At 49.0% G+C, this 71827-nt stretch overlaps 1 protein-coding gene across 1 annotated transcript; it reads right to left on the reverse strand.

Annotated features, from left to right (window-relative positions):
• Window positions 1-6672: 6672 nt before the first annotated feature.
• On the reverse strand, window positions 6673-44022 carry FAM174B (family with sequence similarity 174 member B). The gene is made up of 3 exons (XM_019460008.2): window positions 43515-44022; window positions 21654-21785; window positions 6673-10514 (listed from the first exon to the last, which is right to left on the reverse strand). Exons 1-3 carry the CDS (start codon window positions 43874-43876, stop codon window positions 10511-10513), a joined length of 498 nt encoding a protein of 165 aa, XP_019315553.2. The 5' UTR covers window positions 43877-44022; the 3' UTR covers window positions 6673-10510.
• Between the last annotated feature and the right edge of the window lie 27805 nt (window positions 44023-71827).

Here is a 71827-nt window from a genome sequence, read left to right on the forward strand (position 1 = left end):
TCACACTTGGGAGGGTGCTGGGACCCGGCTGGGACGCCAAGGTGAGATCTTCTCTGTGACAACCCAGCCTTCAGTGTCCAATGGGCTCTCAAGGGCTTAGACCTTCTCATTTCCAAATGGAAGCTTTTTTTTTTTTTCACTTGTAGGTTGCTGAGAAGGAAAGGAAACTGTAGTATAGTGGCTTTGTTTTGTTTCTTAAGTCTTTTCTGCTCACGAAAAAAAGCCACATGTTCATGTGCTTTGGCACCCAACCCTCCTACTGGGCTGCTTCTCAGACATCAGGGCCATCTTCCTGGCACCAGCCATCCAGGATGGTTTCCATCCTGGAAACCCCGTTCCTCCAAACAAGGTGGCCCTCGTGGGCATGGGAAGGAAGCCATCACCCCATTCAAGTCCCTGCTCCCGGCCCTCCTGCAGGGCACCGGGCCTCGGTATCAGGGATGGTCTGTGGAGTCGGCACATGGGACCATCTGGCTGGGACCTCCTTGAGATTCTAATACAGAGGGCATCATTGTCTCTGGGGACCATTGTGGAAGAGGGGGCAGGTCAGAGGTGACCTCAGAAAGCCGACGAGTGACAATGAAGCAGGGTACAGGAAAAAAGCAAGCTAAACCCTTGCTCTTCAGGATGTGGTTCCCTGGACCGGTATCTCTGGCCTCCCCGGGGTGCTTATTGGAAATGCAGAGTCAGGCCACAGGCCTGCGAGTTCTCACGCGTCTTCAAGGCTGTGTGGCCTTGGCCTTGGTGGACCTCACAGTGGTCCCCAAGTGGGCCTCCTGTGGGGCCCGCTGGCCTGGCTGTTGGCAGTCCAGGGCCCGGCTGCCATCTCCCCACTCTGGGGACTCTGGCACCCCCACACAGAGCACCCAGCTCCAGCACTGCCTCCTCCCAGGGCAGGCACTTTCCGGCACAGCCCCCAGACTGAGAGATCATACCGCCAAGCCCCAGCAGCCACAGCCATGGTTGGTCACAGCCAGTGAGGTGGGGCCACCGCTCTCCCCAGTCCTTCTCTGTCCCCCTGAGGACGAAGTTCAAGGCTTTCAGACTCCTGAGTCCCTTGGGTCACCGAGCTGCTTTCAGGAAGCACCTTATGGTGCTTCCCTTTGGTAGCCCCACATTGTGAATCTGAGGTTCTTTATAGATGGCCCATATCCACTCTCTGCCCCGAGTGCAGTGGCCACACCCTTCCCAGTCGGCACATGGGTCAGGTGTACTGTGACCGCCCCCCCCCCCCACACACACACCCCGGCACCCTCGCCTGGACAGGGTGGGAAAACAATGAGGCACAGGTGTAGAAGAAAGAACTGGAAGAAGAGGAGGGGCCTCCTGCTGAGTCTTGCTTAGGGCTCTGGGTGCAGGTAGCCAGGCCTCAGAGGGAGCTTGCCCTCCTGTGGAGGCAAGAGTTGGAATTCCCATAAACTCTAGGACCCCAAGTCTCCTCAAGTGTACGTAGCACGAGGACACTGGACTCCATGACCCCAAGTGACAAATCCCCCCATGTCCTCCTGTTCCGCAGTGCGGGACCCTCTGGCACAGACTTCAGGTGGGACCTAGGACCTAGTACCAGGACAATTACCAACACCATGGAGCTAAGCTAAGCAAAAGCTTTCAACAGAAAACTTTGACATAGAACTTAGTATATACTACCACAGAGGTGACTGTCTCAAGTCAGTGGCTGAGGGACAACTAGATGGAAAACCGGTAAGACGGAATCCAAACCTCACACAACGGCTGTTTTCAGGGCCAGGCACAGCCCAAGAAGACTGGTGGTTCTGAACCCAGCGTGCACATCAGAACCACCGGGGGCTCCTCGTGGGGCGATACCTATAGGGGGACAAGGCTGGCGGAGCTCTGAGGGGTTGGGGGGCTTCAGCTCACTTTGGCCACAGAGCCCTCCCTGGGCAGGCTCCACGTGGCCGGCAGCTGACCCTCCACGGGCTCCGGTCAGTGAGGCACAGATGGCCACTGAGTGGCCGTCCACCAGGGGAAGGACAGAAGAGGGTCAGGACCACACACAACCCAGTGGTGACTGTGGGCCTGGCAGCGAGCCGAAGCCCCCTGGTCACACAGAGGTAAGGACAGACAGCGGTGGGCCAAGTTTCGTGCTCACACAGGCTTCAGCCTCCTCTTGGCCAGGCTGAAATAGTTGGAAGGGGCATAAAGGGGAGGAAAGAGGAGGAGGAAAGGAAACTAGCCATTATCTGGGCTCCACTTGGGGGCCAGTGCAGACCCCAGAGGCCTCGCTCCCTGTACTTGGTGCTGGGGCCTCTCCCCTCCTCAGCCAATGGAGATTAGGGACAGGGTCACTCGGTGGCAATCCTACAAAATCCAATTCTAAGGTCCCATTTAAAGAATTGTCTTAACTATTTACAGACGCACCGGAAACACTCATCATATTGAGTCTAGGGGCGCCTGGGTGGCTCAGTCGGTTGAGCGTCCAACTTCAGCTCAGGTCACGATCTCACAGTCAAGTGAGTTCAAGCCCTGCATCGGGCTCTGTGCTGACAGCTCGGAGCCTGGAGCTGCTTCAGATTCTATGTCTCCCTCTCTCTCTCTGCCCCTCTCCCATTCTTGCGCACATGCTGTCTCTCTTTCTCAAAAATAAACATTAACATTTTTTAAATAAATAATTGTCTTAAATATTTACGGATGCCAGAAATGCTCATAATAGCAGCACCAAAAATGCTCATAATACTGAGTGCAAAAATCCAGTGCTATGCCACAATGTTGTAAAGAAGAATGTGAAGGTCACTCCCACACAAGTCCAGAGGTCACTCATCATCCAAGCAGAGCTGGTCCCTCCCTTGTCAGGGCTTCTGAGTCCCCACCCCAGCCCCCAGTGCCTGTCACAGCCCTTTCTTCTCCATCATCCCCGAAGTCCTACATCTGGTCTTTTTCTAGACTCAACTTCTTGAACCTCCCAACTAACACAGAGCCTGGCATAAGTGGGCATTCAATAAATGTTTGCAAATGATGAGTGGATAAATGATGGATGGAGGGAAGGAAGGAAGGAAGGAAGGGGGGGAAGGGAAGAGGGGAGTGAGGAGGGAGGGAGGGGAGAGGAGGAGCCGGAAAGGAATGAAGAGGAGGGTAGAGGAAGGGATGGAAGGGAGAAGGAGGGGAAGGGAAGGAAGGGAAGGGAAAGAGAGAAGGGAAGAAGTAGGGGAGGGCCGGAGACAGGGGTAAATTCAGAGGAAAACACGACCAAAATGTGGAGGGTTACTATTCTCTGGCTAACTTATTTTACCTCCTTTTCAATTACTTCCAAAATGTCACCAATTTTTTTTTTAAAAAATCACTTTTATAATAAATCCACTTTTTATCAAAATTCTATTTAAGTCGTTCTGAAACGTTTTCTCATAACATTCCAAGTCCTATTTTAGGTGAGTCGAGAAGACACTGGCACCAGGTGATGTCTATATGGTGGCCACGTGTTCCGGAGCCAATACTGGAACACACGATCCACAAGTTCCCAAATGCTCAGAAAAGATACGGAACGGAGTAGCTGGATTCTGGGCAAGACCCCCACATCTGAGGAACAGGCATGCCCCTCGAGAAAGAAAGTAGTACCCCTGGGGGCTGTGGGATCCCTTGGGACGATGGGCCAGTCTCGCCCTGAGGTCGGCTGCTCTGAAAGGCCCATGGCAAGGATGGAAAGAGGGAGACGTTAGGGAAGAAGACACCCTACCCGGGTCCGATCTTCCTTCCAACCTACTTTGCGTCCCCAAGGCTGAACTCATTCTGCTTTTAGGAAATCACTCTCATCCCAGAGGAGCAGCTGGATTTTCCAAGTAAAGACAGACCCTCCAGTCCCCACCCCACCCTCCCTTCTCCCCTCTGCCCAGGTGCTACACCTGTGGACCCCACTGTCCCAAGCACGAGCACCTGTGGCCACGAACGCCCTGCCCAGGGGGAAAGAAAGCGGCCTCAGGAGAGCCCTAGGGGCCCGCACCCTCTCTGGGCCTCTGGAACCGTGTGGCTGCGGCGGGACCTCCAGGCAGCGGGCACTGGTTGGAACGTGGCCTCCCGGGCTGGGACCGAGACCCAGCACCGGGTAGCGACGCAGCACTGTGCACAGCACTCGGGGCTTTGGACCTGGGCACGTCCACTACCATACTTCGGTTCCTAGCTTGTAGAGCAGAAAGGATACCAGAAGCTACTTGAGTGGTGCCGGACACACGAACACATTAGTGCTGATGACACGCCCACTTTGCAGCGCCCCGATGAGGCGGGTGCTACTGCGCCCCTTTTACAGATGAGCAGAGGGGCTCGTGGGGAGGTCAGAGCAGTGCCCCCGAGGTCCCGTGGCTGGTAAATATTAGAACCAGGACTCGAGTCTGGCTCCAGAGCCTGAGCTCGCAAGACGGCGTCTAGAAGCTGTTTAAAGCACGACCAATAGTAGCTGATGCTCTGGTGTTACAGATGTCTTAGTAAAGCAGAGGGTGACCAAGGCGGGGCTCTGTGTGCCAACCGCTTCCTTCTACTCTACCAGCCTTCCAAGACAGAAGCATGTCTGGACCATTCACCTCCGTGGCCCAGCAGACCCCCCATCGTGCCTCGTGGCTCCCTGAACACCTGTTGCACAGGTAATACAATGACACATTTATCGGGCACCCACCACGTGCACCTTATCTCATTCAAATCTCTCTCTCCCTCCCCCCCCCCCCCCCCCCCCCCCCCGCCCAACACACACGGTGTGGGCAGCTGAGAACTGCCTCAGCCAAAGGGTCCAAGCTAGGTGCTGGGCATCCCCAGGCTGGCCTGCCTGACCTTGCAGCCTCTCCACGAGCGAGGGGTGAACATGGAGGGATTCTCGAGGCAGAGCAATGTGCCCCTGGGGTAGCTTTCAAATGAAAATGAGATGATCCCATTTCTATAGCATACAATTCCGTTGTTCTTCACTTTCTATTCCAGAACGTGCCCAGCAATTATTTCCACGGATAGTGATTCCAAGTAAAATAAGGAGAGAAAAGTACACAGCTGCCCTCCAAGACCTCGAGGGACTTGGGAGGGAGAGTGAGGGCATCAGAAAACAAGGGCTGATGTCAAGGCCAGCTGAATCAATAATGGTCTCACATCTTATAGTGAGAGAGTCATTATAAAGAAAAACAACGCTATCTCAAAACAGTGGCAATGTCAAAGCACAACCCTACTACATCTTTGATTTCCAAAAAAAAAAGGAGACTGGGAAGATCCCTTGTGAACCCGACTCCAATCTAGCAAATGGTCCATCCTAACGGCACGGGCACCCAGAGCGGGCTCGTCATCACGTGTGGGCGTCCGCTGGTCTCCCCGCCATTGGTTCTCACGTTGCACAACAAGGCTCACAACAAGGATGGAGACCACACACACAGTTTTCCCCGATGCGCAGCCGGTGTCAGTCCCCCAGACTGGGCCCACCCGCTGCCGACGTCTGCTGCATCCAGGTCAGGATTTCAGCAGAGGGTCCCGGCCCGCAGCCTGTTCCCCTTCTCTTGCACCCCCGCCTGGTCCGCATCATGAGGGGCCCCGTGCACGCCTGTGGACACCGCAGCCTGCACACCCCCATCCCTAGCTGCTCAGCCAAGGTGTAGGCACACCAGGGGCCCAGGCAGGACGCCCGGAAGCCAGGGACATTCAGGCAGAGAATTCAACCGTGAGATCTGAAAAGGGAAGGTCATGGGCCTGTGAAGAGGCCACAGACAGAAGGGGGCCTTCCAGAGTGTGGGGTGCCTATTGGGACGTGTGCCTTTCAGTGTCCTTGACCCAGAGCTCAGACGTCTTAGGCCATCCCGCGAGTAAGCTGCAATGGCCTCTGAAGAGAAGCTCCCTGCCTCCTTCCCTCAGGGGAAAGTGCTAGAGAGCCCAGGAGACTCACAGCCCAAGATCTGTCCCCTTTAACCAGCAGACCCCGCAGTGACAAGACCTTCCTGATCCTGGTCCTCTAGAAGACCAAGACCATCCCCAGGCTCCCCACGTGGTTGGCCGCACTCCCAGGCTGTTAAGGCACTAGGCCAACAGGAGACTTGTTTTCCAACGGGGATCCCGGGAGGAGGAGGTGTGGCTCTCGATGGGAACAGCCCAAGGTCCATGGGAAGGACAGCGGAACCCCGAGTGAGTTCCAGGAAGGACACCTGCAGAAAGGACTCTCCAAAGAACTGAACAAGAGAGTGGATGCAAACGCACCTGGCCCACAGGAGGGACTTGAACGCCTCTGGTGACGTGGCTGGCAGCAGCGACATTGTCTTGAGTGACTCTGTGCCAGGCACCTGCAGCATGCGCTTTGCTAAATCATTCCTTTGATCACAACAATCAGAGAAGCCTTGCTCCAGAGGAGTGAGGCCAGGATCCCCCAGCTGGTCAGCAGCCAGGCCGGGAATCGCACGCGGGTCCGTCCATCTGCCTCCCAATCCTCCTTCCCAGTCCCCACCCCCTGCCACACCACACTCAACGCCTCAGCTCGTCTTCCTGCAGACTCTGAGGAGAACCCCCCACACGCCTACCTGCCCCCAGCTCCCAGGACAGGCTGGAGGTTAAACAACGAGGCCAAGACTCCAGGCCCCCTGCTTTGCCAACACCCTAGAGCTCTCTGTGTTCCTGTCCTGTGTGCAAAGCTCCTGGAAAACCCATCCCCAGGAGGACGAGCTTGCAGATAAGCCAACCAACCACACCCAGAAAAGTGTCTCACCTCAGCACATTTTTTTTAAGTTTATTTATTTTGAGAGATACGGAGACCGCGCTAGTGGGGGAGGGCAGAGAGAGAGGAGAGAGAGAGTCCCAAGCAGGCTCCACGCTGTCAGTACAGAGCCAGACGCGGGGCTCGAACCCATGAACCTGTGAGATCACGACCTGAGCCGAAACCAAGAGTCTGATGCTTAACCGACTGAGCCACCCAGGCGCCCTTCACCTCTGCACATTTTGAGTACACTTTACAAGGAGACCCACAGCCAGCTACTTGGTGGACCAAAGACTCGGGTAGCAATATAGGGTACGGCTCACAACCACCTGAGTCTGTCTGGTTCCCAAAAATCATGCAAAATAGACCCCGTTTTCACTACTGTGTGTGTGTGCCCTTGAGTCCACATCAAGTACTCTTGAATTCACTCATAAAATCACAAGAACGTTTCAAGATGCCAGCACTACCAGGCCCAAGGTCAGCCCCGGCCCCCACCTGTCTCAGCAGGAGCCATCTGGGGGGCTTCCTGGGGGAGACCCTTTGTCTGCACTGGGGGAGGGGGGGCTGCAGCAGACACCTCCCCAGGCCCCAGAGCTCGCTCACCCCTGGCCCTGGCGGTTTCAGAGGATGAAACCACCTAATTGCCTAAGACAAGACCTAACCCCAAGCCCTCAGAAGACCCAGGGAACTATTAGTGGGGAGAAATGTACGGAATACTGGGTCCTGCAAATTCATGGTTCCGGGGCCCTGGGAAGAGGTGTGCAGGGGGGAGGGGGCTGCAGGCGGCTCTGTCAGGGAGGACTGCCCGGTGCCGAGTCCCCTCCCCTGCCCTGCCCTCCCCTTTTCTCCAACTCCTTTCCCTCCCCTTCTCTCCCCCCCTCCCCTTCCCTCTTCAGGAAATGACACCACCAATGTCCACTCTGCTGACACAGTTGCCACAGTCTCACCGGCAAGTCTGGGGCATGGGCACACCCTATTCCCTCGGATCTTGCTCTTCTGGATCCTCTCCCCCTGATCGCACTTAAATGGTATCCAAACACAGGAATCCCACTGAACAGGGCAGGGAGGGGAGACAAGACTTTCAGGGACGATGTGCCAATTCCTTACAACACGTCATTTTGCAACAATGCCCCAAACTTTCCCGCATACCGCCCCCCCACCTGCCCCGGCCACAACGTGAGAACAGCCATATAATGACTACGTCCAGGACAGCACACACGGGCGGTAGAGGGAAGGGGTTGATAATTATGAGTCTCCTTTCCCTTCATGCTTTCTGTAGGTACCGACGGCACACCGGGAAGGGCGGGTTTTCTTTGTGTAGAAGGGGGCGCATTGCGGGGGTTGATCCCCAACTGAATCCCCCAAAATAGAAGGTTAGGTGAGGTATCGGCCAACCCTGGGGGCCTCCTGCCGACTCTGGAACATGCCTCCTCTCTGCACCCCCAGCCCGGCCCCTCCCTGGGTGCCCACAGGATCCTACCCCACAGGAGACCCTCCACCACGGCACCTTCCCTGCAGCCCTGCTGGGAGAAAGGACCGCCCCAGACGACTGCAGTGCAAGAGACGTGAAGAGCAGGGCAGACCGCCCCCCCTCCCCCAGCTTCTCCAGAACGTCTAAGGACACCACGTGAGGACAGAAGCAAATAGCCAGCTTTCCTTCCCGGCGCTCACTCGGGCCGGCGGACCCAGCCTGGACTTGGCCCGTTCCTGCCCCTCCAAGCCAGGTAGGTAGGAGGCAATAACAAGCCAGCACATTCTGACACTCTCTTCTCTGGAGACACCCCCAAGATTCTCCAAAATCCCCGCGGCAGCTCCCAGGAAATGACCAGATGTGCCTACACGTACGTGCACAAACACCGCACGCCCGCCTCTCCCCAGCACCATTCCCGTTCTCAGCTTTTCCCTAAACCACCAGGACCAGGTGCCTCCCCCTTAGCCCCCCGCCTCTGCCCTCCTCCAGGCCTTGTGCCCGCGCCCCTGATCACCAGAAGGCACCTCGCTGGCCTCCGGCTTAGAAAACATCCAAAGCGACGCACGCATGGGTCATGCCAAAAGGGTCGTTTTTTGGTTTGTTTTTTTTTTAATTTTTTTTTATTTAAGAGCCCGCAGTGCTGCAGCTCTGGAATTGGGAAGGTCTTTCCTGGCGGCCACACCTGCCAGGCCCGGCGGAAGGCACCTGGAAGGCGGCACCGGGGTTTCTGTGTAAGGCGGAAGAATCCGGCTTCCCCGCACAGGGTTCCAGTCCCAAGGTTCAGAGGGCACACAGCTGCTAGGCGCCGGTCCCACTGAGTCACCGCTCTGGCCCTCGAGTACCCTGTGGGGGGAGAGGTAAAGCAGGCCCGCCCCAGGGACAAACAGGGCGGAGAAGAGCAGGAGGAAAGTCAACAAAGGACGTGCGAAAGAGGGAACAGAGGCACAGCTGGTTGTACAGGCAGGCTCTGCACCACACCCTTGCCCCAGCAGTCTTCCCAGACACCCCCCTCTCTCCTGCAGAGGCCATCGCACCGTCCCGATAGCCAGGGACTGGGGAACCCATGGACCCCGCAGCACTGACGGCCCTTCTCCGGAAACTGAATAACCTGAGAACAGGCGAGTCAGAAACGGCTACGGAGTTTTCACCCACAGCGGTGGTACAGGCCATAAGCAGGCAAAGTGCACGAACCCTGCAGAATGCCAGAAGAGAGGGGATAAAAAACGCAAAACCCCTCTCCAGAGAGAACAGAATCCCAGAGCCCCAAAGGCACTGCTCAAGCAGCTAATCTCAACCTCGGGAAAAGAGCAAAACGGAAGGTCTCCATCCACCAGAGAGGTCAGCCCAAGGCCCTGTTTCCAGAAGCCAGCACATGTCTGGGCACACAGCTCTGAAACGAGCCAGCCCCCCCCCCCAAAACCCCTGATCCACACCTTCAGGAGGGGCCTTCCTGCTGTCACCTCCTGAGTCCCGGTGGGTGTCCGGTCCAGCCTGGCCTAGAACAACTTCAAACGTGGTCCCCGACACTGTGCCTTTTTCAGGCAACCAAATCCCCATCCCTCGGAATCACCACGGTGATTTTCTAAAATTACATTTCCAAGCCCCAACAGTGTAGAACAGGGCAGAGAAACACACGGAGGATGTTACTAACCAAAGGCTGCCTCGTGCTGTCTTTTCCTCCCAGAAAGGGAGAAGTTATTTCACATGTGCACACGCGTGTGCACACACATGTATGCATACACGCACATACATATAGGCTTTTCCCTGATACACAAAATTCTTTGTGAACTAGCTATGTCTAATTCTGCTGGACCCGTTTTTTGAAAAAGGAGAGAAAAGGAGCCACAAACACCAGTATATTTCTGCTAGGGCTGGCTGGCTCTAAACATTTCAACTTTGAACTTTCACATAGCTGTCACCAAAGGCCAGAACTTGGCCAAACCCAAAAGACCACTGAAGGGTCAGACGTCTAGAATGTTGTAGATCCAGGAGAGCAGAATATCAGAAATTAGAAGCTGAATATCCTCTAGGCTTTTTTTTTTTTTTTTTAGGTTCCTGTTAACTTCTGATCTCTTTACTTTTGTGAACAGTTGCCTTAAAGTTACTTTGTTTAAGTCAAAATGTTTCTATCCCTTGCCCCATAGCAAGACAAAAACCCTCTTGAGGAAGACAGGGTGACATTTTAAAGGGGCATCCAGAGGGTAGTAGAGGCGACTCTCCTGCAGTGATATTCTGAGCTGATGTGCGACACACACAACTGTGCCAGAGTTTCATAGTGTTTGTTTTGGTTTCAACATCTCAGACAAGACGGCTTCCAGATCCTTCACATCCCAGGCTGCAGCTGACCAACGTTCCACAGGATGCCAACATGCTGGATATAGATTTTACCTAAAAGAAAAAGAAGAACCAGTCAATGCCCTCGGCAGAACCCTGCATCCATTCTGACCCTCACAGTCTCTACCCTATAGGTCACACTCACCCAACCACAGGACCTTTGAACATGCTATCTGGAAGGTAACTCCTTCCGTTCCTTCAGCTCCTCGCTCAGGATCCTAGCTCCCCATGCAGACACCCTAGTACAGAGCTGCTTTTCTCCTTGTACTTCTCCTTCCTAGCAGTGCTACTGGTGTTTACCCCAGGGCTCCACAAAATTTTTCTGTCGAAGTCCAGACAGTAAACATTTTCGACTTTGTGGGCCCTACATTCTCTGTGGCAACTACTCAACTCCACCCCTGTGGAACAAAAGCCACTGTGGATAATAGGAACATGCTTGAGCATGGCTGTGTTCCAATAAAACTTTATTTGTGGACACTGAGATTTTATTTGCAAATTTTTACAGGTCATGAAACGGTAGGCTTCTTTTAATTCTTTTTCAATCATAAAAAATCATTCTTGGCTCACGAGCTGTACCAAAACCAGGCAGACAGCCATATTTAGCCCATGGGCCATAGTTTGCAAATCCCTGGTTTATGCAATTATCTGATTCATGTCTGGCTCTTGCTTAGGCTGGGGGCCCCTTGTAGGCAAGACCCATGTCTGAGCTCACTCACCTTTAAACCCCCGGCACCAACCACAGTACCAGGAGTGAAAGAAAGCCTGGAACCTAAATCCACTCAAGACATCATCCAAAGAGACTCAGGAGAGGAGGGAAAATCTGTGAGGTCAGAGCCACCAATGTCCTCTGCTCATGTTTGATCATGGGCATCAAAAAATCATACATGTAAAAATAGTGGGGATTTAGGAGAATTTACAAAATAATGAATTTCTTTTCATAATGTTACATGACCCCAAATATAAATATTACCATCATCATCAGGTAACTATTTTCTAAAAGATAACAAACATCCTATTTTTAGGAAATACACACTTAAGTATTTGCCAGAAAGGAACATGATATATGTAACTTACCCTCAAATGGTTCAGGAAAAAAAAAATCTGTATGTACACACACACAGAGCCATCATAAGGTGACTGAGGTGAAACGTTATACCAGGAAAATTTGGGTAAAGAGTATACTATTTTGGGGAGCACCTGGGTGGCTCAGTCGGTTGAGCACCCAACGTTGGCTCAGGTGATGATTTCACAGAGACTTCAAGTCCCGCATTGGGCTCTGTGCTGACAGCTCAGAGCCTGGAGCCTGCTTCAGATTCCCTGTTTCCCTTGCTCTCTGCCCCTCCCCCACTTGAGTTTTGTCTCTCTCTCCAAAATAAACATTAACAAAAAAATGTTTTAAAAAAGAGTATACTATTTTTGTTTTTGCAACTTTTTTTAGGCTTGAAATTATTTAACAAAAACTTTCAAGAAAAAAAAAAAAAAAAAAAGCAGGGGCTCCTGGGTGGCTAAGTTGGTTAAGCATCTGAGTCTTGATTTCAGCTCAGGTTGTGATCTCACAGTTCACGACTTTGAGCCCCACACTGGGCTCTGTACTGACAGCACAGAGCCTGCTTGGGATTCTCCCTCTCTTCTCTCTCTCTACCTCACCCCCACCGTCTCTCTCAAATAAAAAATACACTTTTAAAAAAAGAAAAAACACAAAGATACACTCATATTGGCCACTAGGATACCCTACACAGCAGACTGGTGGGCGGAAAAGACAAGTTGCCACATCCGTGTCCAATCTGTGCAGGGTGGCTTTTTTCCAGCATCCACATGCGCCCTCCTCCCTTGGGCTGGGGAGTGGGGGCTAATCTCCCCCAACTGACATCCACGGAGCCCAGATGCTCACCCCCACTCTACAGATGCAGCCTGAGGACCTCAGATGTAAAGACTCCTACCAGGGCTGTCCCCTCCCACAAGAGTCAGGCTACATCCACTGCAGGTTCGATGTAGGGGGACCAAGGGACTGGGGACCGAGCTTTCAAAGCTTCCAAAGACCAAGAACGGGACCCGAGTGAAGGGACTGGATTCCCAATGGCTCCACCGAAGCGGCCGTGCCTAGGAAGGGGAGCAGACTTGGGCGCTGGCCTGCTGAATCTGGGAGGAGCAGAGCATGAGGAGTCACAGAGGCACGGACTTCACGTAGGGGACACAGGCCGGAGACTCACCTTCTGATCCGGGGACATACATCTCAGGGATGCCGCGAGACCACACCCAGGGTCGTCCGCCAGGCCCCTGTCTGTGCCCACGCCCCCAGGCAGCCGCGAACACCCCTGTGCTTATAGAATAAATGTGCTCGAAGGACGGGGCGGGCGCAGGGGGCCCCCCATGAATCACCACACTCTGCACAACTACTCAGCTCCTCCACAGCACAGTGGGACAGGGGGGAAAGGAAACAACAGAGTTTACACACACCTCCCGAGGGGAGCAGTCACCCTGGGTGCCTGCGATCGCCCTCAGGGGGGTCACCAGCTCTCCAGAAGGAGGCGAGCCCCATCACAAGTCTGGGCCGTGGGGTTGGCTTCAGACTCTCCGGTGACGCTGTGACTCAGGAAGCTCCAGGGGACCGTGGACACAGACACTAGGGCTCTCTGTTTCATCTCCCTGCCTCCCCAAGGCCATGCAGATTTGGGGTTCTCCCCCGGAGGGCCCCGTGGGGTGGGGGACGGGCTCACGGCTGCAGCTCCCCCGGCTCTCCCTCCACTCGCTCAAACCTGCACACATCACACATGCTGTCAACTCTCCCCCTCACTCCTCCCCGCCCCTCAGTCTGCCTTGGGGTGCTTCCTTTCAAACCCACCATGAGTTTCACCTCCTCTGGAAAGAGCTTCCTGCCCTGGCGAGGTAACCCTCCTGGCTGTCCACAGCACCCCGTTCTCTCCTCCCAGCGGTTCCCAGGTTTCTGGCTGTCGCTCCCCAACCCCTGCCCCAGTCTCAGCACAAGCTCCCGGGGCACAGGCCAGGTTCACCCAACCTCACTCACAGTGAATGGAATTAGCAGGCTCGCGAGCCGGACACACAGAGGTGGGGGACGTGCAGAGATTTCTAGAAGGACTCTCTCAGCCTCTTTCTTTTCCCCAGAACAGCCAAACTGCTAACAACACTCCTGCTTCATCAAGAAGAGAGACCCGAGAGAGTCTCAGAGCTGAGCTCCCCGCCCTCCCTGGCAGCTCCCTGAGAAGTGAAGACACATTTGGGCTCCATACCCCATGCTTATTCCTTTCAAACCTCCAAACATCCTGTGCAACGACACTGGGTTGTAACCATGTAACCATCCCGGAGAAGGAGAAGGGCGTGTCCCAACCTGTCTGTGTCCAGTGCTTTGTCTGTCAGCAGAAAAAAGCCCTTGGGGCACCTGGGTGGCTCAGCCAGTGAAGCATCCGGCTTACCGCTCAGGTCATGACCTCAGGGTTTGTGGGTTCGAGTCCCGCATGGGGCTCCATGCTGACAGCTCAGGGCCTGGAGCCTGCTTCGGACTCTGTGTCTCCCTCTCTCACTGCCCCCCCCTCAAGAATAAATAAACATTTTAAAGAAGAAGAGCCCTCAACACACAGGGTGTTGCATCTCTGCACCTGTGAGCACCCTAGCAGCCGACCTCTCCGCACAGCGGTCCAGGACACCTCAGGGAGGTGAGGCGAGGACCACCACTGCATGTCAACCGTGCTCCCGCTTTCATCCAGGACACCAACCACAGTAAGGAGCAACCAAACAACGTGGCCAGCTTTTGCAAAAGCACTGCTAAGATTGTTTGTGCTAGGTTTTGGGTTGTTTAGTGGGTTGTTTTTTTTTTCCTTTGTTCTTTTCACTTGATTCTTCTGTAGCCCTATAAGCTCTGTGTGTGTGTGTGTGTGTGTGTGTGTGTGTGTGTGTGTGTGCGCGTGTGCGCGCGCACATGTGTGTAGGCAGGAGACAAGTCACATTCACTTAGTGGTAAATTTTCATCGCCACGCAAATTCCTGTTGGTATAGGTTCTCTGCTCAGAGACCTAAAACTCCAATCTTTTTACGGTGCATGATACCTTAGCAGAGGACTGCCCCCAGATGGCCAATACTGCTCTTCAAAGACACAGAAACGTCCCCTGACATGCCCGTCTTTCAGACAGGAGCTCAGCCTGTACAGAAGAGGGCTGGCAAAGCATCGTCCAAACAGGTAGGGGGGTGACCCCCTGCTGTTGTCTGAGGTCCAGGTAGGTTACTCCGGCATCCTCAGGGGAACCTGTGGGTCGCTGATTCCTTCCCGGCCTCAGAAGCTCACCATACCCCATCGTCCCTACAGCTGCCCACATGTTGACGCTCCTAACAGCTTCGTTCCTCACTCTAGAACCTTCGTTCCAGAAGACAAGGAAGCAGGGAACAGAAGGGCCATTTGAGCCCGACCTTCAAGAAGTCACTGCTCTGGGGCACCTGGGTGGTTCAGTCCATTAAGCATCTGACTTCAGCTCAGGCCATGATCTTACGGTCCATGAGTTTAAGCCCCGTACGGGCTCTGTGCTGACAGCTAGGAGCCTGGGGCCTGCTTCAGATTCTGTCTCCCTCCCTCTCTCTGCCTTTCCCCAACTCTCTCTCTCTCTCAAAAATAAGTAAACATTAAAAAAAAATTTTTTTTAAGTCACTACTCTGTGCTTAGCAACTTCCATAAGGTGTCCAGGACTCTGAGCCCCAGGCTCAGTCTAGCACAAGTAAGTCAATCTGCTTTCTCCTGCTCCCAGCCTTGCCTCCAGGGGCCTCTTGCTGCAAACAGCCACCTAATGCCCTTTGTTCCAAAGACAAGATGCCAGGCACAGCACCTGGCATCCCAGCGGAAAGCTCATGGCTTTCTAATGAGATTCCCACAGGAAGCTCTATTCACAAGAGGGTGGGAGGCGGGCACTTGTAGAATGCATGGCTGGATTCCCACAGGCCACATCTTTTCCAAACCTAAGAAGCAGAGGGACGTGGCACGCAAGCTTGGGCGGGAGGAGCAGTGGGTCTCCCCAGCTCCCAGCACCCACCTTTGCACCCCACGTGTCACAGCCGCCACTACCACCTACAGACAACCGGGAGGAAGGTTGGCACCTGCCTCGCCACCGGGGGACACGCCCAACGGGTGTCACAGGGGTCTCCTGTAGGAAAGTGGGGATGCACGAAGACCCGGAACATCAGCCACAGCCGCACGCCAGGCCAACCAAGCTCAAAGCACACACAGCCGGGGTTCAAACGCCTTTGGAAACATGGAACCATTCCAAAACCCCAGGGTTCTCTGTACTCCGGTTAGCCAACATTTATTTCTTCTAATTAGCCTTTTTAAGGACAGAACAGGGAACGCATTTCCACAGACTTTGTTTCCCTCCACGCCCCCGCCCCATCTGGCCCTAAACACTGGAGGTCTTATCTCATGGCCTTGAACATCCCAGTTGCCCAGGAGCCTAAAAAGAGGGCTACGCACAGAAGTCAGGAAGCCCTGGCCGCCTTCTCTCCATTTCCTGCCGGGCTGATGCGGCCAGGCTCTGCGTCCCAAAATGTCATCAAAGAACAGCACGTGTAATAGTATGGACCAAGTTACTGCCTCACTGCCCTGGGCACCGACAACACGATTTTCCTCTTTGCAGTCACTCATAAAATAACCCAAGGTCATAATTCAGCTGCATCGATTTAAATGCAGTCTGTTTCCCAGAGGGAACCCCAATATTTCGCTGAGCTAGGTCTAAACAGGAAAGACAAGTACCTGTGAAGAGATTATCAGGGGCAGACAGAGAAGTTCTCAAAAAACACTAACCCGAACATAAAACTGGTCTTAAAATTCGTGTTCTTTCAAACTTATTGACCTATAAAGTTGTTTGTAACATTCCGTCCAGGTGGAAAACTGTTCCAAAGCAGCACGTGTAACACGGTCCTACTTCTACAAAAAAAGAAAATTCACAGATATGTACTCACACACACTCTAGTGGTTACCGTTAAGTAGTGAGATTACAGAAATTTTATTTTTCCTTTCTCTTCTCTGTAATGTGCATAGCATACATGACATCTGTAATAAGGAAAGCTGTCACTCTCAGTCTTCCTAAATGGTCGGTCATCTCTGGGCCTGAGGGCTAGAGCAGTCTTGTGTCTGGTGACCAAGCTCCAAGTTCGCTCACATCCTGGTATCATTTCAACCACAAACAACACAACCAGGAGCTGCTTGAAGTTCGACAGACAGGAGGATAGTGCCTGGTGATGAGGAAAGCCTGCGGGAGGCAGCTAAAGTAGATTGTTACAGAATAAACACTGGGGCGTCGGGGTGGCTCAGTTGGTTACATGTCTGACTCTTGATCTCAGCTAAGATCTTGATCTCAGGGTCATGTGTTCAAGCCCCATGTTGGGCTGAAAAACACAAAAAAAAGAAAGAAAGAAAAGAATGAAAAGGGGACCATGTCTACACGATTCAAAGATTAAAAAGATAGTAAGAGAATGCTGTGAGCAACGTTAGGACAATAATTTGAAAACTTGGATGAAGTGGAAAAAATCCCAGAAATACGACCCATATCAAAACTAACCCAAGAAGAAACAAAGACTATGTAGTCCTATCACTGTTCAAAGGACTGAACATCAATAGGGTTTTTTTTGTTTTTTTTTTTTACTCTTTACACACAGAAAACATCAGGATCCGGTGAGTTTCAGCATGTTCTACTAAACATTTAGGAAACAAATATTTCTAATCTGATACAAACTGTTCCAGAGACACAGCAAATAAGGAACCTACCCTACCTTGCTTTATAAGGAAAACGTGTCTTACTAGTAAAACATTTACCAAAGCCTGACAAAGATATCACAAAGTAGGAAAAGGACAAAGCAATCTTGGTCACTCAGACAACCAAAGAAAGCCCTAAATAACTATCATCAAAGCGGCGTGCATGACAGGATAACACAATGACAATCAAGCTCCTTTTGTTGCACAGACGCAAAGTTGGTTTAATATCAGAAAAATCTAACACAATTTCACCACCTTAACAGATGGAAGGTTAATAAACAGTATGACTGACCCTCTCAACAGAGCTAGAAAAGGCATTAAAATAAAATTTGACATGAGCAAACTAGGGACAGAGGGAACCTTTGCAGGAAAGAAATTCTACGAAACCCCACAGCTGCCACCACTCTCAGTGGTCAGCATGGAAAGCACACACTTTAAGGTCAAGAATAATGCAGAATGTCTATCGCTTCTATTTAACAACGATTTAGAGGCAGAGGCGCCTGGGCAGCTCAGTCCGTTAAGCGTGTGACTCTTGCTTTTGGCTCAGGTCGTGATCTCACAGTTCAGGAGACCAAGCCCCGAGTGGGGTCTGTGCTTGGGATTCTCTCTCTCCCTCTCTCTCTCTGCCCCTCCCCTGCTCATGCTCTCTCTCTCTCAAAATAAATAAAGAAATATCTTTTTAAAAAGTCACCACGTGCTGAGGGGCCCCATGCACTGCTGTGTCATGTGGAGCTGGAGCCACCCACTATGAAAGTGGCCAATGACCTACTCCAGAGCATATGCTCCGAGACCCTGTGTCTTTTTTTTTTTTTTTTTTTTTTTTTATGTTTGTTTATTTTTGAGAGAGAGAGAGAGAGCACGAGCTGGGGAGGGGCAGAGAGAGAGGGAGACACAGAATCCGAAGCAGGCTCCAGGCTCCCAGCTCAGAGCCCAACACGAGGCTCAAACTCATGGACCGTGAGATCATGACCTGAGCCAAAGTCGGATGCTCAACCGACTGAGCCATACAGGCGCCCCTCTGACCCAGTTTTTCACCTGTTCTTGCCCTTGAAACAAACCAGGGAGCATACTCAGACTTTCGTAAAAGCAAACGTGAGGCTCCCGGGTGGCTCAGTCGGTTGAGCATCCGACTTCGGCTCAGGTCATGATCTCATAGTTTATGAGTTCGAACCTCACGTCGGGCTCTGTGCACACAGCTTGGAGCCTGGAGTCTGCTTCAAGTTCTGTGTGTGTCTCTCTCTCTGCCCCTCTCCCCTGCTCACACGTGCTCTTTCTCTCAAAAATAAACATTAAAAAAAAATGTATTATCTGTTACCTAACACCTACCAGGGGGTTCAATTTAATCATCTGCTTTTAGAAACAAAACCACTATGCCGAAGACATACCTGCCTTCCTACGTTTACTGCAGCATTATTTATGACAGCCGAGACATGGAAACAACCAAAGTGTCCATGGACAGATGAAAAGATAAAGAAAATGTAGTGGGTATATATATATATGTAATGGAATATTATTCAGCATAAAAAGGAAGGAAATCCTGCCATTTGCAACAACATGGATGGACCTTGAGGGTGTTATGCTAAGTGAAATATGCCAGACAGCGAAAGACGAATACAACATGATCTTCCTCATATGTGGAATCTCAAAAAAAACACCATACTCATAAGAAAAAGAGACCAGATTTGTAGTTAGCAGAGGTGGAGGGTTGGGGGTGGGGGACTCGGGTGGAGATGGTCAAAGGTGCAAGCATCCAGTTAAGAGATAATACATACCGGGGATGGCTGTGGCTAACACTGCCTTACGGTGTACCTGGAAATTGCTAACGAAGTACCAATGTCAATTCAGCACGTACGGTCAGCCTAGAAGAGGCACTTGCTCCATTGTTTGAAGTACTAAGATGAGCCGTGGAATTTTCTTAATCTGACAGTGGTTTCAATACTTCTTTTCATGATACCAGACACAATACGAATCCAGCAGTCTCTAAGCCACAGTAATACTTGTGTCCATGTGCTCAGGAAAGGGCCCCTTTGGGGATGCCTGGGTGGCTCAGTGGTGAAGCATCCTACTCTTGGTTTCGGCTCAGGTCATGATGTCACAGTTCATGGGTTCGAGCCCCACATTGGGCTCTGCGCTTAAGAATGCAGAGCCTGCTTGGGATTCTCTGTCTCTCCTTCTCTCTCTGCCCCTCCCCCGCTCACCCTCTCCTCTCTCTCTCAAAATAAACATTTAAAAAAATGTTAAAAAAAATAAAAGAAAGAAAGAGCCCCTTTTCCTACCTTACACTAAAGTCCAAGCCTAAAGATAGACTATCTGGACAGATTGATTGATGTATTTCTTTGTTAGGGTCTTTTCCTATTTAGTGAGATGCAAGGCTTCCACAGCTAGTTCAGTCATGAAGTATGGATGAGATTCTATTTAAGTGTCTCAGCATCAAAACAGTACGTTGAGCCCCGTAAGCCCACAAGGGCTCCCTACTGTATAATACTTCCAGGCCTGCAGGACACAGCAAACCCTCTTCATTGTGACTAATAACGAGGACAGAGTTTTCTTCACGTTATGTTTTATTTCTGTGCATTGAACATGAGACCGATGAAATGGCTAAGCAATAAAACCAGTATGACCACGAACTTTCTTACGTGTATATTATGTGATAGTATTGATGAGTATCACTGATTGTTCCCATTCTACTCAAAGGGCTACTATTTACCTAACATGCAAATTATAGCGAATGGTTTTGCTCTGCTATCTACTATAATTAATCCATGCTTTAATGTTTGTGTATTCTTAAAATGTAGGTGTGATTTTTTTTTAATGTTTATTTGGGGGGGGTGGGAAATGTGAGCATGAGTGGGAGAGGGGCAGAAAGAAAGAGGGAGACAGGATCTGAAGCAGGATCCATGCTGACGGCAGACAGCCCGATGCAGGGGTCAAACTCACAAACCATGATATCGTGACCTGAGCCAAAGTCAGAGCCAAAGTTAAGAAACCGGTTGAGCCACCCAAGCACCCCCAAGAAAATAGCATTTTTTTAAGTTAAAAATACATACATATATTTGTAAAACACCTGGCAATATACGTAACAGAAACTTATAAAACATTTATGGAGACATTTTTGAAAGTACTGAAAGACATTTTTTTTTAAATACCTAAGTAAATGGAAAGTCATCCCATATTCATGGATTGGAAGGATTCTCACAAAGGGGCTGATTTCCCCCTAAACTGATGCATGGAGTCAAAATCCCAAACATGCTTTTGTTGAACCTGACAACTGATTTATAAAGAAGGGCCAAGAACAGCTGTGCTGACAAAGAACAAGTCAGGAGAGGCTGTGGAAGACTGGCCTTCTCAGGAATGGAAACGCTGCATGTGCTGGTTAATCTGACGTGTCAACTTGACAAGAGTCACAAGGTGCCCTGACATTTGGTCAAACATTCTGAGTGTGTCTGTGAGGGTGTTTCTAGAGATTAACAATTTTATCAGTAGACCAAATGAAGTAGATTGCCTTGTCTGATGTGGGTGGGCCTCGTCCAATCAGGTGGAGGCCAGAATAGAACAAAAGGCGGGTAAGAGGGAATTCACTCTCCCCGCTAACTGTTCTCAAGTTGGGCCACTGGTCTCCTCCCTCACTTGGAACAGGACTTACATCCCTGGCTCTCCTGGTTCTCAGACCTTCAGACTTGGACCTTTATAATAAATCTTTCTTTATGTAGATACATATCCTATTGGTTCTGTTTCTCTGGAGAGCTGTCCAGGGAAAACTCAGGATTGGGTCCAGCCTGGACCTGTAGTTCCCCTTTGTCGGCAATAACTGGAAACTTAAGCAAACAACTTCCTCTTCTCTGAGGCTTTGAGCCCTCATCTCTAATCTATACTCACCCCCGTCCTTACATTGAGAATCTCATACATCCAAAGTGCACACTCCAAAAGAATCCAAAACGCAAACTACAACCCTGAAGTCACAAAGTCATTCTGACTTTCCTACAGGCTCCCTTTCTCATCGGTAAATTCCAGCCAAGGAGTAACCCTCGCCCCACTCCACGCTCTCAGCCATCAGTTTTAGAGTGGCTGAAAGAGAAGTGTCCATTTGTGGGCAGTCTGTGGCACAGGCAGCTGCCAGAACCAGATCCCCGCAGGCAGTGCGCGAGCAGCTCGTTGTCTGATATTCAGTCCCCCTTTTCTTCACGCAAAGCTGATTCCTCCAGCGTTCGCATTTGGGAAAGTGGGAATAACCATTTCTCTGCCAGCTTTCTGGGTGCTGTGCATTCTAGGAAGGGATCAAAGCGGCTCCCCCCATAAGCAGAACGCCCCAAGGTCAAACACATAACCAAAGAACAAGGACACATGGACGCCACCCCTGGCCTTGCGCTGTTTTCCAAGGTGAACCGTCCCACCACGCCAACACCCGAGGGCCCAAGGAGGAAGCTGCTGCCCCCCCAACCCCCGTACCTGTATTTGATGTCAAATACTGTGGAGTCCTCATCCTCATCCTCCTCTTCGTTCAGCGGGGCCATTTCCACTCGCTCGGCTGGAGTAGTGATGATGTCATACTTGCGGGTCTTCTTCAACCTCTTTCCCGACCTGGAGGAAGGGAGGCACGTTCCTGAGAACTCTGTGATGCCCAGAGGTAAGTGGCGTTGCCCCCTCCCGCTTGCTCCGGGCAGCCCTGGCAGATGTCCCAGCTCCCTCCCTTTCGGCCATGGGAACTCTTACAGATTCCGGACCTCGCCAATCCTCTTGGTCCTCACCTGCAAAGTGGAGATGATCATGCCTGCCCTGAGCACTGAAAAGCCCAGTGAGCAAATAAATAGTACCCCAATGCAATATTTTTAAAAGGGTAAAATTAATGCAAAGAAAATCTGCGATGAGCCAAAGATGAAAATGTTCAATGAAGACAGGATCCAGCCCTGGGTTTGCATGGGCGTGACACATCTGTCCCCTTGCCCCCTCCCCCGCCCCCCCCCCAAGCATAGATGTCACAGGTGGCACTGACAGGCCAACCAGGTGGGATCTGGGTCAAGGCTCAGGCACTCTCCACCTGTGTGATCTCAGGCAAGTTGGTTAATCTCCCTAAGCCTCAGTTTCCTCCTAAATAAAATAGGATACGGACAGTATTTGCCCCTCACAGGCAAGAGAGAATTAAATGAGATGGTGAATTCAAGGAGCCTACACACAGGAGGCTCTCAGCAAAAGTTACTGTTAGTAAAAATAATAAACAAACAGAAGTGCTATAGCCTCTCTCAGATGACAAGGACTTGTAAAAAAAAACAAGTCAATATCATTTCCAGCATGAGGATTTATGGGGACAGTGAGTTATAACACGAAGCTTTTACCTCTGGGATGGTAAAGGGTCACCGCGAGCCACCGGGAAAGTGCTAAGACACGTCCTTCGGTCTCTGGCGTTAGTCACTCTGCACGAAGGATGCTACATTTATCAGGGCAGGGCTGAAAGTTTATAATGCCACTGGGAATAATACTATTATCATGACTACTGATGCTCTTTGCATTTATTTCTCCACTATCTTGACTATTTTCCCAAATGCCTTGTATTCTACGGTGTCTCTCCGTTTTGACTACATTTGATACTGTCTATGAGAAGCCAGACAACCTCCTCCCTGCAAATAATCATAAATGGGGCACTGAAGAATCGTACACTCTGCACATTCCTCCTGCAGACTGTCAGCTCTTCCCAGGTGGTGACCACATCCAGGATACACGCAAGACCTCTTTGTCCCCCACATGCAGAAATTCTTTGGTCAGTTTGTAAAATGATGAAATAAGAAATTCACTTTAAGGTTTCTTTTTTGTATATGCTTTTTAAAGTTTATTTCTTTATTACTGAGAGAGACAGAGCACGAGCAGGGGAGGGGCAATAGAGAGAGAGGGAGACACAGAATCCGAAGCAGGCTCCAGGCCGTCAGCGGTCAACACAGAGCCCGACGCGAGGCTTGAACCCACGAACCATGACATCATGACCTGAGCCGAAGTCAGATGCTTAACTGACTGAACCCCCCAGGCGCCCCAACAGTCAGGTTTCTCATAGTTTCTTAGCAACAGCAAATTGTTCTTGTCTTACCTGGTATGATTTACCAAAAACATGAAACTGTCACTTACGTAGAAAAAGTAGATATTTACCTGTATGTGTACCTGTATCTTCGGCATAAAGCACCCTATACAACCTCTAGTACCTGCTCCTTGTGGTTTTTCAGGGAGAGACTTCGAGAGACAGGGGGAAACCAGCTATAAATTCTGATGACTGGGGCACCTGGGTGGCTCAGTCGGTTAAGCATCCGACTTTGGCTCAGGTCATGATCTCTCGGTTCATGAGTTTGAGACCCACATCGGGCTCACTGCTGTCAGCCTGTCAGCACAGAGCCCACTTCGAATCCTCTGTCCCCACCCCTCTCTGCCCCTCCCCCATTTGCCCTCTCTCAAAAAGATATGAAACATTAAAAATAAAAAGTCTGCTGATCACCACACCCTACCATAAAGCTCTCTGCCCTACCTGGACAGACACACACACACACACACAGAGGCATGGGTGTGATTGCTTGTATCTCAAACGTGAGATGAGGCATGGTACCAGTACCAAGCTTGGGGGGTAAGAGGGGCACAGCCAGCCGCCTCCCCAGTGGTCCTGGACAATGGCATTTTAGAAGGAGGCTTTATGCAGGAGCATAAACACTAACCTTGTAAACACCACTAGTCCTACATTCTCAACCCTCAACAGACTCTTCTTTTCTATCCACCTCCCCCCAAAGGAGTAAAGTAAGTCTCTGCCTTCTGCCCTAGCTGACTCATAATCCTTGACCAACTCCATCTCCGATACTGGACAGGGGAGATTAGAAACAGCTTCCAGACGCCACAAGCCACCCAAGACAAAGGCACAAGGAACCACCATCCCCAAGCCCTGAAGACGGGTCAACATCCCCATCTCCGCAGACCCTCACACCACACCTTTGTCAGGAAAACAGCCCCACATCTCCACCCAGATGACTCACAGCTGTTCAGAGCTCTCTGCAAAGCCTGGCTTTGCAAAGGTTTTTGCCCAAAGAGACCGACAGCCTGATGGTTTCGGGCTGAGGAATCACAGTGCTGTTTGTAACTCTTTTTCAGGTACAAGGAAGCCTAGAAAATGCGAAATCTGATCTGAAAACCTCGTGGTACACTCGGAACTTGAAACCTAATTTAGTCATTGGCCCTGGAGCAGGACTGACTGCTGACTCTGGAAGAAGGTTCTGGAGGCTCTGACTTTAGCTCTGCTTCATGGGAGTGGATCCCTATCACCCCTCAAATCACCTCCCTTCTTCCTGATGGTTTATAGAATCTCATCATGAGAAAATTAACTTAGCTAGTTTAAAATAAGACCCTTGAACAGTTACGCAGGGGAGAAACTGGAAAACACCACCAGCTTCTAGAATGTCACGGCCTACTTGGTTTAATGCCACCCATTCCAACCATGTGACCTCAGAAAATAATTTTAAACCCCAAGATTACACCAAAGGTGTAATGGTTAATTCTATATGTTAATTCTGTATGTCAACTGCCACAAGGCGTTCAGGCATTTCATCAAACATTACTTCTGGGTGTTTCTGTGAGGGTATTTCTGGATAAGATTAACATCTGAATTGACAGACTAAGTAACAGACTGCTCTCCTCGGTGTGGTGGGCCTCATCCAATCAGCTGAAGGTCTGACCAAAACATAAAGACTGACCTCCCTGCCTGACTGCCTTTGAGGTGGGACATTGTTTTTTGTTTGTTTCTTCCTTATGTTGACAATTAAGCTGAAAAGCTAGCTTTTCTTGGGTTTCAGGCCTGCCATCCTTGGGATGGGAACTTACACCATTGCAAGCTCTTGGGTTTCTAGATTGCACGTTCTCCTTGCAAATCTTGGAACTTGTCAGCCTCCTTAATCTTGTAAGCCAATTACTTAAAATATATATATATATATATATTATATATATATATATTAAAATATATATATATACATATACATAAATCTATTGACTGATTATATACAAGTGATTAATGTTTTAATAATATAATTCATGTGTTACATATTGATATATGTTCCGTGGCTCTTAGAAAGATAGAAAGATAGATCGGTCGATCCATCCATCCATCGACCCTCTTGGTCCTGTTTCACTAGGAGGACCCTGACTAGGGACAAGAGGCCATTAACAAGGGCCCTCGTGCATGCTTTAAATGCCAGTTCTGACGTAATGAGCTGAAGAAATTACATTTCAAATGATCAGCTCTCTGAGACACAGAAACATCACAAACAAGGAGCGATGTCACTGTTCCACGACTGGACGTGTTAACAGGGAAACTGGGACCCAGTGAGAGGCTGAAGAGACCCAGACGCATGGACAGCGGCCTCCAGGGACAAGTGCCTTCGGTGGAGGGGGGCGGTCACGGTCAATGCACAAGCTACGCACGCATTCAGGTGGGGCGGGATGGGAGGCTCCCCACATATTTGTCACAAGAGGAAGCGAACCCCTCCTTTCCTAGCAGTGCCCAAGTCAGAAGCAGGGAAACGCGTGAACAGTCAGTGAGCATTTCCCGCAGATTCCAAGGGTCCTGGGGCTGGAGAACAGTGTCATCCTGCTTCAGGGAGGGAGAATGGGAGAAAACGGAAAACGGATAGTTCTCCAGCCCGAATAACTTCACCCAGTCCTGCTCTGTCTTCTCTGAGTGTGGACACTCTAACGTGTCTTTTCTAATTAATACCAGTCTACGACAGGTGAGCTCTTGCTGGGCTAAGTCATTTACACATACTGATCACATGTGATCACATGTCACAGCTCATCAAGCACTCCACAAGGTGCCTGCCTCACAACTGAGGAAAAGGGGGCTCAGAGAGGTTGATGTTCCCACGGCCAAGGCCAAAGGCTGCCCCAGAACAAAGCTCCCTGGCGGTCACCTTGAACCACCCGTGCCTGCCAAGAGGCAAGGCGCCAGCTGTCTCTAGATACTTCCTGCTCACTCTCTCAAACGCAAGCCCACTCCGCACCCCCACCAGACTCCACCCCCACTCCATGTTAACACCAAGAAACTCTGTGCCCTTCTAGAACCTGCCACTTAACAGAGCTCGCACATTCCTACTCCAAATTGATCTGCGCACACTTCTAATGAACTTGCTCTAAATCGTGCACCCTCAGGACGTGAGTCGGTTCAAAGCAGGCCAGTTTCCATTTCCTCCCTCCTTTCGGCGTCTACATCTTCAGGGGCCTGGGTGAGTCCCCTTCCCACATAGTCCCCGCGGTTGAGGGGGCCTGGTCACCTACCACACCCCCAGTTCCAGGAGTAGCTGTGGGACTGAAGCCCGAGCCAATCAGTGTGTTGCAATCCCCAGGCCACGGCAAGAGGGGCGGGACTGGGGACCAATCAGAGCCAATGGCCTTTTGCTAGGAAGGCTGGACCGGGGGCAGTAAATGCTCCATCCACTGGTCTTGAGACCCAAATGAAGCAAGCCATCTTGCCACCTTCTGGAAATGGAAAGTAAAGGGGTGCCTGAGCAGCTCAGTTGGTTAAGTGTCAGAGTTTGGCTCAGGTCATGATCTCACAATTCAGGGGTCAAGCCCCACGTCAGGATCTGTACTTAGAGTGTGGAGCCTGCTTGGGATTCTCTCTCTCTCTCTCTCTCTCTCTCTCTCTCTCTCTCTCTTTCTCTCTCTCTCTGCCCCTCCCCCATTCATGCTTTTATTCTGTCTCTCTCTCAAAATAAACAAATAAACTTAAAAAGAAAAAAAAGAAATGGAAAATAAAGCTCATATGGCAGAAGGCAGATTGGGAGGGAGAGAGATCAAGTTCCAAATCTACTATAAAGCCAGCCCTCCTTGGGGCACCTGGGTGGGTCAGTTGGTTGAGCGTCTAACTTCAGCTCAAGTAACAATCTCACCATTCATGAGTTCGAGCCCCATGTCGGACTCTGTGCTGACAGCTCAGAGCCTGGTGCTTGCTTCGGATTCTGTGTCTCCCTCTCTCTCTGGCCCTCCCCCACTTGCACTTTCTCTCTCTCTCTCTCTCTGTCTCTCAATCTCTCTCTCAAAAATACACATTAAAAAAAATTAAAAATAAATGAATAAATAAATAAAATAAAGCCAGCCCTCCTTGACAGCTACCAAAGCCAGCCTGGGCTGAGGTTTCTGTCACACACCACATGGAGAATCCAGTCACAGGATCCTGATGGAACGAAGGCAGGCACAGCATGAAGTGAAACCATCGCTGTAACAATACAAACCATCTTGGGATTTTCCTACCTGCTAACGGTAAAACTTCCACATGTACATACAATTTTATTTCGTCTAACCCTTCAAAACCCCAGGACTCATCCCTGCTCTAGAAAGAAAGAACCCATACATACAAAGTGCCTCAGTGACAACATCCTAAACATTTCTGCTTAGAGCCACCGGGGAACAGGTTTTCCAAGAACACAAACATCCTGGTGACTCCTTCCCACAGGGATGTTTATAAGCACACTGGCCTGCGAAAAAGGCCAAGGCCACATGGCCACAAAGACTCTGAAGTCCCCTGAGTCTCTCCAAGGGACAGTGCGTCAGCTTGTGGGCACAGCCCTCATCTCGGTCACCAACCTGAGGAAGAAAGTTCTAGACACCTGGTTCTAGAGCCCAGGTGCAGAGTCAGATCTGAGTTCATAACCCAGCAATTCTATACACAGGCCTGTTTCCACAGTCATACACGGGGGCGGGGGGGGGGGGGGGCGCGGGCAGGCAGGGGAGGAGCCTGCCAAAACTGTCAGGCATACAGCTTCCAGCTAAAGAAGATTCGAGAATCAAAGAAGGGAAAAGATATGGCTGGCCTGTGCTCTACAGCATGGCCCCGGTGACACCATTTCTCTTCAGTGAATAAGGTCCCTTTATTTTTTTATTTATCCATTTTTTGAGACAGAAAGAGAGAGAGAGACAGAGTGCTTGGAGGAGGGGCAGAGAGACGGGGGCAGAGAAAATCCCAAGCAGGCTCCGTGCTGTCAGTGCAGAGCCCGACCCGAGGCTTGGAACCATGAGATCATGACCTGAGCCGAAATCAGGAGGTCAACACTTCACTGACTAAGCCACCCAGGCGCCCGTGGAACAAGGTCCCTTTGAACCAGATGGCCTCAACGAAGAGATGGCAAGCGGTGGCTTTAAGTAAATGTTCACACTGTGTTTCACAGGAAGAGGCAAGACCAGAGAAGTTCTAAGAGACAAAGGATCCTTCCACAGGAGCCAAAACACACATTTTTAACAAGGCAGAGGAGAAGTTCAAGATTCTTTTACTCTGAAATGTGATCCTAAAGCCAGGGGATTTGTTTACGCAGAGGCCCTGTCAGCAGCTGCCCAGAAGCGGGTTTCCCAGTGAGGGGGGGCTGTTCCGCTTATGCAAACACAAAGGCCGGGGAGCAGAGCATCGGGGCTCAGCGGGCCAACGTGGAGGGGGGCCTTCCGTCCCTGCCCTTCCCCGCGAGGAGGAACAAAACTAAACCAACCCTTAAGGGTTAGTTTGTTATGAGAAATCCAGCTGGGGGTGCAGCAGTCAGACCCATAGACTGCACATCCAGAGATGGGGTTTGGACCTCAGCTCCCCAATTCCTCTGTTATGTGCCTCCAGATGACTGACTCCCCTGAATCTTTAAAAAAAAAAATTTAAACTTTAATGTTTATTTATTTTTGGGAGACAGAGAGAAACAAAGTGCAAGCAGGAGAGGGGCAGAGAGAGAGGGAGACACAGAATCCGCAGCAGGCTCCAGGCTCCGGGCCGTCAGCACAGAGCCCGACGCGGGGCTCGAACTCATGAACGGAGAGATCATGACCTGAGCCGAAGTCAGATGCTTTACTGACTGAGCCACGCCGGCGCCCCTGAATCTTAATCTCATGTCCATTGGTACCGCTGGCCAGGTTCAGTTGGGGTTCTGGTGATGGAGCCTCATGGTGCCTCCCGCCTCACCCACTCCATGGGCCACAGCACGCCCGTTTCCCCCACGAGGCCTTCCCAGGACACCCCACAGAGGTCAGGTTTCCTGCTGCCTCAGATTTCTGTGATCTCCACTCACAGACACTGTCCCCGCTGTGGGGCACCATCTGCATGTGACTCCGAACCACGAGTGGCCCTCTTGCATCACCGTTCCGCTGGGGTGACAGTAACAGCAGCCACCACAACGGGGCAACACTCAGCGCCAGGCATCACCCGCGTACTCCTAGTGGAGCCTCCGGCCATCGTGGAGTCAAGGAAACAAAAGCCAGGAGGCACTGAGCGACCTGCCCCGCGAGTGGGGCTCAAGGCTACGTCTACCACATTCCAGAACCCAAGCTCTTCACACTCCAACAGAGAGCAGGAGACGCACCGGGGACACCGGGGACCCCCACACTGTCAGACAGCAAGAATCCAATTGCAAATTCTTGTGGTCGCCCCCTGCCTCCTCCACCACCGGAAAACAACCGACGGAGGACCGTGCCAGCAAAGGGAGGGCGCACCGTGCTTCCGACTACAAAGCGTCCACGCCAATGTCACGCCTCTCATATTAATCTACAAGTTTAACGAAATCCAATAAAATACGGACAGATTTTTGTTGGGGGATCTAGACGAGTTAGTCCCAAAGCTCAGAGAAGGGGGGAAAAAATGGATAACAAGAATAGCTAGGAAAATTCTGGAAAAGAGGAGTTTGAAGGGAAACTGATCCTAAATAGGGTTTACCTAAGCCTGGGGGCTGGGAGGGAGATGGGGGTTCTGCTAATGGGCTCGGAGTTTCTTTCTGGGGTGATGAAAATCTTCTAAATTGATTGAGGTAATGGTGCGCAAGTCTGTGCATGCACTAAAAACCATGAATTGGACACTTTAAGTGGGTGAATTGTGGGATATGAGAATTATCTTATAAAGCTGTTACTAACAACAGGGAGACACGGGCGCCTGGGTGGCTCAGTAGGTTAAGAGTCTGACTTCAGCTCAGGTTATAATCTTGCGGTTCATGAGTTCAAGCCCCACGTCTGGCTCTGTGCTGACAGCTTGGGGCCTGGAGCCTGCTTCAGATTCTGTGTCTCCCTCTCTCTCTGCCCCTCCCTGGTTCGCACACTCTCTGTCTCTCTCAAAAATAAACAAACATTAAAAAAAAATTTTTTTAACGTAAATATGGGGTGCCTGGGTGGGTCAGTCAGTTAAGCATCTGACTGCTGATTTCAGCTCAGGTCTTGATCTCACAGATTGTGGGTTTGAGCCCCACATCAGGCTCTGAGCTGACAGCACGGAGCCCGCTTGGGATTCTCTCTCTCCCTCTCTCTCTCTGTCCCTCCCCCACCGCACACACACACCCTCTCTCTCTCAAAAAATAAACATTTTTAAAAAATAGGGAAAGATATGTATTTATTTATGTGTGTCTGTACATACGTTACGCTCATTTCTCTACTTTTAAAACCTCTCGGGAAAGAGACACAGGAAATTGATGGCAAGCAGAGAAGAAAGCATGGTGGCTGAGGGGACAAGAGGTAAGAAGGACATTATTCACAATATATTCTTTGGCTCCTCAGGAATTTTGAACCATGTGAACATACGATCTATTTTTAAAAGGAACAAACGAGGAAGTAAAATTCAAAGTCAGTAATTAAAAAAATACTTTAAATGCATCAGGCCTGCTCTCCCCTTGGAGCTGGCCCAGGGGCCCCTCTGCTCCACCCAGAGGCCTCATGTCACCTCCCCTCATCTGGGGACTTTAGGAGCCAAACCCAGCAACCAAACCTTTCCTCCACCCTGGCTGATTTCATTTTTAAGCCCATTAAAGTAGGTCTGTAGCTCGAGGACCAGCTTGCTGCAGAAACCACACTACTTGTCACAAAGAGCATGTCACCTCTGACATTGAGAAAAATTAACAGGGGCCCCTGGGTGGCTCAGCTGTTGAGCATCCGACTTTGGCTCAGGTCATGATCTCACGGTTCATGGTTTCAAGTCCTACGTGGAGTGAGCACGAGCCCTGCCTTAGGTGAGCTCAAGCCCACTTTGGGTGAACTCCACTTCTCTCTCCCTCTCTCCCTCCCTCCCTCCCTCTCTCTCTACTCCCCCTCCCCGGCCATCGTAGGATTCTCTCTCTCTCTCTCCACCCTCGCCCACCTGCGCCCTCTCTCCCTCAATAAAAATAAAATATTTAAAAACAAAAAAAAATTAATCAAGAAAATAAGAACGAAATGGGGTGGGGGACACAGAACCAAGAAGCTGCTGGGAGCTGGCTGAGATGCCACACAGCCTTAATGCCTGGTGGGGCTTCTGCTCTGGGGTCAGGGGCGTTTCCCATTTTTCCCTCTGACCTTGACCCTGCATCTCCAACCTCAGAGCGTAAGACATAACTACTGAGGCTTCCCTAGAAAACTAAGTAAACTCAGGGTGCCTAGGTGGCTCAGTCAGTTAAGCGTCTGACTCTTGATTTCGGTTCAGGTCATGATTCCAGGGTCATGGGATCAAGTCCTGCATCAGGAAGATTCTCTCTGCCCCTCTCCCCTTCTCTCTCTCTCAAATTAAAGAAATAAATAAATAAATATTTTTTAAATAAATAAATATTTTTTAATTAAAAAAAAGAAAACTAAGGGTGCCTGGGTGGCTCAGGTGATTAAGCCTCCAACTTTGGCTCAGGTCTTGATCTTGCAGTTCACGAGTTCAAGCCCCACGTCGGGCTCTGTGCTAACAGCTCAGAGCCTGGAACCTGTCTCGGATTCTGTGTCTCCCTCTGTCTCTGCCCCTCCCCCGCTCGTGCACGTACATGTGCTCGCTCTCTCTCTCTCTCAAAAATAAATAAAAACATTTTTAAAAAATTAAAAAAAAAAAGAAAACTAAGTAAATCTGAAGAAAGAACCCAATTCCAAAACCCACCTTCAAGCTTCCCTGCAGGAAGGAACAACAGTGCTGTCCCTGGAGAATAGGTCTAGGATTAGCCCCCAGCTCAGGAGGCAAGGCCAGCGCCACTGCTCACCAAGGCCGGTGGCCAGGATACAATTCCCAAGTACAACCCTCCTTCCTGGGGCCCGGCCCCTGCACCCCACCCAAAACCTTCCTTTTAAAGCAGTTGAAACAAGCCACTGAAGGAGGTAAACACGCTAAGCTCCAACAGGAACCTCATCGCGCTAAGCTCCGGGTGGGCACCTGGGGACTGATGGTCAGGTCCATGAGACAAAGCTTCTCCTCCAGCACAGTGTGAGCTTCAAGGTCTCCAGCGGCCCAGCTCTACCATGGCTCCAGTCAGGCCCTCCTGAACACTGGTGTTCGAGAGCCTTCCAGATGCACCCAGAAGCAAGCACCTCCACGCCTTTCTCTGTCCTTGGGCTGCACCCTCCCCACCATGCCAGGGCTCCTCGGCTCCGGCCCCCGGCTCCCGGTCAAGTGCAGTGACTCAAAGCACCGCGTCAAAAACGCAAATGCCACAGAGCCCCGCAGGCACAGGAAACCAGTGAAGCAGGCCTGGTGCGACACGAACATCGGAACGAACGGGATGACAAACGGCGACCAACGCTCTCTGACTCAGAGACGCAAGGTGTTCACAGCCCCGGCCGAGAGCGATGGCTGCGACCCAGCGCCTACCCACGACTGCCACCTGGAACAGAGGCCCCATGTTTCCAGGGATTCTCGTCTGTCGAGAAAAGCAGACCTCGATTCTCACATGAAGACTTCCAATCTGTAAGTGTCCTCAACCATCTCAGTTGTCAAAAACACCGCGCAGATCAAAACGAAACAAAACAAAACAAAAAACGTATCTGCGGACCATCAGTTTGCAACCTCTAGTTCCTGGCCATGGTCATGGATGCCAAGCAGGAGTGATACTCAACAACTCAACGAAAAAATCATGAGCCCAGAAAGATGGAATGACTCCCATGTTCAACCAAGGCCTTCCTCATAGCTGCCCCCCAGCAGTTCAGTTGTTATTCACACAACCTAGCTGCCTCCCTCCCTCCCTCTTGGGCACCATCCCCTTGGGGTTCACGGAAGTGGTGTCATTTCTGACGGAGCCCAATGCCTACATCCGGCACACAATGCGCGTTGTGCCCTGGGGGTGCATACAGTTCATATAAACACGGATCACACAAAACGGGCCACAGGACCCCAAAGAGCTTGATCACAAGCCTTAGGGCTTTTCTTCGTAACACCACAGCTTCTGGCCTCCGTCTGCTCTCCACACTTGTTTGTCTGTCGCTCCCTGGGGACTGTCTCCAACTTTCATTCTTCCAAGACAAAAAATAAGCACACCCCCGGCTTTAACCAGTTGGGGGAGTCACGTGTGGTATGGCAACAGCCGACGCACCAAGCAAGACCTGTTCCTCCAGCTGCCAGGTGTGTTTGCAAAGGGTTGGGTCCGCCTTGTTTTTTTTAATTTTTTTTAACGTTTATTTATTTTTGAGAGACAGAAAGAGACAGAGAATGAGCAGGGGAGGAACAGAGAGAGAGGGAGACACAGAATCCGAAGCAGGCTCCAGGCTCGGAGCTGTCAGCACAGAGCCCAATGCGGGGCTCGAACCCATGAGCCGTGAGATCATGACCTGAGCCGAAGTCAGTTGCTTAGCCGACTGAGCCATCCAGGTGCCCCCTAGGTCCGCCTTGTTTTCATACGAGGTACCAGGTGAGGGAGGCGAGGCATAAACGCGACGCAGGCAGCCTCCAGGGGCGGCTCCATGGGTTTCAAGGGCAGTGGCGAGATGACGGAGAGGGACTCTTTTGATGGACCCAGCGGACCCAACTACAGCCTGGAAACTCTGAAGTCACTGTGCTTTGGGACACATGTCATGAGTGACCCTTTCAGCACCCGCTTGTCCCTGCCACGTGATAGGGGAGGCGTGGGAACGTCACTCCTTGCCACCCGCACCTCACTTCAGGGGCAGTCACTTCTCACAGAAGCTCAGCCCAGATGTCCAGGTGTGTGGGATGGAATTTCTGTGAGCAAGTGTCACCTATACAGCACTTTCTTCTTTTTTTTTTTTTTTCAAGTTTATTTATTTGAGAGAAAGAGTGTGTGTGTGTGTGCAAGTAGGGTAGGGGCAGAGAGAGAGGGAAAGAGAGTTCCAAGCAGGCTCCACACTGACACAGTGCAAAGCCCGACACAGGGTTCAAACCCACAAACCATGAGACCATGACCTGAGCCGGAAATCAAGAGTCAAATGCTTAACCAACTGAGCCACCCAGGTGCCCCTGCATCATCTGCTTTCTCCCCTTCTCCCCTGCCTGACCCCGCCGTGACCCCTTTCTCCAGGTCCTTCAGGGCCTCCTGACACTCTCCTCCCCCTCTTCCTCTTCACAGGCTCAGACCTCCAGCCCTCCCTACTGGTCCTTCCAGCCCCTTCCACAGGTCTCCACAACCATCCTGAGTCCCCACTGTAGCCACATCGCTATTCACTCAGTCACTCAGCAAATACTTACTAAGCACCTATCATGGGTCAGCATTAAAGCAGCACTTTATTTCACTCCATACGATTCTCCCACCCACTACAATTCCCCAAATCCTCCAGCTAAAATTGGTGTCTTCCAAAATCCGGCTGCGAGAAGGGAAGGGCAGAGAACCCTGGCTCGGAAGTCAGACTCCAGCCCTTCACCAGCGGCATGGCCGTGAGCAAGACTACATCACTCTGTGCCTTGATTTACTCATCTGGAAACTGGGCGCTCCGGCCGCACACCGATCGGAGGAATGAGGAAACACAGAAAACGTTTAGCACAGAGCCTGGCACACAGTGAGGGCTTCATGGATATTAGTCGCTACTATTATTGTCATCATCATGATTTCCAAGTGATCGTTTTCTCACACCCCCCCCCCCAAGGCAAAATCCTCTTCCTCCCCACTTGCCTTCCCAGACCGTTCGGTCTGGGGCCAAAGCCCCTGGGGCCAACCTTCTGCAGTGTATGCTTTTGCTTGTGAGTGTGGCTTTTGTTATATCATTCCTCCGTTGAACTGCATTCTTTCTTCTCTACCCAGTAGAATCCTCCAGGGGCATCAGCCTATCTCCTGGATTGCACTAGAAGCTCCTTGGACGGCACAGTCCCCCCTATGCTGACAGTGGGCCTCGGTAAATACACTGGGAAGATGAATGCTCCATCCATTCAACCATGGTTTCTCCTGGGTCCTTGGCCGAATATGCTGGGGAGACACAGCGGGACCAGACCAAAACCCAGCCCACCACAGATTGGAGGCCCAGAAAGGACCAAGCTGAGCATCAGAACTCCTTGCACTTAAGTTCTGTTCTTCCTACAGACTCACTGGATGACCTCAATAAACCCTCCCCTCTTGTGGCCCTCAGTTTTCTCATCCGAATGAAGGGAGGGAGGTCAAGGGAGCTCTCTGTTGCCACAGCCTCTCCCCTGCGCCACACCTGGCAATAAACGTGGATTTCCTGTCCCCTGCACCCTGAGGAAAATAAAGTCTGGGCTCCTGGCAGATCACCCTTAGATTAAGTATGGATTTTTTTAAGTGAAACCATGACAACATGACTCCAAATGCATGGTTGCAGAAATTACCTCTGCAAATAGTTAGCACCAAAGCATCAGCCATAAAACTAAAATACCAGCTCAACCCCTCAAGCGTCCTCTGCTTAAAGCGAGGAGGGTGCTACACAGACACTAACACTGGAGACCCCACCCCTGGATGTGCCTCAGGTGTCAGGAGGGACCTGAGTTTGCAAAGCCCACCCCCCCAACCAATGCATACGTGCGCATGAAAGTTTATAGGTAAAGTTATACAAGGCAAAGGGCTCAGGGTTAAATTAAAGAGGGATTTTTCTCCCTTTCGGATTCGAGAGAAGAAATCATTGGCAGGTGCCCAGTCCTCACAGACACATTGGATAAGCAGCCATGAGACACTTCCTCCACTCAGGGTCTTGTGTGTCCAGGGAGGCTCACGCACGTTAGAGTCACCAATTACATCCGAAAGAGGCTCTCAGAGGCAGATGCACCTGCCTGATGACTCTGGCCATATGGCTGTGTCCTCATTGACAGGCAGAAGCAGGACCAAAAGGTTGGATATAAATTACATCTGTTTTCAGAATCGGATTTTTAAATACAAGAGGATACTTTGCTATTGAAAGGGGAGCCAGGGACTTGGTCAACTTGATGTCATTCTAAATATCCCCACAGGCCTTGGAGGCGTGTACTCCAGTGAATGCCCAGAAAGGCCCAGTAAACCGCTCACGTGAGGCGACCAACAGCCTCCCAGCCCAGACTGTCAGGGAACCTCAGCACTACCGAAGTCTCAGGCTATCCTTTGTTAAGGGGCTGTCCTGTGCTATAGGAGGATTCTGGGACATCCTTGGACTCGAAATACCACAGGACACTAGCATCCCTCTCCCCAAGTCATGACAATCAAAAATATCTCCAGGGGCACCTGGGTGGCTCAGATGGTTAAGTGCCAGACTTCAGCTCAGCTCATGATCTCACGGTTCATGGGTTCAAGCCCTGCATCAGGCTCTGTGCTGACAGCTCAGAGCCTGGAGCCTGCTTCGGATTCTGTGTCTCCCTCTCTCTCTGCTCCTCCCCCGCTCACACTATCTGTGTGTGTGTGTGTGTGTGTGTGTGTGTGTCTCTCAAAAATAAACATTTAAAAAAATTTAATCTGAATTTTTGCTGTATTATTTAACACTCTTTCTTCACTGTGGTATATAAAATTAAACGGGAGAAGGGGGGAGCGGGGGATTGGATGAAAATGGCCCAAGGATGCAAACTTCCAGTTAGAAGACAAGTTCTGGAAGGTATAATGTTAACCTGATGATGACCGTGGCTCACACTGTGGTACAGTGCATCTGAGAATGGCTAAGCAAGCAGATCCCAAAAGTTCTCGTCATAAAGAAGAAAACAAAAACCTTTTTTTTCTTTTTTTTTTTGTTTGGTATCTGTGTGAGGTGATAGATAGTAAGTAAACGTATTGTGCTAATCATTTCACGATATACGTCATCCAAACCATTCGGCTGTATACCCTCAGCTTACAGTGCTGTATGTCGATTTTATCACAATGAAACTGAAAAGGAAACAGAAAATGCAGTAAAAAATTAAGATTAAGTTAGGATAAATATGTTTCACTTCTATAGCTTTTCCCCCCAATTCAAAAACTTTGGTCAAACAATCAAAAATTACCTGATGCAAAACAAACTGCATGATCTCTCTCAAAGTCATAAAAAGGGGCTTAACTTTCTAACCATGCTCTGCCTACAGCCCCAGTTTATTAAAAGAATATTCCTACGCTAACGAGCAATAACTAAAAACATGTCAGAACGGTTAAGTTTCCCCAAATCCCAAAAGTATGAAGCTGTTATGTTTTCTCTTAAATAACATTTGTTCTTATTATAAATGTAAATACACAGACGATGGGAAATTTGGGGAATCTGGGGTAAGCAGAAAAGTCTTCATTCCTTTTCAAAGACCTGGGTTAGATTTTTTTTTTAATTTTTTAAGGTTTATTTATTTTTGAGAGAGAGTGTGTGATTGCGGCGGTGGGGGGAGGGGGGGGGCGGGACACAGAATCCGAAGCAGGCTCCAGGCTCCCAGCTGCCAGCACAGAGCCTGATGCGAGGCTTGAACCCACGAACTGTGAGATCATGACGTGAGCTGAAGTTGGACCCTCAACCGACTAAGCCACCCAGGCACCCCTACCTGGGTTAGTAAATTCACGGAGCTTCTGGGGTCCCAACGTCTTCAGGACGTGGCGGCATGCACCTCTGCCACTGTGGCAAATGTGACAGCCGGGCAGTGTCAGACCACCGAGGATTCATCTTCCTCCCCCGTCCTCCAGGAAGCACCAAAACCCTCCTTCCAACATAAGAGGATTTTGCAAAGCTTTTGAAATAAGAAATGGCTGGGAATGCAGCCAGCAGAGATCTGGGAGAAATGTGGCCTGGGCAGTGGAGCTCGGAGACTCGCCAAGATGGGGAAAGGATCCCCATGAGGAGAGGAAAGTCGTGGCTGAGGTGGTAGTTTCTCTGCCTTGTCTCCACCCCGGTCATAAGACACCGGAGAGGAGAGCCGGATTCCTCCCAGATTGCAAAGGGTAAATGTCAGACCTGAGAGAGCATGTGGGGCACAATACTGGCTTAAGTTGTGTCATCCCTGACTCCATGCAACCCACCAGATCTTTCCAAACATCCAAAAGTTAGAGGAATTGCCGTTTTCTACTTCCTAGACAGCCTCCTTGTTGCTTCTCTTCTAGCTCTCAGAAACAGATCAAGTAAGAGACCTGGGGAGGCAGCCCCACTACCAGCTGGGCAGAACTGCACGTGTGGACACACACACACACACACACACACACACACACACACACACACACACACACAGTGAAGGTACCCTGCATCCACACTGCCTTTCTCTCCTTCCAATTTTGTCTCCTCTTAAAACAGTGTTGCTTAATGATTCAAACACATGAACAAGGTGTCAATGATTCTGCAGATGGCAGGATCGGCTCGATTCATAAGTCAGGAAAGAGGGAGCTGTTCAACCTCAGTAGAAAATGGAAAAATGCAAAACAAACCAATGAGATTCCAATTACACCCACCTAATTGGAACAGTGAGAAAGCCAAATGGTACTAATACTCGACAGGATCGCAGAACCCTCAGGCACTACAGGAGGAAGGGCAAACCGGTACATACTCCAGAGAATCATGTATGAGTCACCCTGGGGCCCAGAAACCCCACATGTACACCCCAGGTGCCCCCACACAGGTCCCCGAGAAGACATGTCCCAAGCCACAGCAACGAGCTGAGTGCACAGACAAGGGACAGCTGAAAAGAACATATGTCTGTTGTAAGGAAACTCAGAGCATGTAAAAATTTTTATTTTTCAGGTTATATAAAAACATAACCTGAAAAATAATAATCACCCACATCCATAAATGTGCACACACACAGATTTCTTTGCATACTCATTGTATGTATATAATTTATGATTTAAATGCCATCGTACTATCCATACTATTTTGTAACCCGTCCCACTCGATAATAGCTGTTAGATCAATGCCATCATTTTTAACAGCTGTACCGTATCCCACATGTTCCATAAGTTATTTAACCAAGACCCAGTTGTTAAATACTGAGGTTATTTAAATCCTTTTACTACCAAACAGAACTGCTCTGAACCTTCCTGCCCATGGACCTTTGCTGCTTCTTCTAATTAATAAAATTGGAAGAAAGATGGATCACAGTGAAAAACGTGTGTACCCTGGGAATGGAATTGCTTCATTAAAGGTATCTATATATTTCACTACAATATACATTCTGTGCTTTCCTTTTCTTTTTTTAAATTTTTTTAATGTTTATTCATTTTTGAGAGACAGCATAAGTAAGCAGAGGAGGGGCAGAGAGAGAGGGAGACACAGAATCCAAAGCAGGCTCCGGGCTCTGAGCTGTCAGCACAGAGCCCGAGGCAGGGCTCGAACTCACGAACCACGAGATCATGACCTGAGCTGAAGTCAGATGCTTAATAGACTGAGCCACCCAGGTGCCCCTCTGTGCTTTCCATTTTAACAGTTTCCTTGGCTCCACATTTTTCCTGCTGTCTGGCCAGGTGGCTCCTTCAGGGAAAACACACAAAGGGGCTAGCATTGCTGCTTGGTAAGCAATACCCTGACTATACTCTTCCTCCCTTGTCTGCGTTGTTAAGGAAATGGAGAGTCTCCATCCAAATATATTCCTACCTCACAGGCTTCTGGCATGAGCCAGGCATCTGGGCACAGAGGACATTTTGAGAAACAGCAGTAATATAAAATACTTAGAGGAGTTCAACATTCATTTGCTAACAACATCTTCATTAGATGCCAGCTTCGTGCTTGGAGGCTACCTGGTGCCAGAGAGGCACAGACGATCAAGGGCCAGCCTTGCTCTTGGGAGTCCCCAGGCTGGAAAGCAGAGGGACACGTTCAGTGACTGTCTCGACTCCATGTAGGAATTTCCAAACTCCAGAGGGGCTCACGGAGCCCTGGAGGGCCCTGCTGGAGGAGGTTTCTCAGAGGAGGCAACAGAGGAGGGCAAAGAGACATGAGCTGGCCGTGTAGTCTCGGTGGCAGAGGGGACTCCAGGCAGAGGGTCAGAGCGGAGCAAGGCATGCAGGTCCCAGGCCACGTGGCACCACCTCTGGAGAACCTCTGGGAGCCCCGCAGGGCTGGAGCGGTGGGCAGAGCTGACACAGGGACTCGAGAGAGAGGCAGAGCCCTGTTCATGAAGAGCCAACATAGTCTGCAGCCTAAGGAGCTTGTGTGGGGGTGGGGGGAACAGGTGGGCAGAGGAAGGACAAGACCAGAGAGGGAGGATGGACGGGGCGGGGACAAGGTTGGCAGCAGGGGCACCAGTGTGAAGGCTACTGCTGTGACTTAGAGACAAGGTAGGGAGGCAAGCCCAGCAGAAGTGCTGGCAGGAAGGGGAGCCTGAGTGGCTCAGTCGGTTAAGCGTTAGACTTCAGGTCATGAAGCTCAGGTCATAATCTCACGGTTGGTGAGTTCAATCCCCACATCGAGCTATCTGCTGTCAGCACAGAACCTGCTTTGGATCCTTTGTCCCCCTCTCTCTGCCCTTACCCCGCTTGCTCTGTCTCTCTCTCTCATTCTCTCTCTCAAAAATAAACATTAAAAAAAGAAGAGGAAGAAGAAGGAGAAGGAGAAGGAGAAGGAGAAGGAGAAGGAGAAGGAGAAGGAGAAGGAGAAGGAGAAGGAGAAGGAGAAGTACTGGCAGGTGGAGAACCCTCCATGGGGGAAGAAGGGATGTGGGCCCACGCGAGATAGCCTCAGGGTCACTCGAAGGGTGGAATGGCCAGGACTCAGTGACTACACGCTAAGGATCTGAGAGAGGGAACACATAAAGCATGACACCCGGCCGGGACAGCAGGTGGTCGGGGAGGCCTGACGAACCGAACCTGCCAAGGGCTGTGGAGAGGAGGAAAGCTCACGGTATAGACCACGAGCAAGATGGGGCGCTGGCGCTGCCTCAGCCACAGATTTATAGCACATTCTAGAATCTAGTGGGCAACTCACTCTACTCCCTGGAATGTGACTTTCTCCTCTGCAAAGGACCACATGGGGACTGTGTACCACTAAGGCCCTTCCCAGCTGTAAAATGCTTTAAGCTCCTGTCGGCATCAGAAACCGGGATGCCAGTGGTCCACCTGCAAACTCACCCCAAGAAAGACACCTTCCATGGACGAAGAGGCAAGTCATAGATGACCAGCTTCTATAAAATCAGAACCTTCCTCCTACACGAAGCAAACAAGCAGACGAGGCCTGAGCAACAGGCAGCTCACATCTGGCCACATGCTGACTGCCTTTCTCCCCCACCCCTTGGTAATAAGGCGCAGACTAGCAAAATAGTTCAAATGCCTTCTTAAAAAGCACACTGCCTTGTAGGCTCAGAGGCCTATTTTGAGCAAAATGTTTCAAACCTCTGTGCTCAGAGCCAGTCTAGGCATCAACAGCTCACTCCAGCTGAACGATCAGGGAGTCAGTGAAGGACTCTAGTGCATCCGCTGGATGCCAGGCCAGCATCCGGCACTGAGATACGAGGGGGGACCGGACATCCCTGTCTCCCAGGCCTGTCTGCTCAGAATGGGAGCTTGACAGCAAACCCAGCCACCCAGCCCTGCGCAAGAAGGCTTGTACGGAGGATGCGCAAGGCTAGCGCTGGGGGAAGCCAGAAAAGGAAGTGGACCTCACTCGAATGTCCAGAAAACTACTCAGAGGAAGGGGCATGGGAGCTTGATGCAGACCTGGAAGGTGTGCCGCAGGAGCTGGCCCAGCAGTGGGAAGGCACAGGCCAACCATGGAGCATAAGGAAATGAGCAAGGGATGGAGAGAAGCTCAGAAGGGCTGGCTGATGGCCACAGGATGGGCTGGGGCCAGTCTGTAAGAGCCCTGAAGGCCACACCCAGGTAGCAGTGCAGGGAGCCACCGAAGTTTTCGAGCAGAGGAGCGAAGGCAGTGGAAAGGATGGGGTGAAGAGGGGCAATTCAATGACCAAAGTACATCAAGGGGACCAGCACAGTGAGGAACAACATGGCCGGGACCAGGGCAGGGGACAGAGTGGGGGGTGGATGTGGGAACACTATTCCCCTTTCTCCATTTTCTCAGGACCACTGGCATTTAATCCTACAGACCCGCAAGGAAACACTTGGACACAGAGTTGCACAGCACCAACAGCAAACCTCAACAGACAGCCCGACCCTGCCTTTCCAGGTCTGGTTTCCACTCCTGTGCTGAAAATGCTCCCCCGAGGAGAGCCCCAACGAGCCCCCTGAAGAGGGCCCCTGGCCCCAACCCTCCAACAGCTGATCAAACAGCAAAGCACACTGTGTACACATCAAGGGGGGTGGGGTGGGCACGGAATAACTCACACACACACACACACACACACCCAGATTTCCAGGTGGCCCGCCTGAGCAACAGGACACATTTGCACCATTTCCTGCAAAAACAGGATTTCCCAGGCATTCAGAGAAAATGTCCCCCTTGCATTCCCTGTGGTCTTCTCCATCTCTGCTCCAAGGACCCACCCAGGGTCCTCCTTCCTTATTTCCCATACACTTTCCCCCTGAACTTGAGCAACCTACAAAAGCCTCCCCCAGACCCTCACTCTCTAGTAAGTCTTCACTGGGGCAGCCCCGTCAGGCAGGAGCACAGGAGAGCCATTTGTATCCCCCAACAGTCCCTCAGACCACCAAGGGTCGCCAAGCACCCACCCTGGTGCCCAGCTCCAATTCCTGGTGCAAAGTCACCTCCAACACACGCCCTGGGCGCATTCCATCCTCGATGCTTTTGTTGTTGTTGTTGTTGTTGTTGTTTTTGGTAGCACAAGGAAGGAAAAGGAAAAGGGCAGGTGGGGCACTGGGGAACCTTCGAAGCAAAAAAAGGAAAGAACAGCAAGACGGGTAAAGTTGAAGGCAGACGGACTTGGGCTCAAATTCTACCTCCACCACTGAGTTTACTTGGATAAACTACCACGCTTTTCTGGAGGTTTTTTCCCCCATCTGTGAAATGGGTGTAAAAATAAATTCCGTGTAAAAATAAATACTGAATTAATTACCAGAATTGGTAGCGCTACTGTTAGCTTAAGCGCTAGCAGAGAGTTCAAAGGAATCCAGTATTCACGACAGCTATCGTTAAAGGGGGGAGAAAATTTATAAAACGTTTGGGGGGTGCGGGGCGGTCGGCAGAGCGCACGCCCGCCGGGTAGGGCCGGAGACGCTCGGCTGGGCTGGCTGGAGCGCACCGAGGCCCCGAGCGGAGCCGCGCGCCCGGAGCAGCCGTGCGCGCGGGGGTGGCGGGCGCGCGGTGACAGCAGGTTGGCGGGGCAGGTTGGCCCGCGGGGGAACGGCAGCGAGCGTGCGGACCCACCTGAAGACGCGCAGCAGCAGGCAGGCGATGAGCAGCGCGGTGAAGGCGCACGCCACTATCACGGCCGCCTTCAGGGTGGGCAGGTCGCGGAGCAGGCTGGAGATGCGGGTCACCAGGGCGTCGCCGCTGCTGTTGGAGCTGCCGCCGCCGCCGCCCGCCGCCGCCGCCGCCGCGGCCCCAGACCCCGTCCGGGTGGCGTTGCCGGGCCCCGGGCCGGGCGACGGCCGCGGCTGGCGCTCGGCTTGGGGCTGCGGCGCCGGGGCGGACTCGGCTCTGCGGGCGCGGGCGGCGGGCGCGGCCAGGAGCGCGAGCAGCAGCAGCAGCAGCGGCAGGAGCGGCGCGGGCGGCGGCGCGGCGCGCATCGTGCGGTCGGGCGGCGCCGGGCCCCGCGGGGCGCGCGCGCGGCGGAGCCCCGGTCCCGCACCGGCGCCGAGGCCTGCACCCGGGGCTTCCGCGGCGGAGGCGGCTGCGCGGTGCTCGGCAGGAAGCTGCGGCGCCCGGAAGAGCCCGAGCCGCAGCCGCCGCCGCTGCCACCAACACGTTGCACGGAGTCATTCGACGGGCCGCGGCCCCACGTGGGCGGAGCAGGCCACCCGGGCCCCGGTGCGGGCTGTGCCCCGCTCACCGGCGGCTTCATTCCCCCCCCCCCGCGCCAACCCCACCCCGGGGAGCCCGGGACCCCTGCGTGGAAGCAATCACGGTCAGGCTCACTATTGCGCCGGCCCTGTGCTTCGGAGTTTACGTTTTATTTATTTCATTTAATCCTAAAGCCCCTTTAGGAGGCAGGTAATTCTTTATCCTCATTTAATCGTTGATTTAGGACCCAGAGAGCCAGCTCACAGTAACCCAGATTCTGTCAGACTAAGAACCAAAGCCTATGGGACGTCGAGGTAAACCCCCAGTTTACAGATGAGGAAACAGACCTCCAGGGTGAAGGGTTTGCCCCATGCCCTATGCGTTGCAATATATTTTAGTATCTCCCCAATTTCCCTCTGTGTCTCCTTTCTTATGTTCTCAGTTTTCAGACATTTTGCACCTCTGCTTATGAACTGGATTGGGAAGTGCGTTCCTGCCTTGAAAACTTTGCTGTGGAACAGTAGTTGGGGGCATTAACAGGCTTCCTCCGAGACCAAAGTTTTAGGCTCCAAAAGTAATTGGCTGCCTCTGGTTTGGAAGCTACATGATGCGGAAGTGGAGAAAGATCATTGTGGAGGGTCCAGTGTGAGGCCCAAAGGTGGGAACTGAGGGCTTTCCTGGAGCATTAGAAACTACACTGAGGACCTGCCACCTTTCACTTTGAGGACCAAATGTGGCAGTAAACTCTCTAATGGCAGTTGAACAGGTAAGGACACAGGACAAGGATTCACTGACCTTAAACAGCTCTCTCCTGGTCCTGCTAGAGAAAGGACAGATAAAGATAATACAGTGTATCAGTTAGCTGTTGCTGCCTAACAAATTACCTCAGAACTTTGAGGCTTAAAACAGCACACATGTATTATCTCACAGTCTGTGTAGGCTAGGAATCTGAGCATAGCTTAACAGAGACCTCTGTTTTAGGATCTCTCAGGGGTATATGCAGGTTAGCAGGTGCTGGGGTCTTATCTGAAGGCTCAAGTGGAGAAGGACCTTCTTCCAAGCTCCATCAGTGTTTGTTGGCCAGAAGAAACTCTTCACAGACTGTTGGACTGACAGCCTCAGTTCCCTACTGATGATGGCCTGAGGCTGCCCTCAGTTCCTTACCATGTGGGCCCTTCCAATATGGCAGCTTGCTTCATCAAAATGTACAAGCTTGGAAGCCAATGGGAGTCTACTACCAAGGCAGAAGTCACTATCTTATGAAACCTTATCATAGAAGCAACATCCCAGCACCTTTGCTGTATTCTGTTGGTTACAGGCAAGTTACCAATCTTGTCCACACTCAGGAGGAAGAGATTACACAGGGGTGTGAAAGTCAGGAAGCAGGGATTATTGAGGCCATCCATGAAGATGCCTGCCACTGTATGTGATACATTTTGATTCAGTGGGATGAACAGTAATCGGGTTATCACCCAGCAAATACTATTTGAAATGTATGTTGAGTATTTTGGCGTGCCCCAGTGGTGATAAATTTGGACAGATCACATGATTCAGGTCTCTTCCATCTCTAAAATGCCACATTATGGCATGTCAGAAATGTTGCTTTGGTACAAAGCCAACATTATCATATCAGCATGACAGAATTTATAAAAAGAAGTTCCTTAAAGAGCTTACTCTGACACCCATGACTTTACAGCACAGCGTTCAAGGGCATAAACCCTAGACATCACAGGTTCATATTTTTGTCCTTATCCGAAATTCCTGTGTAGTGGAGCAGAGAGGTCCTGAGCTCTGGAGTCTCTCAGCCAGGATGAGAGGTTTAAGCACGGAGTGGCCTCGGTCAAGGTGTTTAACCATCAAATCCAAGTTATTTTTAATGTCTACAATACTTAGCTCAGTAAGGTCACTGAAAATATCCATAAGAAAGGAGAAAATATTAGTACCTTATCCTTCTTTTGCTATAATTCCTGGACCTGTGTAGACTTATTTTGATTATTTAACATTGACTTACCACCAAAGATGTAAAAAGTATAAATGTTAGATATTTTTAGTAAAGTGAAACTTTAGAATCTCTCATTCCTCCTATTTGCTGCATAAATCATCATAACAAAGGACTTATTTATAAATTGCCCTAAATTAGAGTTCCTTAAACATTTAGATTAAACCATCCATAGACAGTGACATTTTTAACGTGGAACACAGATGACCGGCCACAGAAAACTCTGGCTGATTTCAGAAAAGGGGAGTTTATTGGAAGCATGTTGGGTTGCTTCTAGAATCAACTGGTAACTAGAGGAGAAGTTCTAAAAGTGTGGTCTGTGGACCCCTCAAGTCTCTGAGATCCTTTCAAGGAATTTCACTGATGGGGTGAAGATTAATGCCATAATAATACTAAAATATTATTTGACTTTTTCACTGAGTTAACATTTGCACTAATATTGCAAAAACAATGGTGATAAAAACCGATGGTGTCTCACTTCCCCAAAGAAGACATCCAGATGGCCAACAGACACACAAAAAGATGCTCATCCTCACTTATCAGGGAAATGCAAATCAAAACTACAATGAGCTATCACTTCACACCGGTCAGAATGGCTAAAGTCAACAACACAAGAAACGACAAGCGTTGGTGAGGATGTGGAGAGAGAGGAACCCTTGAGCACTGTTGGTGGGAATTCAGCCACTGTGGAAAATAGTGTGGAGTTTCCTCAAAAAGTTAAAAACAGAATTACCCTACGATTCAGCAATCGCACTATTTTTTTTAACCCAAAGAATACAAAAACACTAACTAAAGGGATACATGGACCCGTATGTTTATAGCAGCATTATCTATAACAGCCAAGATATGGAAGCAGCCCAAATGTCCATCAATTGATGAATGGATAAAGAAGATGTGAGACTGTGTGTGTGTATACACACACACACACATACACACACACACACACACGAAGATGTGATATATATGATGATGTGATATATATATAAAAGAAGATGTGATATATATAATATTATAATGGGATGTTTTATATATATATGATGTGAAATGTTATTCAGCTATTAAAAGGAATGAAATCTTGCCATTTTCAAGGACGTGGATGGAGCTCGAGAGTACAATGCTAAGTGAGATAAGTCAAAGACAAATACCATAAGATTTCACTCACATGTGGAATTTAAGGAACAGAACAAATGAACAAAGGGGAAAAAAAAAGAGACAAACCAGAAAAAACTCTAGGGAACAAACTGATGGTTACCAGAGGGAGGTGGGTGGGGGGTGGGTAAAATAAGGGAGGAAGATTAAGAGTACTTTGATTATGATGAGCATGGAGTAATGTATGGAATTGTTGAATCACTACATTGTACATATAACACTAATAGAACACTGCCCATCAAGTAACTAAAATTAAAACTTAAAAAAAAAAGACAACTGATGGTGTCTTATCATGTATCAACACAAACTATACCCATAGTAATTGAATTCTTCACAACCATGCGCGATAGGGAAAAAAAAAAAAGCTATAGCCATGAAATTATTAAATCTTGACCCTTGGGAACAGAACATTTTAATATTACATGTGATGAAATGGAAAGTATGAATAAGTCACTTCTGCTGCACACTGAAGCATGATGTTTGTCTTAAGAAAAAGCACATGTGCCATTCTTAGAGTTGCAAACTGAACAAGCCACTTTTTTCACAGAATACCATTTCCAATCAAAAGAGTGCTTTTAACCTGGTTTTTGGCAGGCATTTTCTCAAAAATGAGCAAGATGAGCCTGTCACTCCACAGATAATAACTGAGTGCATTGTAGCCAATGATAAAATTCAAACCTTCGAGTGAAAATTTGAATTCTTAGAAAACCTGTCAATTAGGATGCTCTCTGCAGTGAGCTAGACTGCTTCCCAATCCTTCAAGACTTTTCTGATTAGCTTTCGAATTTAGATGTTATATGTCAACATTTAGAAGCTCTGCATAAATCAGCAAACCAGTTTTTCTAAACGGCCAATGTGCAATGCTACAAAATCATGCATGGGGTAGGGGTCGGGGTGGGGGAATCATGTGTGGGTAACACATCCATTCAAAGTGCAAGGTAAACAAACAGATTTTGAGGAAACAAAGTGCAGCAGTCCATTGTCATGGTTTTAGATTTCACATTGTAACTGATGTTTAAGAACGACTAGTTGTGGGGAGCCTGGGTGGCTCAGTCGGTGGAGAGCCCAACTCTTGGTGTTAGCTCAGGTCATGACCTCGAGGTTTGTGAGATCGAGCCCAGCATCAGGCTCTGTGCTGACAACGTGCAGCCTGCTTGGGTTCTCTCTCCCTCTTTCTGCCCCTCCCCCACTCATGTGCACACACGCACTCTCTCTCTCTCTCTCTCTCTCTCTAAGTAAATAAATAAACATTAAAAAAAAAAACTACTAGTTGCAAGTTCAGATGCAGTATCAAAGAAGAATGTCTATACTATTTGAAGACTATTAAAATTCTCCTCCCTTGTCTGAGCACGTATCTGGGTAAGACTGGATTTCCTTCATATTCTTCAGATTCGCAACAGATTGAAAGCAAAAGCAAATATAAAGATCCATTTATCTTCTATTAAGTCTGATATTAAAAATATCTACAAAAATAAAAAGGTTGGGGCGCCTAGGTGGCTCAGTGGGTTAAGCGTCCGACTTCGGCTCAGGTCATGATCTCACAGTTTGTGAGTTCAAGGCCCGCATCAGGCTCTGTGCTTACAGCTCAGAGCCTGGAGCCTGCTTTGGATTCTTTCTCTCCCTCTCTCTGCCCCTCCTCTGCTCACGCTCTGTCTCTCTCTCTCTCCTTTAAAAATAAACATTAAAAAAATTAAAAAACAAAAAGTTAAACAATGCCACTCTTCTATTTTTTGAGAAAACTTTTGAGAAAACAGTTATTTTTCCATAACAATGTTATCAATGTTAACATATTAATGTATTTGTAATTTTGTTTTTAAAATGAGTTAATAGGGGCACTTGGGTGGCTCAGTCAGTTAACTGTCCAACTCTTGGTTTTGGCTCATGTCATGATCTCACGGCTTCGTGGGTTCAAGCCCCAGATCAGGCTCTGCGCTGACAGCACAGAGCCTGCATGGGATTCTCTCTCTCTCCCTCTCTCTGGCCCTCCCCCACTTGCGCTGTCTCTCTCAAAATAAATAAATAAACTTTAAAATTTTTTAAATGAATTAATAAGCATTTTTAAGTTTTCTCCATTTTAAATTTCTAACGTGGTATGTGACTGGCTCACTCAGTGGAGCGTACAATTCTTGGTCTCCGGGTCATGAGTTCGAGCCCCAGGCTGGGGGTAGAAATTACTTAACATAAAACAAATTGCTTAAAAATGTTTAAACAATAAACTTCTAATACAGTAAAGATCAATGGGTATAACCTAAGGTCCTTCATCTTTATTAAGACTAGAAATCAAGAAGGAACCAAAACATTCAGGGACTAAAATTCTATTTGAGAAATGCTGAGCTTAGAGAATCAGGTCTGGAGGAGAAAAGAAGCGAATCAGTTAGGATACTTTCTGCTATGGGAAACCAAAAACTCCATTTGGGGGCACCTGGGTGGCTCAGTTGGTTAAGTGTCTGACTTTGGCTCAGGTCATGATCTCCCGGTTCATGAGTTTGAGCCCCGCATCAGAGTGAGAGAGCCTAAAGCCTGCTTCGTATTGTCTCCCTCTCTCTGCCCCTCCCCCAATCATACCCTTTCTCTCTCCCTCTCTCTCTCTCAAAAATAAATAAGCATTAAAGAAAAGAAACTCAATTTTAACGGATTTAAAGGAAAAGGAAATCTTTTCTCTCACATGAAGAAAGTCCCAGATGGGGCTGCTCCAAGGTTAGTTGACTCAGCAGCTACATCACATCAAGGACCCTGGACCCTTCCACTCCTCTGCTCTGCTGCCCACAGCTTTGGCTTCAACCCTAGGAAGGTGGTCACAAGATCATGACAGTGACAATCAGAGTGGCATGTCTTCTTGTCCACATACAGCAGAGAAGAAACAAGAAAGAGAAAACCTTCTGCTGCCCACGGAATATAAACCCTTCTGTTGGTCTGACCAGTCCATCATGAGTTAGCACCCACCAGAGGAATGCCATGCACTGATCTGACTGGACCTGCCTTGGAGCTGAGGTCTGGGAAGCCCCTTGAGGAAAACTAAAGGAGAGGGAAGGTTCTTAAGAGAGGAGGAAGGGAAGAAGTAGATGCCACATAGGCTGCAACTCTCATTCCAACGGGCAGGAAAACAGAGACGTGAGTCTGGCTGGGCTCCTAGTGCCAAGGTCAAAATCAGACCCCAGGAAGGATCCAGCTAGCAAGCTACTAACCAATGGCTCTGTCCAGCAGATGTTCTGCTGGTTCCACCACAACTACTGTCTCCTTTGTCACTGGACCATAGATGCCACTGCCATTACCACCGCTGCAAAAGTGACCTTGAATTGCATCACTTGAATCCAAAGTCCCGGGCTGGAGCATCAGACTGGTTTACCTAAGCCGCATGTCACTGTCAGGAGCAGGAGAGGGCATGTCCCACCCCCTTCAGCTCCCACGGGAGAGGCGTGACCCTTCCACCAAGACTCACAGCCCTGGAGGAAAGCCACCCAAATAAGGACATCTGGATGCAGGTGGCCAAAAATGACAAGTACTCCCTTTGAACAGATGAAAATTCTTCAGAAATAACTCAGATCAAACAAGGATAGATAGAAAGGTAGATAGATGATGGATAGAGAGAGACAGACAGACAGACACGGATGAGATTCTTATATACACATACTTTGGGGCGCCTGGGTGGCTCAGTCGGTTGAGTGTCCGACTTCGGCTCAGGTCATGATCTCACGGTCCGTGAGTTCGAGCCCCACGTCGGGCTCTGTCCTGACAGCTCAGAGCCTGGAGCCTGTTTCGGATTCTGTGTCTCCCTCTCTCTCTGTCCCTCCCCTGTTCATGCTCTGTCTCTGTCTCAAAAATAAATAAACGTTAAAAAAAAATTTATATACACATACTTTATATATACATACAAAGCTATGCTTATTTACTTACTTATTTATTCATAGCAAGCACAAGAGAAGTCATTTAATTCCAGTATACTGTTTACTAGCTGTGTGCCCTTGCTTAAACCTGCTATGTCTCTGTTTGCTATCTGTAATACAGGGATAATAAGAAAACCTACCTCATGAGAATATTGCAGAGACTAAAGTATTTGTAACATGCTTAGCACAATGTCTAGAAATGTTCATTATTAATACCAGAGCAGCGAAGAAGGAACATTGACATGGCAGAAAATATTTTTAAATTTTTAAGTTTATTTATTTATTTAGAGAGAGGGAAGGGGCAGAGAGAGGGGGAGGGAGAGAATCCCAAGGCTCCACACTGTCAGTATAGAGCCTGACGTGGGGTTCAAACTCAGGAACCTCGAGATCATTACCTGAGACGAAATCAAGAGTCAGACCCTTAACCGACTGAGCCACCCAGGCACACTGACATGGCAGAATATATTTAACTGAAAATTGTTTTCTCAACCTTCAAGGCTCACCAATAGCCAAGGAGGGGAGTTTCTGATTTCCTGCTGGGGACACCTCCAGGGTCAGGGGCTGAGAAGCAAATCTAGTTACCTTAGGTAACAGCATGGATGCCACCTTTGACCTCAGAGCAAGACAACTTCTGGACGTGTCTCACCTATTTCCCTATCAGCCCAGAGGCAGTGAGTCTCAGGCAAGTACCCTAAACCTTCAGAAGACAGATCTTCTCAGTCCTCAGGCCACCAGAGAGAAAAGTTTGAAGGAAAATATACATCTATATAATTTTTAACCAACATATTAATAGTAACTATCCCTAAGGGTGTTGTCATGGGGCGCTTGTATTTTCTTCCTTTCCTTACCAGAATTTTCTAGTCTCCAAAATAAATACATATTAATTTTGTTATCTTGATGTGTAATAATATATAATTATGTATTCATATATTATTTATTACATTTAAAATATACACTATATATTTTAATGATTTTGTCTAAAACTGATCATGACATCACTCTTTTTTTTTTAACGTTTATTTATTTTTTGAGAGACAGAGATAGACAGAGCATGAGCAGGGGAGGGGCAGAGAGAAAGAGAGAGTCACAGAATCCAAAGCAGGCTCCAGGCTCCCAGCTGTCAGCACAGAGCCCGGCACGGGGCTCGAACTCACAAACCGTGAGATCGTGACCTGAGCTGAAGTCGGAGGCTTAACCAACAGAGCCACCCAGGTGCCCCTCAATCATTCTTTTTAATATGACTTTGGGAACACGTGTATACAGATGACCTGAGATCACACTTCAGAGTGTGTGTATGAGGAAAACGTGAAAGGTGGGCTTGGGAACCTCAGGGCTGCTCAACCCCCAACACTCTTTAGTGAAAATAATTTTTCTCCCTCTTTTTTCAAGGTTTTATTTTTAGGTAATCTCTATACCCAACACGGGCCTTGAATTTACAACCCTGAGATTAAGAGTCACGTGCTCCACTGACTGAGCCAGCCAGGTGCCTGTTAGTGAAAATAATTTTTTTTATGTTTATGTTTGAGAGAGAGAAAGAGCGAGAGCAGGGGAGGGACAAGGAAGGGGTAGACGGAGGATCAGAAGCGGGCTCTATGCTGACAGCAGACAGCCTGACGTGGGGCTCGAACTCACGAACCACGAGATCACAACCTGAGCCGACATCAGATGCTTAACAGACTGAGCCACCCAGGCGCACTGAAAATAATTTTTAACAAAAGACTTCATGAGGATAAAGAAGTTCCAGATAATAATGGCCACTGTTCACTGAGCTTTGCATGCATGACTGCACCGAACCATCCAACCCCAGAGGTAAATAAACATCAGCACCCCTGTTTTACAGATGAAGAACCCGGGGCTCATCTGCCTTCTCAATTTAGGGACTCGAGAGGGACACATGTGCTCGGGCAGTAGGAGAAAGGTCTGGCCTGGTGAGGGGTCCCCTGTAGGCTGGGGAAGCAGCGACCAGCTACCCTCCTGAAGGGCACTCATAGTAAAGGACTGGAGAAGGCCCGGCGCTCCTCGGCCAGAAACCCAGGGGAGCAGTCCACGCTGTCTCGGCCAGTCTTTCACTTTTCCTTATTCCATCAGCAGAGCTCATGTCATCTGGAAGCTTCTTTCCATGGCAATGGATTTTTTTTGCGTGTGCTCCTGTTATGAGCTAGGCGCTGCAGGGAGCGAAGAAGCATGTGACACGTGGCCTTTGGCCTTAATGAAAGCCATTCCGATTTGCAGACAAGACCTATCGGCCACTAATCTAATCACTAGTGAACAAAGTTTCCAGACCTCAGAGAAAGGGGTCAGGGAGAGTCGATAAATAGGTTTTGGCTGTACTACACAATCACTGCTAGGGAAGTTTGGACAGGAAACTCATTTACAGAGTGCTAGCTGTGTGCCAGACCCACTTCACACACTCCCTCTTTCCGTCCTCGCAGCAACCTCCGTGGCCTGTGGTCCCCCTGGGGACCTGAAGCCCTGAGGGGTCCGACGACTGTCTGAAGCCACACCAGTTGGTACCAAGGGGCAGAGCCCGATCCCCACCCCCGGTCTGTCCGACTCCTAATCAAGTCTGAGACCCCCTCCAGATGTCTGTTACTCAATTAGAAATGTCCTGTGAGCCTCCAACGTGCTGTGAGTATCAGAGTGTATTTAGGAGAGTAATGCTGGTATGGTGGGAGAAGCTTCTGGAACCCTGTTGCACAGGCCTCAGCCAATGGTATAAAACACACGCCTGGAATACCAGTAAATGTCATGCTCAAATCAGAGTCAACAATAAGCTCTTTTATGCACAGTTTCGTCACCCATGTGATAAAAGGGATCATACTTCTCTCACCATTGAGTTCTTGCAGTTTCCTCCCACTTCTCGTGGGTGGGTTAGGAGGCCTGGAGGGCCTGCTGGGGGACAGGGAGCTGGCTTCCCAGCCGTTCTGTCCCTGTGCCCCACAACCAAGTGGCCAGGAGGGACGGAGGGCCATGCTAGGTGGCTCTCCCCCTCCCCTCCACTTGCCAGGGCAGTCAGTGTCCTCATCACCAGGAGGACAGGTGGCCGCATGCATGCCACAGCTCTGGCACTGCCACACTCTCCAGCTGAGAAGAGAGGGCACATAAAAGTGGGCATCCGAACTAATGCAGGAGGGTGACCAGCTCTCCAGGGCACCGGCATCTCAGAGAGCACTCAGCAGGCAGGATTTTGCCTTTTAAAGTCAAGCTAGTCCCGGACAAACCAAGAAAAGTTGGTCACCTCACCCAACCTCTCCTAATATGACCTCCTGCTCTTGTCTTTCCCAGCCACACGAATGCCCCATCCCGTGTGGTCCCCGGAGGGTAGGCTTTGCTAACAGCTAACACCCTCATCACCGTTTCCTCGGGCTCAGGCACTTAATGTAGTTGTGTCATTTAAACCTCGGCACAGGACCAGGGAGAAATTACAATGGTCACCTCCTTTCACAGATGAGGAAACTGAGGTTTAGACAGGTAAACAACGCATATACAAATAGCTCCATAAAACAGCTTCTGCCCACCACCAAGTTTACTCTGCTTTCTGAAGTTTGCCAGAGTGACAGGGAGGGAGGGTGGAAGTCAAGAAGGATTCAAGAAGGAAATTAGGAAGGAAGGAAGGAAGGGAGGAAGGGAGGGAGGGAGGAAGGAAGGGAGGAGGGAAAGGAGGAAGGAAGGAAGGAGGAAGGAAGGAAGGAAGGAAGGAAGGAAGGAAGGAAGGAAGGAAAGAAGGAAGGAAAGAGGAAAGGGAGGGAGGGAGGGAGGGAGAGAGGGAGGAAGGAAGGAAGGAAGGGAGGAAGGAAGGAAGGGAGGAAGGAAGGAAGGGAGGAGGGAAAGGAGGGAGGAAGGAAGGAAGGAAGGAAGGAAGGAAGGAAGGAAGGGAGGGAGGGAGGGAGGGAGAAGGAAGGATGGGAGGGAGGGAGGAAGGAAGGAAAGGAAAGAAGTTTGGACAGAAGGAAGGGAGGGAAGAGAAAAGGGAAGGAAGGGGGAGAACAGATGTAAGAAAGATGGAGAGAGGAAGGAGGGTAAGAGAGAGAGAGCAGGAGAGAGTTGGGAGACTTGATCATCCTCCCGGAGAACATGCTGCATCTGGGCAACCCCTTCCGAAGCAGGCACTCGGTCCCCGTCCTCGACTTGCTCCCCACTCGGCTCTCCGGCGGAGCTGACAGAGCACCAGCTGCAGCTCATTTTACTCCCCGCTAGAAATGAGGATATTATCATAGGATATTCATTCCTATTTTTATAAATAATTCATCTTTTTTTTTGCACGAAAAGTTAAACAGCCTGAAGCCAGAACATTTAAAAGGAACGTTGGTGCCTTATTCATAAAATAATAATGTGCTGGTTTGCCAGACAGTTTGTGAAAGTCCCAAAGCTAAAATACACCAAGTTCTGGGGCTATTTTTAGCCTGGAAAAGGCCTTCCGATGTCTTTCTCAGTTCACACTTGATAAGGGCAGTGTTATGCTTTCTCTGAATGCGGGCTTTCCCAAATCAGTTACATTCACAGAGGGAAATCTAAAAGACAACTTGGCAAATAGCATATTTATAAAATCCAGGCCCCCGGTACACAAATGCTTTTTTTAACTCCACAAAAAAATAAATCATAAACAAAAGGATAATGGAGTCTAGGGTCAGCCACAGCTATGGAAAATGGGGCCACAGATTGTTAATGTTTACGTGAGCCTTTTTCCCAAGGCTGACAGGGAGAGTTCTTTTGCAGAGACAGCATTTCCAGAGTTGGAAACTTTTAGAAGCAACTGGCAGACAATAAGATTTGGGTGTCCGTGTGACCATGGGTCCTCCCTTCCCCTTGACATTATGTCTTTTACAAGATCTTTATTTTTGCCACCTGTGATGATCTTTCAAATACTAAGATTACTCTTGCCATATTATCTTCAGGGGAACACACAAAGACTCATAATGTTGGTTGCCTGTGACACAGGGTAACCAACAACTTGGTTGGTGACTGATGGTTTTCCTGGAACGCGGGACTCTCAGGGCTAAGCCAGAAAGTCCCAGGCAAAGCAGAACCAGTTGGACATCCCACCTATGCTGAGGGACTCTGGATCACTGGGACCCTGGGCGAGGGAGAAAATGGTGACGATATACCCTTACACACATTTGGAATACTGAACCATGTGAGTTTATTACTTGTTCCAAAAAATAAGTTAAAAATGTTTTGTTAAGAACTAATCACCATCCTGTGTTTTACAGCAAGGTGATACTCTCGAGCCTGCCCAAAGGAGTACAAACCATTAAACTCCATCCCATGGTATATGCTCCATTGATCAAGTTTAATCCACACAGCTAGGTAGGACTAAAACGCAGCACCACGAAAAAGCAACTAGGCTGACGGATACCTACTGAAGCCATTGTCTCTAAATCTGACGACAGGTGAAACATCTCAAATGTTACATGATTTCACCTCTTGGAATTTGTGGTAAGGAAATAAGAATTAGCTTGGGTATTTAGTAACCAAAACATCTGTGGCAGTATTGTTAGTGATTGTAAAAAGACAGAAATGAGGTAAATGTCTAACAATAGCAGCTTGCGAACATAAATAATAGAATGTCCAGACAGTAGAATAATATGTAACAATTTTAAAGATTTTATTTTTTTAAGTAATTGCTATACCCAATGGGACTCGAACTCACAACCCTGAGGTCACGACTCACATGCTCTGCCAACAGAAGCCAGCCAGGTGCCCGAAATGATGCTGTAGAGGAATCTTTTATCCTGAAATATGTTCCTGATATATTAAGTGATACATTAAATAATAAATATATTAAAAGCAGGTTACAAACTATGCATGTTTTGATCTCACTTTTATTTAAAAAGAAACAGAAAACAATCTAAAATACTAAAGTGCTGGGGTGCCTGGGTGGCTCAGTCAGTTAAGCATCCGACTTTGACTCAAGTCATGATCTCATGGTTTATGGGTTCATGCCCCACATCGGGCTCTGTGCTGACAGCTCAGAGCCTAGAGCCTGCTTTGGATTCTGTGTCTCCCTCTCTCTCTCTCTGCCCTTCCCCACTCACACTGTCTCTCTCTCTCTCTCTCTAAAATAAATAAACATAATTTTTTTTTAAAGTATCTTTGTTTCTTGTCTGCATTTTCTGATCTTTCTGAAATGATATGTATTGCCTTGTAACAATAAAAATGATACATTTTGAAAATGAAAGTATAGGCCTGGATCTATTAAGTATTATGGAAACGAATGAAGCAAAGGTTATTTCACATCCAACTTTCCCCCACACAGCAGTCTGTGCTACCAGGACGTGCGATAAAAATGTTTTAATAGCATGTTTAAAAATGTGCTGTTACTATCAGGTGAGAGAGCTCTTTACTAAAATGAGTTAGACCTCTACGAATGGCCAACGATAGTTTACGAGACCCATGCAAAATTAACATTATTACATTCAAGTTCTGCTTCGTTTATTATTCCGTTAGTTCCTAAAATATATACTCCAAGGGACTTTACCATGATTCACCCAAAGAACTCAAAATTGTTCAAACTTCTGTAATACTCACTCTCACAACACCGGAAGGTAAGTGGGGCTCTCGTGGTTATTCCATTTCAAAGATTAGAGGGGCGCCTGGGTGGTTCAGTCGGTTAAGCGTCGGGCTTCGGCTCAGCTCACGGTGTCACAGATCGTGAGTTCAAGCCCTGTGTCAGGTTCTATGCTGACAGCTCAGAGCCTGGAGCCTGCTTCAGATTCTGTGTGTCCCTCTCTCTCTGCCCCTCCCCGACTCGTGCTCTGTCTCTCTCTCTCTCTCTCAAAAATAAACAGTAAAAAAAAGAGAGAGAGAACGGAGGCCTAATGAGGTCATGTAACTTGCCCGGGGCTGGACACGAGTGCCTGCAGGCCTTCTCTCCCTGAGGCCGGCCTCTCATTTGCTGGCCTCCATCTGGTTAGTATTGTCAAACCATGGAAACGGTGGGCCGTTGCCAAAGAGAAATATTTCTATCAAAGTTTCTCCAGTGTCCCCTAGGAGACCCCCCAACAACCAGTGATGACATAATACTGGCTGATGGTGCCCTCCCGGCCAATCACGCTGCGGCAGAAGGCACCACCCAGCGAGAAACTTTCTACGGGATTTCAACAGGACACAAAGCCCTGGGGGCGTGATGTGGGGGGGCCCCCACCTCTGAGCCCGGGCTGCACCGTCTGTCCACGGCTCCTCTTGCACTGCCGTGCTGGTCTCGTACACGTCAAGGTCACATCCATTCGCTTTCTTCTCAAAATGAAGATTCTGACAGGGGAAGACCAGCTGGGCAGAACTAAACAAGCCACAGACTTCTTTCTCCAGCCAAGTGGAGGGTGAGGAGGGGGGCAGCTCACCCTCTGGGGGGCTGTTTGTAAAATAAATAGCGAACATCGTGAGGCCAACTCCAGCCTGCTTGACGAGAACACACCAGCTATTGTCTCTGTGTTTCAGGGTCTGCACTTCCAAGCGGGAGCCACCCCCCCCAACCCGCCCACCTGTGTCCAGAGACACCCCTCCAGGCCTGTCCTGCTGTGATTCCCACAACTGGCATCATCAGCCTCCCGCCGGAGGCCCGAATTAGGTTGCACGTTTGCGAAAGTTCATGTTTTGATTCCCAGGCAGAGCTCTTTGAAGGACTGGGGCAGAGAAGTGGTAAGTTTTGAGATGGTCCCGGGTGGCATCTCTCCCAAACCCCACACTGCGAATTCCCAACTTGCAGCCCTCTGTGGATGCCTCCCCGGCTCCACTCTGGACCCTTCTTTCTCCAAAATGACCTTGCCACCTGCTTCCCAAGAAGGGCTACTCTGCATCCTTCTCCACCTTTCCGGGCTCCCCTGGGGTCTCAGGGCTGTGGCCCGCCACCACCTTGACCCTGGATCCCATCTCCTCTGTGTCCTCAAAGGCTTTTGTTCCACCAACCGCCTCTACTTTCTCCAGGATCTTCAGTCCTCTGCTAGACACCCCTGCTTTCGGAAAAAAAAAAAAAAAAAATCCCTGAACTTTGCTTGTCTCCTTCGTCCCTCAATATCTCTTGCTATTCCTCCCCCGAACCTCTAGGTGGCCTTTAATGATGCTGGGGCTTCCTGCCTTGGAAGTCTCTGCTCCCTGGAGGGACTGGCCCTCTTTCTCTCCGGATGTCCCATCTTCCCTGTGACCTTCCGTCTTCCTCTCTGCATCCGGCACCTCTGCCTGTAGCTCAGTCCACAGGGCTTCCACCCGAGACCTCTCCTCATTCCGCACCCTCTCCCTGGGTCCTCAACCATGGCCCCGGCTTTAAACCACCCTCTCCGTGTGCCCCATGACCATTCTTAAGATCTTCTGATTCCAGGGGCACCTGGGTGACTCAGTCTGTTACGGGTCTGACTCTTGATTTGGGCTCAGGTCAAGATCTCGCAGTTCATGAGTTCAAGTCCCACGTTGGGCTCCAAGCTGATGGTGTGGAGTCTTTTTGAGATTCTCTCTCTCTCCCTCTCTCTCCCTCTCTCTCTGCCCCTCCCCCCTTGCTCATGCTCCCTCTCTCCCTCTCTCTCAAAATAACTAAACTTAAAAAAATAAAATAAAAGATCTTCTGATTCCAGAAACCTCAAAACTGTGCAAAATTGGATTCTCATCTTCCCACCCCCAACCTCTCCTGGCTCCAGAACGCCCTAGCTCTACTGGCAACCTGGGGGGCTCCCATACTCTTCCCCCTGCTCACTGCCACATTGCCAAACCCTGTCTCTACTCCCTCAAAATGAAGTCCAAAACCACCCACATTCATCTGCTTATCTGTCTTCCCAACACACACACACACACACACACACACACACACACACACACACACAAATGCAATAGCCATCAAATCAGAACTGTTTTGTTCACAGCTATATCCCCACCAGACAGAAATATGCCTGGCACAGAGTGAATATTCAGTAAATGTCACTCCACTGAATGAACAAATACATAATGACTGAGTTTATGTCAGGTAACATCATGGTTAAGCATATCTATTTAAATTCAGAAGGCAAGAGTTTGAGTCTTGGTTCTGCCATTTACTCTTTGTGTGACTTTTTAAACTGAATTAACTTACCCTGAGTCTGAATTTCCTGATCTCTAATGTGGGCATAAAAATAGCAGATGACTCAAGAGTTCATTGTCAGGATGAAATGAGAAAACACATGTAAAGAGCTCATCCTGGTGCCAGGTACACGTGAAGGCATCAGTAGGCATTAGATATGATTGTTGTCATTCTTTCCTGTCTTCAGATCCCACCTGTGTCATATCATCTCCCAAACTGGTCCCTCAGAGTCCAGACTCCTCCCCTCAGGTGAGTCCTCAATCCTACTCTCAGAACCAGAGTGATCTTCACAAATGCAAAATAGAGCATAATACTCCTTTGCTGAAACCTTGTAGGTGAACTCCGCCTCTAGAGTCCAAATCCCATAGTCTGGCCTCAGCTTTCCCACCCCCAGCTTCATCTACCCTCAACCCCATGGACCCTAAACTCTACTAAACCACTTGCTGTCCCTCCCCTCCAGGCTATTGTCTGAGCTATTCTCTAGTTCTAGGAGAAATGTTCTCTACCCTTCTCCCCTCCTAATCATTCTACAAATAAGACATAGACTCCTCTGTGAAGCTTTTCCTCATCTCTCATTCACACACACACACACACACACACACACACACACACACACACACCCACCATCCCATGCAAACTTACTACAGCCCAGTTACACTCCTCTATGACAGCTAGGGTGACCAACCTTCCCAGCTCACTCAGGACTGAGGGGTTTTGAAGAATGCAGGACTTTTAGTGCTAAAACCAGAGTGTCCTACGCAAATGGGGCGTTTGGTCACCCTAATAGCATCGATCACATTGTTTAGGAATTAGCTGTCTTTCTGATAAGATTGTAGAGCACAAATTTTGTCTTGCTTATCTTCATATCCCCAACATCTAACCTAGTGTCAGGCACATTTATAATTATATGGTCCATATTCAATAAATATTTGCTAAACGTATTCACTGAGATAACAGCTAATTGGGGCAGCAGAAGAGCTATTGGCCATGGCTCAAATCCTGTCCCCCTTCCTGCATGACCTTGGACAAGTTATTACTTTCATTTATATATTTATTTGTTTGTCCCCAAATGATTCGAGGCAAATTTCTTGGTCTCGCTGAGCCTCTGTTTGCTCATTTGTACAATGGAAGATAATAATATCCATTTCATAGAGATGTTGCAAAGATTAAATGGATGTAAAGTGGTTCAAATAACTCCCGGCACATAACAAGCTTTCAGTAAATGCTAACTGCTATTACTATTGTCCTATGTATTATTATTTAAAGAGTTAACACAGTGCGTTCAATAAAGGCTGCTCCCTTCCTGCCATTAAATAAATGAATGCAGGTGGCCTTAAGTGTAATTATGCCACAGAAAAAAAAAAGCAGCCCTTAAAACAGTGGTCAGCCACCTTGGCTGCACATTAGGACCCCCTAGGGAACTTTTACAAAGACTGATGCCCAACCCCTTACCAATTAATTCAAATCTCCAGTGATGAATCCGCACATCAGCCCCTTTAAAGGGCTCCCCTGGAGATTCTAATAGGCGGCCAGGTTGAGAAGTTCTGCCTTAGGGCACCAGGTTCCTCACTCTTTAACTCTTAATTGCTGGGCTGGGTCTTTCCAAATAGTTATCCCTAATGTAGCTGTTGTCAGCAGTCAAAAGGGCTTAATTCCCTTTGTCCCCCTCCCTTGTCCTCAGGGCAAGAACTGGAGAATTTCCAGCTGACCTGAGGGGAGCAGGCGTTGGCCTCTCCTGTTACCCATCCCAGGCTGTACCCTACCTGGTTCTAAAGGCTTGGCCTGGCCCCTGCTGCTCCCTTCCCCTCAGCCTCCTCACAGCTTCATGATCTCTCAGGAACAGAAAGAAATGAAAAGAGGTCACTTTATCTGTGTCTACCCTAAGGGTACAGATGGTTTTCTTTTCCAGCCAGCATTTCTCAAAAGGGGCTCCACAGACATCTTCTCAGGGACCAACCAGTTTGGCGTGAGAAAAGCTTTGTTGGCTTTTTCGACTTGCTGATAATCTAAAATGTGACTACTGCACATCCTCTGGTCGGCCCGTCTTAAGAGACCCACTGCAGGAACTGAGTGCCCGGGTTTGTGCTTTGTAACATAAAGGCCGTGCACACGTACAGATTCCGAATAGTCTTAACAGAGGGAGCAAGGCAGAAAATTGAGTCCTGCTACGGCACCAGGCAGTAGAAGCAAAACAGACTCAAAGTGACCAGGAAGTAGCCTTAGTGTCAAGTCAGCTGTAGAAACAAAGCCAGTTTGTGTGTGGCTTTTCATAATGTTCGCAGCGGCTAATTAGCACTGAAGATACATTTAGGATACTTTTTTTCCCATTCCAAAACCCTAGGTAGAGAAAGCCCATTTAATTTTTTCATTAATGTTTATTTTTAAGAGAGAGACAGGCAGCACGAGTGGAGGCGGGGCAGAGAGAGAGGGAGACAACAGAATCTGAAGCAGGCTCCAGGCTCTGAGCTGTCAGCACAGAGCCTGACGTGGGGCTCGACCCCATGAACCGTGAGATCGTGACCTGAGCTGAAGTCAGATGCTTAACTGACTAAGCCACCCAGGTGTCCCTCCCATTTAAAGTAGATTTTAGGGCTTCTGGGTGGCTCAGTGGGTTGAGCATCTGACTCTTGATTTCGGCTCAGTTCATGATCCCAGGGTCGTGGGATCGAGCCCCACATCAGGCTCTGAGCTGAGCAGGGAGCTTGCTTAAGATGCTCTCTGTCTCTGTCTGCCCCTCTCCCCAGCTCATGCCCTCTCTCTCTAAAATAAAATAGACTTTAGTAAGGCTAACCATATCTTTTAGTGAACGTGAGTGATCTACAGATCATTAAAATAATGATTCACTTCATTAAAACCTCATTACCATCAGCAATTGAGAATTGCTCACTGGCTCACTGGTGGTTATACAGTGTCTGATTGTCCAGCACTAGAAAATACAGCTTGGGTGCGACTGATACCATTTGTAACTATTCTTATGAGAAGAGAGAGTCTCTGCATTGGTAATATGAAGTGGAAATACAGAAACTAGACCCGAGGCTACATCTTTCCATTATTAAGCCAGCAATCGTGATTTATTTTTAGTAGAACCTGACCATAAATCCCATCAAAATAATACCGTTTATTTAGATGTTGTGCCTATGCACTTTCTTTTGCTTTTAATTTATAACTTTGGAGCGGGGTGGGGGAGGTTATAGGTGTATAAGAGCTGTAAGCATGAACAGTTTTATCTGGTTTTTTTATACCTAATTAAGAGACGACAAAAATAATTCCAGTCTTTGTTGTCTGTCCTCCATGATCTTTTCCTTCCTGGTTTGGAAACTTGTGGTGATAGATCGAAATCATCTGGGGGCACTGTCAGGTCCTGCCCTGGTCATACAGAGGTCAGTAACAGCAGTTTGGAGTGGGAGACACTCCCTGGGCTGCAAGTCTGCTTTGTCAACACAGGTAGAGCCTACTTTGTCACTTAACAGCTATGGGTCCTTGGCCAAGTCACTTCATCACTACTGAGCCCTCTCTCCTCCCCGCCCCCCCATCCCCACCAGACCTCACCTTCCTGAGATGTACCATCCTCTGACTCCACCTTCCAGTGGCTCTGCGATCCTCTCACAACAACTCTAGGTAGAGGATGAAGCCCAGAAGGGTTTGGGGGCAGACCCGACTGAGAATTCTGATCCAGGCACTGACCTTGAACACAAGCTCTCTGAGCTTCAGGTTCCTTAATGCAGAACAGAGAGAAGAAGGCTGTTGTCATGAGGTGTTTCTTAGACTAAACAAGATGAGAACTCTCTAGGAGGCACAGAACATGCCCCTTCCCAAGGACTGCTCAGGGAACATTCCATGCCGCCATTAGAGTTCCCACAAAATCCCCCCAGGGGGCTCTGGGCCAGCCGGGAAGGAGAATGTTTTTTAGGCTTTGGTTTTTAACCTCAGCCCATAACCTCTTTTCGTCCATATAAGGTCATCCTGAATCTTCTCTAGATTTCTGAATAGCTCACCACAGGATGCACAAGGGGAGATGGGGAACCTTGGGGAACAGAGCAAGAGGGGTCAGGCTGAGGCTGGGGAATGGTGGGGCCCAGGGCTGGCCCTGTTGCTGCACAGAGAGACAGCATCCTCCCCTCAGGAATAGGGACTTCTCCCATTACAAGGCCATTGGAGGTGAGGCCCTCCTTTCCTGTGCACTTTTTAGCTAGTTGTAACTAAGCAAACTAGATTTGCATTTTTATTTCAGTAAGGTGTAAATGACTAATCAAACGTACACACATCTGCCATGCTTGTTTACCTATGTGAAACTAATTAGTAGACTCCAATCCCACCCAGGAAACGTGGGCGGGGAGAGCAATATTTACTGGGTCCCTCCCCACGTAAGGTCAGCCCTGGACTGGGGAGAAGCCCCTTGCTCCTACGCTCCCAGCAAGGAGAGGCAACTCCCACTCTGGAAAGCAAGAGGCTGCCCCAGCCTTAAGCCCAGAGACCCCAGATTTTTCCAAGCCCAGGTTCCCAGTAGCTGGTGGGCGTGTGGGAGGGGGCTTCCCATTCAGCCAGGATTCACAGAACCCCCAGAATGTGAGCCCTCCTCCCTGGCAGAGAGTTCCTGTCACCTGGACCCCTGAGGGGACCCAGTGGGTCTGGAATATCAAACCCCATTTTCTGTTCTCCTCACCTCCTCCTAGCTGCTCCAAGAAATCCTGCATAAAAGATCAGCTCTTCTCAGTTCTGTCTGATATTATATTAGTTCACTGTTGTATCACAGTAGCACAGAGTGGGAGGCTTCGACAGCAGAAATGTACTGTCTCACAGTCTGGAGGCCAGAAGTCCAAGGTCAAGGTTTCAGCAGGCCTGGTTTCTTCTGAGGCTGCTCTCCTTCGCTGGCAGATGGCTGCCTCCTCACTCTGTATTCACTTTGGGGTTCAGTTGTTCCTCTGTGCGTGCACAGGTCTATTCCAAATCCTCTCATAACAACACCGGTCATAATGAATTAGGACCCACCCTAAAGACCTCATTTTAACTAAATTACCTCTTTAAAGACATTCTTTCCAAGTACAGTTGGAGATAATGAGGTACAGGAGGTTAGGACTTCAACATATGAGTTGGGGGCTGGAGGGGCAGGGACACAACTCAGCCTATAACAGCCTATATTACTTTTTAAAAAGATTTGTTAGTGTTTATTTTTGAGAGAGAGACAGAGCGTGAGCAGGGGAGGGGCAGAGACAGAGAGAGAGAGAGAGAGAGAGAGAGACAGAATCCGAAGCAGGCTCCAGGCTCTAAGCTGTCAGCACAGAGCCTGATGCGGGGCTAGAACTCACTAACCGTGAGATCATGACCTGAGCCAAAGTCAGACGCTGAACTGAGTGAGCCACCCAGGTGCCCCATGATGGTTACTTTTACGCATCAACTTGACTAGGCTATGGCGTCCAGCTGTTCGGCCATACATCCGTGTAGATGTTGCTGTGAAGGTATTAGATGCGATTAACATTTATTATTTTTTTTAATGTTTATTTTTGAGAGACGGTGTGAGCGAGGGAGAGGCAGAGAGAGAGTGAGACACAGAATTTGAAGCAGGCTCCAGGCTCTGAGCTGTCAGCACAGAGCCCAACATAGAGCTCAAACCCACGAACTGTGAGATCATGACCTGAGCTGAAGTCGGATACTTAACCGACTGAGCCACCCAGGCACCCCTAGGTGAGATTAACATTTAAATCAGTAGATTTTGAGTAAGACGCATTAACCTTCATAGTGTGGGCCTCATCCAACCAGTTGAAGACCTTAAGTCCAGACTGAGGTCCCCCAAAGAAAAGGAATTCTGCCTCCAGAGTGCAACACAAAAATTCCCCGAGTTTCCAGCCTTGGACTCAAGACTGCAACATCAACTCTTGCCTCAACTTCCAGCCTTCCAGCTTGCCCTGCAAATGTCAGACTTTTCAGCCACCACAATGTCATGAGCCAGTTCCTTACAACAACTCTGTCTCTCTTGCCCTATTCAACAGGAAAGATATATGTCTCATCTTAAATTCTCAGAAGAATCCTAACTAATACAGATATTCATTTCCAATACTCCTGTATTGCAATAATTATGATTACATTAGCATGGGATTATATCCACAGTAAGTTTTCTTTTATAAGAAGTCCAGTAGCAAGTGACAGCAGTTCCCTCGCTCAGGGACGGAACGTGTCACCATTGAGATCCCACTCTGTCTCCTACCTCTGCTTTCCTGCACACTGGATGCATTCTCTGGCAGGTTCTCTCTGCATATCATGGTGGCAAGATGGTGGGCCAAAGCCCCAGCGTCAAACTGGGAGATCCTACCCTCTCAGCAACCCTAATGGAAAGAGCAATTCTTTAGTACCCAAGAGCTCTAACACAAGTCCCCAAATTGTATCTCATTAGATAAACGTAGGTCACACGCCCATTCCTAAAATAATCATGGCCAGTATTCTCTTTTTCCAGCAATTGGTTTAAATGTGAGCACATGATCTAGTTCTGGAAAGGCCGTTGAGGATTTCCCAGAAAGGTTTCTCTCCCTCCATGATAACAGAGGGGCCTGTGAGAAAAAAAAAGCTTTTGACCCCTTCTCTGACATCTTGCTTTAGAGGCTCTCAGGTGAGCCTGGGACACCAGAAGGTATAATGGGAGACTAGCCTAGGACACGAGCCCTTTCACTGAGGACAGCAGCAGAAAGACAGAGACAGTGTCTTTGATGATCTTGTTGGGCCTCTGAGCAATCTTGAGACTACCTACTTCCAGAAATCTTGCTAATGAAATTTAAAATGTCCTGTGGGTCCAAGCCACTGGTACCTGTCACTAAAACCAATCCTAAGTGAAAAAGACATTTTCCCAAACTCAGTGTTCTCACCTATGAAATAGGAGCAAACATTAGCACCTTCTGCGGTTAGCGTCAGCATTAAATGAAATAATGCCTAGTAGTGTCTGACACACAGAAAACAGTCAAGGAACTTTGGTTTCATTTCCTATAGCCAGTCCCTCTGGCTCTTTTAAATTCTAAGTATTCCTCAATGGATTAATTGATTGCTTTGTCAGACCTTCCTCATCTCAGATATTGTATTGCTAAGCTTCTCCTTTCCAGAGTAGTTGGTTCCCTACTTGTCTGGGCCAAGGCCTTTCTCCATCTGGTCTCAAAGATCTGAGTCTGTAACTAGAGAAATGCCCTCTTGTTCCCCAGTTAAGATGTACTATCATCATGGATTACTGCAAAACCCTTTCTTGTTTTGTTTTTTCCTTTTTGATCCCTTTTCCTACTTAAACACACTTGCACACACACCTCTGCCGCTCTTAACCACTCTAATGTTTTTTTACGTATGTGAATTCTTTTTGAGAGAGAGAGAGAGAGCATACAAGCATGGCAGAGAGAGAAAGGGATATAGAGAATCCCAAGCAGGCTCCACACTGTCAGCATAGAGCCTGATCCGGGGCTCGAACTCACAAACCATGAGATCATGACCTGAGCCAAAATCAAGAGTCAGATGCTTAACCGAATGAGCCACCCAGGCGCCCCCCCCCCCACCATTGATTTCTTTTAAGTGATCTCATATCCAGCAAAATCTTGCTGAGTCTACTTATTACTTCTACTGGTTGATCCTGTTGGATTATTCAAGTAGATATTTAAAATTTTTTTTTAACGTTTTATTTATTTTTGAGACAGAGAGAGAGACAGAGCATGAACAGGGGAGGGTCAGAGAGAGGGAGACACAGAATCTGAAACGGGCTCCAGGCTCTGAGCTGTCAGCACAGAGCCCAATGCGGGGCTCGAACTCACAGACCGCGAGATCATGACCTGAGCTGAAGTCGGCCGCTTAACCGACTGAGCCACCCAGGCGCCCCTCAAGTAGATATTTAGATCATATGTGAACGGTTTTATTTCTTCCTTTCCAATCCTTTCTTCTCTTATTTCCTTTTCACCCTGATGGGTAGCTTCTCTGTGTCAAACAACAGCAGCATAGGAGTATCAGTGAAATCTTGGGCAAATTTCCTCTCCTTTCCTGACCCTCCGTTTCCCCAGCCAATAAACCGTCCCCATGGACTTGTGAGGATCACGATAATAAACCCAAAGTTCCTGGCACCCAGTCAGTGCTAAAAGCATAGAATGTAGCTTTACTAATGCCCCTAATAAACATATGAATTGTCCATTTCTTTGTATGCTGTGTATCCCACTGTTACAGGGAGTTGTACCATTTAAAATATATAGGATATCTAGGGGCACCTGGGTGGCTCAGTCAGCTAAGCATCCAACTTTGGCTCAGGTCATGATCTCACAGTTGATGAGTTTGAGCCCCGCATTGGGCTCTATGCTGATAGCTGAGAGCCTGGAGGCCCCTCCCCCACGCATCTCTCTCTCTCTCTCTCTCTCTCTCTCTCTCTCTCTCTCTCTCTCTCAAAAATAAATAAACATTGGGGCACCTGGGTGGCTCAGTCGGTTGAGCGTCCGACTTCGGCTCAGGTCATGATCTCACAGTCTGTGGGTTCGAGCCCCGCATCAGGCTCTGTGCTGACCGCTTGCTCAGAGCCTGGAGCCTGCTTCAGATTCTGTGTGTCCGCTCTCTGCCCCTCCCCCGCTCATGCTTTGTCTCACTCTGTTTCTCAAAAATAAATAAATGTAAAAAAAAAAATTAAAAAATAAATAAATAAATAAATAAATAAATAAACATTAAAAAAATTTTAATACATAGGATATCTAAAGTAGAGAGATGGTAATTTTTATTTGAATCTACAATGGAGGGCTCGGTCGGTTAAATATCCGACTCTTGATTTCAGCTGAGATCATGATCTCGGGGTTCATGGGTTCCCGCCCCATGTCAGGCTCTGCATTGACAGTCTGGAGCCTGCTTGGGATTTTCTCTCTCCTTCTCTCTCTCTGCCCCTCCCTTGCTCACTCCCTCTCGCTTTCTCTCAAAATAAACTTTTAAAAACTCTTTTTTTTAATAAAATGAATAATTTTTAAGACTGGTGGAAAGGATTTCAGCCCCCTACCAACTGCAAAGTTGTCCACTGGAAGTATTAACCAAGTATAACCACAGCAAGTTAGCAGTATCAGCACCAGATGCATAGATCACCCCAACTTTTCACTCTGATTTCATAAAGTTAATGTGTCAGCAAACTTGTTATCAACATGTTCTAAAACAAGCTCTCATGATGAGCATGATGGTGGTAGAGACTCTGGAATAAACTGAATTTCATACGTTCTAAACAGACGGGCGATGATTAAAACAGGAAAAAAAAATAACAGCGTGTCAATTTTTTTATTCAACCCAAATATTCTGGTGAGGAAAACACGATAACCTATTACTTATCACATCTCAGGTTTTATTTCCATATAGTAGGTCAGGGCTTAAAATACGATAGATAATGTAAAGGCATAAATAAACTCTAAGTTTTATCCAATCTTTAAAAAAGGTACAAGCCATCAGGCAACTTTCTTTATTAAGTCAGATTTTTTAATTAAGTTAAGAAAAACTAGTAGCTCCACTAAGTGTTGATACGGGCTTGTGCTGGTTGGCTGGTCTTTCCCCCTTCAGACGCGTATTGAAATGCTGATAAGTGGATTGCTAACAGTAATTATAAATATTCTGGGGAACGTGATTTCCAAGCTCTGATTTTCAGGAAATTGCCGAGTCTTTGCTCTATTTGGGTGAAAGCATGTTTGTATAACAGCCTAGCAATAAAAACCATCTCTGAAAACTATTCTGTTCTTTGATGTGACTGCAGGGAATTTCTCACGGCTGATGACAAGGATTTTAAACAACATTTGCACCACTTGGACAGCTTTTCTATTCTGCTTGGAACTGGGTGGTTTTTGCAATCCCCCTTAGTGACATCATGGTGAACTGAACAGCAAGAAATACAATTCCCTCCCAGTGTGCTCATACCTCACCGTGGCTGACGGGTGGTTACCGCCGTGGAAATGGAGTTTGATTTCCCTACACTGACTGTCCTGATTCTCTGATCTCAGCACTTTTCCCCTGTGATCCTAAGCTGGAAAATTGTTTTGTATATGAGCTACCACAGTGCATTTCAAGTGGAACTGTAGAATTTACGTTTTAGAAATTGCCTGTCCTATCAACTATCTGTATCCCTACCCCATACACCATCTCCACAAAACATGTCACGGATGAGGCATACGAAGACTTGGTAGGTATTTCAAAGTTTGTATTCAGTACCTACTGTATGCCTACCTCACGGAAAGGGAACATAGCATCATTGTATCATTAATTCTCCTGTGAGATACTAGAAAACATATACTGGTCTCTGCCCCTGGTTCCTGGCACAGGGTCTTAAAACCCTTATAATTCCCTGGGTGATAAGAGGAGCGTCTTTTGTTCTAACCAGGTTAACTTTGGGTGAACTCCTGGATGGCACCTGGGTGGAGGCTGGTCACTGGAAAGACCCAGCCATGATTAGAAGAGCTTGCAATTTTCATTCTCTTGAGAAGGCGGAGGGAGGGAAAATGAGAGTCAAATGATACCTATGTGATGAAGCCACTGTCAAACCCCAAAAGCACAAGGTTCAGAGAGCTTCCAGACTGGCGAACGTATCCACATGGGTGGGCGGTGCACCCCAAATCCACCGGGACAGAGTTCCTGTGCCCTGGACCCTCCCAGACCTTACCCTTTGTGTCTCTTCATCTGGCTGTTCATCTGTTTCCTTTATCGTGTCCTTTAATAAACTGGTACCCATTAGTGTTTCCCTGAGTTCTATGAGCCACTCTCGCAAACAATCAAATCCGAGGAGGGAAGAGGCCTCTGGCTGGCAGCTAAGTCAGGCAGAAGTTGTGGGTAACCTGGGAAATACCACTTTCTTATTTATTTTTTATTTGAGAGACAGTGTGCGTGACAGTGTGAGCAAGGGAGAAGGGCAGAGGGAGAGGGAAAGAGAGAATCTTAAGCAGACTCCACACTGAGTGCAGAGCCCAATTTGGGGCTGAATCTCACAACTGTGAGATCATGACCTGAGCTAAAACCAAGAGTCAGACGCTAAACCAGTTGAGCCAGCCGGGCACCCCAGCACTTACTACTTCCGCTTGGCATCTGAAGTGGGGGGCAGTCTTGTAGGACTGAGCCCTTGACCCGCGGGATCTGTCTCTAGATGCACAGAGTCAGGATTGAGTTGCATCGTAGACACCCCACTGGGGTCACAGAGACTTGCTTGGTGGAGGGAACCCCATACATCTGGTGTCAGAAATGCTGTGAGTGCGGTCGTGTGTGAGAGTGCAGGAGAAATACATGGAGGATGGGGTTTCCCCACGACATCTCCTAGGGGCCCTGAAGATGGCTGACAGCAATAACAATGCCAAACTCACCGATAATGGCTACTGAGAAAGCACATCACAGTAGCTGAGAGTATAGTCTGGAGTCAGAAACCCTGGCTCGAACCTCAGCTCTGGGGCTCCTGGGTGGCTCCGTGAGTTTAGCATCTGACTCTTGATTTTGGCTCAGGTCAGGATCTCACGGTCTGTGGGTTTGAGCCCCACATCAGGATCTGTGCTGCCAGTGCAGCCTGCTTGGGATTACCTCTCTCTCTCAAATAAATTTTTTACAAAATCCCAGCTCTGCCACTTTAGCGTGTCACCCTCGTTCCTCAGCCTCTCTGTGCTTTGGTCTCTTTGTCTGTAAAACAGGAATAACAGCACTACCACAAAAGCCTCACGGA

This window comes from Panthera pardus, unplaced genomic scaffold (assembly GCF_024362965.1).
Source record: "Panthera pardus isolate Hobbes unplaced genomic scaffold, ASM2436296v1 HiC_scaffold_24, whole genome shotgun sequence".
Classification (NCBI taxonomy): Eukaryota; Metazoa; Chordata; class Mammalia; order Carnivora; family Felidae; genus Panthera; species Panthera pardus.

What these genes read in the sequence shown, in the direction of transcription:
- FAM174B (XM_019460008.2), bottom strand. Translation starts at nt 43,876, where the DNA reads ATGCGCGCCGCGCCGCCGCCCGCGCCGCTCCTGCCGCTGCTGCTGCTG. An exon ending in CTGCTGCTGCGCGTCTTCAG is followed by an intron (nt 21,786 to 43,514) that starts GTGGGTCCGCAC and finishes CCCTTCCTCCAG; the next exon opens with GTCGGGAAAGAGGTTGAAGA.